At 40.7% G+C, this 72,089-nt stretch overlaps 2 protein-coding genes and 1 long non-coding RNA gene across 6 annotated transcripts; 1 reads left to right on the top strand and 2 right to left on the bottom strand.

The window, feature by feature from the left end:
• Positions 1-17,309: 17,309 nt before the first annotated feature.
• Positions 17,310-25,647, bottom strand: PHLDA1 (pleckstrin homology like domain family A member 1). Its single transcript, XM_053978314.1, has 4 exons — positions 25,623-25,647; positions 25,158-25,245; positions 21,139-22,086; positions 17,310-21,031 (listed from the first exon to the last, which is right to left on the bottom strand). The coding sequence occupies exons 1-3, from the start codon at positions 25,645-25,647 to the stop codon at positions 21,144-21,146; spliced, it is 1,056 nt and encodes a 351-aa protein (XP_053834289.1). The 3' UTR covers positions 17,310-21,031; positions 21,139-21,143.
• A 965-nt stretch (positions 25,648-26,612) lies between these two features.
• On the bottom strand, positions 26,613-55,299 carry NAP1L1 (nucleosome assembly protein 1 like 1). Of its 4 annotated transcripts, XM_053977760.1 has the most exons (16): positions 55,167-55,297; positions 42,385-42,518; positions 41,399-41,433; positions 40,612-40,700; positions 39,401-39,503; positions 38,201-38,342; positions 37,654-37,734; positions 37,297-37,425; positions 36,724-36,795; positions 35,963-36,102; positions 34,069-34,214; positions 33,965-33,984; positions 32,876-32,998; positions 31,632-31,664; positions 31,159-31,209; positions 26,613-29,418 (listed from the first exon to the last, which is right to left on the bottom strand). In XM_053977760.1, exons 3-16 carry the CDS (start codon positions 41,413-41,415, stop codon positions 29,383-29,385), a joined length of 1,182 nt encoding a protein of 393 aa, XP_053833735.1. In that variant the 5' UTR covers positions 41,416-41,433; positions 42,385-42,518; positions 55,167-55,297; the 3' UTR covers positions 26,613-29,382. The 4 variants fall into 4 exon arrangements, with proteins under 4 accessions (XP_053833735.1, XP_053833734.1, XP_053833737.1 ...); XM_053977759.1 differs by lacking the exon at positions 42,385-42,518; XM_053977762.1 differs by lacking the exons at positions 42,385-42,518; positions 55,167-55,297 and adding an exon at positions 54,455-54,515.
• Positions 55,300-55,427: 128 nt separating this feature from the next.
• Positions 55,428-59,260, top strand: LOC128807274 (uncharacterized). Its single transcript, XR_008437095.1, has 2 exons — positions 55,428-57,173; positions 58,919-59,260. It is a non-coding gene; the product is annotated as an uncharacterized LOC128807274 (long non-coding RNA).
• Positions 59,261-72,089: the final 12,829 nt, after the last annotated feature.

The raw sequence follows: 72,089 nt of genomic DNA, 5'->3' as shown, positions 1-72,089 counted from the left end.
CCGTTCACTGATAAACTGCCTGAAAGGTCTGGCACCCAACCCAGCTGGCCTCGTATGAAATGTGTCTTCGTGGAAGGCGGAGTGGTGCTGAAATACTCACAGTAGCCCACATTCCATGCCATGAATGGAAAGACAATAATTCAAGATATGAGAAAAATCATGGCATCTTCTGATTAGAAAGATATGATTCATGTTTTCAGTGCCACAGTATACGTGTTCTTATTGTCAAAGTTTACAGTAGCAATAGCAAAATTTCTGGCACCAAAAAAAATTGATAGCTTACATCAAAATATTTATTTTCTTATTAATTTCTCTGGATAGATAATACACATCAGGAAAAATATCAACATCTTTTTTCTAAAAAACCCCAATTTTTCCTCACTCAATCCTAGCTTTTTCTTCTCCCATTTCCCTCCCATTTCCCTATCCTCACAACAAAAAAGTTAATGTGGAAAGTAAGGAAAATCAGATAATGTATATAAATAGATAGAGAACTGCTCAGACCCTTTCTCAGCCCAGTCAGGATTTTGGAGTAGGGTGTAGGGGGATGGAAGCAGCTCAGTCCAGGTTACTTGTGTCACATTATGCTCAGGAATTATTATTTCTTACTTGAAAACTGTTACGAGGTAAAAGGAATTTCAGGGTATACCCACAGCCTTTACAACCATATACTGTTCTTCATGAATCATTTCCTCTGAAGTTAAGGAGATGATGTACACAATCGTATCATTGCACATGCTTGTATAAAAGGTACAAAAGGCCTTTTCTTTTAAAGTTAATAGCAGGAGAATGAATAATCTCTTCTTTTTTTACAAGAGAATAGTTTCATTGTTCTGCCCACACACTTTATTTGTTGATCTGACATCTGTAATAGTGAAGTGGAAGAGGAAAGGGAAGCGGATGAGAGAAATAAGTGAATTAAAATATTTGGGATAAGCTTTTGGAGAACACTATATGACTATGCTTGAGTAAACTTGATGTGATCTAAGTAATAGCACAAATAATCAAACAGTGAAGGAAAAAGTCCACTCTGATCTGGTTGCAAACATTGACCTGTCTCATACCATCACCTTTCCTAGAATGTTATTCTAATTTGCTTCTAAGGCTTCTGAAAACCTAATTCCCCTTTGTGCATAGACAAAATTTCCAGTGCTGCCTCTGAGAGTTGTTTTTTACTATTATGTGTTTGTTTCTGACAGCAGCTCCTTGTGCTGAGTTAACTCTTTGAACTTAAATTTGGTTCCTCGGTTTTAGATACCCCATGGGGTTCACACCATACTGCTGCGGAAGGCACTGAAAATATCAATTCCTTGCCAGGACTAGGGAGTCTTGTCCTTATCTCCAACCCAGAGTCCAGATGAGGGACAGCCCCATGGCCTTGCAAGGTGTGAACCAAAATGTGGGTGGAGGGAGCCTTTGCATCTCACTTCTGCCAGAGAACACCAGTGCTGGCATCTCCAAGCCACCACGGCCAGGGATTGAGCACCCTACTTCAGGGGAATAACTCACACAGAATGGGGCTGTCTGGAGGGCTAGCAGCCACCTGACTTGGTGGCCCTACTCCTGTGACCAGGCAGTAGAATTTATGCTGGAGAGGAGGACGAGACTGAACTGCATAGAAAAAACATACCCCAAGATTTGCAAAGTTCTGCTGATGAAGGCAGCAGTCCTTACATTGCTTCCTTGTGCCAGAGACTTGTTGATGAACCAACAAGACTTAGGACCTTGAATAGCAAGTTAGGAGAATTTGACACCGTGCAAGGAAGCCCCTTAAATTTTGCTAGTATTCATCAGCAATGTCTCTGCTTGTTAAATATTTTCTGGGTGCAATGCGAGGGATAGGTTAATTAGCAAGTACATTTTGATGTGGACCAGCTGTCTACTCTGTCTGCTATCAGAAATGAAAAGTCCTCTGGGAATCCCTCTGAGAAAACACATTTTGTCTTCTAGGAATAGAATGGTTTTCTTTTAATACCCTCTTTAACTGTAACTCATTTAGCTTATAAATCTTGACAACAGATTCTGGCCACTGATGTACTGTTTTCTTATCTTAAGCCTTTGTTTTTCTCTCCTTCCTCCTTGGATACCTTATACTCTGAGTTTAATGTGAGATGCAGCTGTCTCTGCCAGCAGGAGTTCACATTCTGAAAATCACCAAGATTTATGCAGCAGTACCCACTGTAATGACCTTTTCTTCATGCAATGAAACAATAAAAAATAAATAAAAAATATGGGATAAAAAAAAATCAAAATAAAAGAAGAAAAGATTTGCTGGCTGGAAATAAGATTTGGCACAACTTCAGCTTAAGAGCTGAGCTTTTCTTTTTGTCTTACAGGAAACCTAAATAGCTTCCATATAAGTGGATGGGTGAAAATAGGCAGGTAGAATATAAGTAAAGGATTGACAACCACGGGACAAGGCTTAGTGGCAGGAGGATAATGGGGAAGAATCTTCTTTTAAATATTTGCGTCAGTTGCTCCAATGCCACTTCATTGAATAGTCCGGGTGCGCTTACCAAGCAACAGAAACAAGGTCACAGACCAATGCATTTCAACCTCTTGCAACTGTCAGTCCCATAATATTTTTCCAGTCCATGATAGGTAGAGCCCTGCGTAGAAACTCTTAAGTCTAGTGGCTTTTGCTTTTGTCTTGTAGTCCCATTTTGAAGATCCTTCAGTAACCCACAGACCACAAGTTTAAAACCATTGCTTGAGTCTAACAAGCCTCATGGATGATAGAAGCTCCTCACATCCCCAAAAAGCTGAAAACAGCTACTAATAGTTTTGAAATAGATGCTGTGTGTGTACAGTATATGTATATACTGCAGAATAATAATAATAAAGCAGAATGTCATTATATTTAGATTTGTGATACACAATATTATAGCAAAAATGCCCCTGCCACCAGGCAGTTGCAGAGAGAGGAGCACTTTAAGTGTTTTATTCAGTGCTGTAAAAAAGCATTCAAAATTTCATTCAGTATGTATGTAAGAGACTCAAGCTTTCAAATGGATGAGATTAACTGTCCCTCAGGAGACAGAGTTATGAGCTCAGGAAATGCTTGAGCACTTATCTGTGTGCTTTCTTCTGACAATGTGTAGGGAGGCAGAAAGTGGGGACAGCAAGAAAAGCAACCATTTCACAGGGGAAATACACACATAAGAGGGTACTTCATACAGTACAGAAAATGGCACTCGAGTTCTGGGAGTGGGATCCTGCTCTTCAAACTTAAAAGAAAGACGGATTTGATAGCTCAGAAATCTTTGACTTTCAGTCTGGGCACATCTACCCATCTCCTGCATCTCTCCAAGGCCAAGGCCAAGCGTTTGAATGGCCTTAATTCACACTCAGGATTAAGACCACACACCCCTGAGAGCTGTGTGGTTCTAAAGACAGGTGGAGCATTTCACCCTGCCTTCTCTAAACAGGTTTATGACAAGAAACTTCAAGCAAAGAAAGATGATAAGCTAAAAAACAAAGTTGAAAAAAGCCCTCTCATTGGCTTACACACACATGGTTGGTCCAAACAGTGATGATAGAGAAGAGATAAGATGCTGCTGATCATGACCATACATGTGTCTCCTCAAAGCTAGTAACATATTTGAAGTACAAAGTCTTGAATGTTTTGTTTAAATCAGAGGATTCTCTCTCAAGGCATGTAAAGAATAATGTGCCAAATAGCTGTGACTAGGGCAAAAATGAAGGAAGGGTTTTTGAAGTCCAGGCACTTCATGTTACTTGTGGATACCCAGTGGAAGACTGTAGTGCCAAGAAACTGAGCACAGTCCAACCTGGAAAAGTACTGTGCAACTTCAAAATTATCTCATATCCCTTCCTCGATTACAGCTGATCAGTCAGTAAGACAAACCTGCTGCCTTTCAGTAGGCACAAAGGAAGCAAAAACCTCCAAGGGTTGCTGTGTACCTGAACAACAGTATCAATAAACTCCCGAGGGAAATAAAAAGGGCCAGCCAAATGTTGACTGTGAGGATTTAAAACTGTGCTGAAACACGTGTTTCACATTCAGGCCCTTGCTGAATTAGCTAGCTTTTCTGAAGGTACTGAAGATACATGAGAAAAACTTCAAGTACTAAACTGAATGGAGGGATTATATTTGTTAATACTGCTCCACAGTGCCCTGAATCCCTGAGGATGAACAATACCTGCTTGCATATGTGACAATTACTGTTGTGATTTGGGATTGACAATTGACAATTACTGTGCCTCTTTGCTAATCATGGTGCAGCCATCAGCACTAAAAGCATTCGGCACTGCACGTTACATTATTAAGACAACCATTGCATTTCTGTGGTGATCAGAGGTGGCTATGGATTGTTTTCAGAGAAAACCATCGGGCCTTCAGATGTGTGAAATGCTGAGACTTCATGCTGCCAGTGTCAGTCACAACCAGCATGGTGGCAGCAAGACCAGCTCAGCTGCCCAAGCCACAGTGGCATCATTTGCAGGAGGCCAGAGGTGGGTACCCCATTTTGTGCTTTCCATTCTGAAATAAAGCCTCATTTCCCACTACTCTGGAGACTCTCTGGAGGCTGCCATAGGCAGGGTTGCAGTGCCAATAGCCCATCACCCAGCCAAGACTGCCAGCAGCCACACTCCCCTTGTGGCCATGGTGGGTTGGTGGGCACAGTCCCTGTACAGAGGTGTGCTGCAGAAGATGCCCAGCCAAGACCTGCTGCAGTGGGAAAGCCATAATGCACAAGCACAACTGTTTCCTGGCAGCCTCCAGCACTGCCAGCTGACAAGGCAGGTAGGATCCTCAAGCAGGTTCAGCTTGTGTTCATCCCATCAGTAGCAGTGCAGACCTTCAGCTGTCAGGGTCCTCCTCCTGCCTGAGGGCCCTCAAGGTCACGGTAAATGGAAGCTCTTTAGCCAAAGATAAGTTATTCCTGGAAGGAATGTATTCCTATAGAGTGCAAGGGCAGTCAGAGGTGCCAGAGGTTTCTCCTACGCCCAGTGCAGCAAGCACTGGGCTTGGAAGCAGGTTGGCAGGAGGTGTGAGCCTCCCAGACCTTGTACACCTCAGCCCGAGCCCTCCCCTAGCTTGCCTTTTCCGCCTTCGGAGAGGGAGCACACCATACGTTATCCCCTTGTAGCTCATCTCCCTTTTAATTAGATTTCCTGTCTTCAGTTAACAATTATTGCTGTAGGCCATGGCCTTAGGTGGCAATGCAAAAGGCCGAGCAGAAGGTCCTGTGTGGCTCCAGGATGATGTTCAGATGGATGCCCTGTCAAGGAAACAGCTGGGAATATTATTTGGAAGTGGCTCACCCAGGAACCACCACCAGCTGACATGTTCCCTTTCTACTTTTAGCCACTCAAACCTCTACCCTATGACTGGACAAGCAGGGAGATACTGACTCCAGCTTCTGCAGGAGCACTCCCACACCAGGGTGGGGATGGGATGGACATGCTTCCCTTTCAGATGTCTGACAGCCAAGAGGGACCAGGAATCTGCAGCAGGGACAGTTCTAGGACTGGCCAGGCTCTCTTCCACCAAATGTGTCTGGATCCTGATGAATGCTGGAGAAAACTCAGGCCTGCTCTCTGCACCTGTCCTGGCACTGCCAGCCCCACATGTGCCCAGACAAAAGGGCATGATGGAAACCTCTTAAGGATGTGGTGAAGAAGAAGCCTGATTCACCACTGGAGCTCCAAATAGTCCTAATGGCAGCAATAGAGAGCATGGGAGAAACAGGGCAGCAAAAATAAATAGCTCTACTCTGGAGGAGGTTCTGAACATTTTAGGGCTTGCAGCTGGGCAGCTCTTCTGGAAAACATTTTAATACAGGAAACTAAATGTTTTCCCTGGAAGTCTGCACTAAACCTGGATCTCTTGAGTGAGAGGATGCATCCTTTAGGCAGTAATTTGCTGATGCTATTTCAAAAGTGTTGAGGTGGATGATGTAAAACTTCTCTCAGCATCTCAGTCATTCCATTTTTTATGCTCTGCGTTGTGGGGATGGGCTTGTTCCAAGTTTTTGCAGCCTATAACACAGCAGTTCTACTCTGGCTTTTCAATGTTAATACAAAGATAAAACCCTGCAGCAGAATCACTTCTGCACTAACATGGAAACTTTATTCCAAGGGCTTATAAATCCAGTCTCAACTAATCTGTTTCAGCAGGTCACTTCTCTTTTGAAAACTTTTCCCTCTCCATAACAAACATAGCAAAGGCATTTCAAACACAAGTCCAACTTTATAACAGAGGAATGAGTGATAGGCTTCCCTCTGTCTTTTTGCCATGTGATAATTGATTAGCCATTGGGCAGTCATATATTTGAGTCCTTGCAATACTTCTGGAAGAAGCAAGATTTCTCACAGACATGGTAGATGATAGCTATAGAGCGTTTTAAGTAACTAAAGGTATTTGTGACTGGGGATGTGAAATTATGATGGCAACTTGGCTGCAATATTCAGGGGTCACTAAGGATCTGAAGGTCTTTCGCTCGGAGATCGTTGCCTCTCCAGGCTGCTTTTCCATGACTCAGTCTGCAAACCGACCTCATTGCCACAGCCAGGAGGAAATGATTCATAAATACTGACCTTTCCCCTTGCCACCCCTGCAAAATGAGGTCTGTGTATAAGCAATCACAGAGCTGGAGCCATGGGAATTAAAACTAGATAAACCATCCACTGACGGCAACACCACGCAACCACTTCCTTGCCTATGCTAATGGTGGAGATGTTTACTGTGAGCCAGGCACACTCACAGGAGAACATAACTGGGGCAAAACAGACAAATTAGGCAAGGAAGGTGACTCAGAACAGGGGAGGTTGAAAAAGAAGGGTCAGAGCTGGATGAAATTCCTTGGTCTCCTCTTTGCAGATATGTAAAGTCAATGTCTCATTGGAAAATAGACATACTTAATAAAACTGATGTCCTTCATGCCATACCCAGTCTATGGGATTCACAGCGTCAGGTCAGCAGTCATTAAAGAATAATATTGCTTTGTTATTATTTGCAACTTCCTCAGGACACAGGATGTCCAGCCTTGAGTTTGCAGCCTGTCATCAACCTGCTGCACAATCATGAAGGGATGAGGGGTTGGGACCCAAAGCACTCTAAGCTCAAGCTTCTGTCTCAGGAGTGGGTGCAGCAGACAGGAGGCAAATGCAAGAGGGAGGGATAGATACCTCTTTGTCTCCCTTGCGAACTATCCTCATGACCTAGGAGGTCCTCCCCACTTCTAGGCAGACCTCACATTGAAACTTCCCAGTTTAAGCATCCCAGAATTTATTTCGGTCTAAATACAAAGACAGCCAAAAGGACCAAGGCTTTTAATTTCTTTATCACACTGTTTTGGGCTTCAATTCTGTTCAGCAGAGCATTATTCCAGGTCCTGCAGCATGCCTCATACATCTATCACCAGAAATGCCTAATTAAACTAGTAGGAATGTCACTAGGACCTGGTAAAAGAGACCTGCTCCGTAGTTTTAAGTCCATACTTCTGTGAGGAGTTGCCACAGAGGAAGACAGTGATGGCAAACTGTTCACTGTCCTTTAGTCAGAGTTGCCTCTAATGATATGGTATCTAGGTACAAGTTGCTCTTCTGTTATATCTTCAGATATAACAGAACCTCCACCTGTGGACACAGCGAGTGTGTAGAGAGCATAACAGCCAGTGTGTACTCACAGGGAAAGGCACAGTCTTTAGAGGTGGGACTTCTCTTCAAGTTGAAGCATTAGGGTGGCCCCAGCTGCAGCACATAGCTGTGGCCAGCCTGCAGTGGGGTTGGCAGCCAGTCCCCAGTGTAACAGGCTGCCATGGGCACTGCTGTGCTGGAATTTGGGGCGGTAGCCCCCAGGCGGCCAGCTCCCTGACCACCCAGTCCTATGAGTGACAGCATGGGGCACAGACTTGCAGCTAGGGTGGGGCATGTAGGACCATGCAAAGGCAGATTAAGGACCTGCTCCTGCTCCCAGCACCCTGTGATGAATTTGGATTTCCATGTTTTTCCCCCCAGCAGTGGCAATGTTTTTGCAAAGGAGGCAGCAGCTGTGAATCCACCCCACGTGTGGGGTGCACAGGGTGCTGGCTGCCCAGGAGCAGGCAGCTGCCTGGTAGAGTATCCTCAGGCAGTCGTGTGGGTGGGACAGTGCCACCTCCTCCTTGGCCCTCCTTGTGGCAAGCACAGCTTTCCTCGCAGGCTGTGTGGGACAGCATGTCAGGGCTTGCAGGCAGACTCAGCCATAGCATAAATGCAACTCTGGTTGCAAGGGCTGGCTCAGAGGCAGGGTGAGCAACAGAGGAGAAGAAAGCTCAGTAATTATTTATGCTGCACAAAGAATTATTGGGCAGCTGTTGGCAAGCAGGCAGAGGTACTGAGATAAGCCAGGTTTTGTAGTTTAAGAGTTCTGGGGAACCAGTAACCAAGAGCAGCATTTCAGCTGCTTGGTGCCATATAGACCCATCTCTGCCAGTATGACAGAGATTTACCTTCCTCTCTGATGTTCTCAAAGCACATTCTCAACTGCAGCATCCTGCAGAGAAATGTAAGTAAAGAGAAAGACAGCAAACTTCCATCATTATTGAACAATACCATTTTATTGCCACTGACAAATGTTAAATTCCCAGAGAAAATTGGGAAACTGGAACTGTATTGAAATGGCTGCTAAAGACTTGGACCCAGGCCAGTTGTCCCTTCAAGGGTGTACAACTGGGTACCATGTGCCAATGACACTCTTTCTTCATTATCTAAACAAGCACTGGAGCTTCTTCTGGGACCAACAGGACTCATTTCTCAGAAATCATCAGAGGGTGAATAGTCAAATATCTGGTACCTTTCCCTTTGGTTGCCTCTATCTCCTCCCAGTACCTAAGTAGCTAAAGCAAACTATGACAAATGCAACTGATTTTTTTTTAAACATCTTTTTCATATCAAATATAAATTTAATAGGATTCTAAGCTTCCCATTTTGATCTCAGATTTCCTAAAGGGGCAAGTCCTTCAGAGAAGTCAGTGAAATTCTGTCACAGATTTCAGCAGTGCCATAATTACACCTCTAGAGCTTTATTCTTTATTTTCCTGAATGCCCCATTCACTTTAGCTGTTCTAAATTTTTGGAACAGTTTAATCACTGCTGTTAGCATGGCAAAGGTGGCTGCACCAGAAACATGTTCACCTGGGGTTGAAGGGATCTCCATGGGTGGTGCCTACCTGAGGAAAGCCAGGTCTGGTCTTCACTAAAGCTTCCACCAGCATGTTTTGAAGTCTCTTAGAAAGGCCTCAGATATGGGCACTGTCTGATAACGAGGCCAGGGAGAGGCAGGGAAAGGCCTTGGTGTCCCATACCCTCAAGACCTTTCATGGAGCTGCTGTGTTTGAGGTCACTGTTTCTTAAGCCATTTCACTAATGTGTCGCTCCCACCAAAGGATCGAGGCTTTCCCTGTTCCCCTGGGTAATGCTTAGGCTGAAGGGCACATGTTAAAGTGTGGTGTGTCCTTCCCTCTGGGCCAGCCTGAGATCAAATTGCTAAGTTGTAAGTCAGAGGAAGGAGGGTGAGTTATGCAGCCCCCTCCACCATCCACTTTCCATCAACATGCCAGCAACAAATCCACCCTCTGCAGAACAGACTTGCAGGGTGCCAGGAGACCAGAGAGGAGGAATCCTGATGTGTCTATCATGGACTCACCTCCTCTGTGGGCAGTTGGGCTCTAGCACCTGCCATGGATCCCTCATGCCCACAAGCGACCCTGGGGGTGCACGCATTTCCACTCCTGTGCACACCTCCATGCACACTGAAGTACAGGCGTTAATTTCTCTACCAGAATAGACCCAAGAGCTTTGAAATCATCCAATATGAAAAATTCAAGCATTTCCTATGTCTTAAGCTGCAAGATGTAGAAATATGACAGCTTGTCAAGGGTGGGCAGTTACTGAACATCTCTGGCTGCTGAATAGACTATTTTTCCTCATTCCTAGCACTGCACTTGCACATGTTCTGTGAACGTGAAGGAACTGAACACCCTAAGTAGGTTGTGCAAATCTCCAGCAGAGGCTGGAGATCTCTTTGAAGCTGCTGACAAACTTAAGGGCAAGGTTTCTTGGAAAGGGGGGCAAAGTATACAAAAACTGAGCTCTTCAAAAAGCCAGTACAGGATATAAAGGGCTGGAGAAAAAGAGACAGTTTATAGAAGCTGAGGATTTTATGGGTTGAGAGTGGGCAGCAACTAATATAGTTCACTGCCGTTCTGAGCTATTTAGCCCACTGGCATTGTAGCATCTAGCAACACTCCTAAACAGACCAGCAGTAGTAAATTTAAGATGCAGCTTTCCAGTGTCATGTAGTCAACATTTGGGAGCTGAAAACAGCTGTATACTGGTATGCCTTTGTGCACAGGAACAGGGGTAGCCCTCATGAGTGGCCCTAAATCTGGGCTAACCCTGCTAGCTCCAGAGAATGCTGTGCTATCAGAAGTTAGGTACCTGCATAAGAATCACACTGAACAAGACCTGGCTTGCATTGCATCACAAACTGGGAATTCTTCTTATAAAAGCATTTTTCTTTTACAAGTGGTACATATAAACCTTGCCACCCTGACCTTCCCCAGGCTACAGGTCAGTGAGGTACTGGATTTTACAGCAGTTCTGTGAGGTCTAGGCTAAAAAAAGGCCACACACAGAGTATTGGAAGACCCGTTAAGAGTATCACATAAATACCCTGTGCTTTTAGACCATTTCTGCCTTTCAGTGCAGCATAACTCTTGCCTGCAGCAGAAGGGCAGCAGTGATGGCAGCAAAGGCAAACTAGCTTTCACCTTAATCAATCACATGTGGAAAGCAATGTTAGCAGCTGTGAGAGGGGGAGCACCATCCCATCTCCTTAATGTCTGTGAATGCTTTTCAGTGACTGCAACAAAGCTGTGGTAATAAAAAAGACCTTCCTGAAGGACACTGGTGCAGCAGTGCTGCTGTAGGTCTTTGCCTACCAAGTACCCCATGGCCAGTTCGGTGCAGACTGTGACAGCTGAATTAAGAGCAAGCTCCAGCTATGCCAGAATTTCATTTTACAAAGGCAAATCTAATGGAGGATGGCTGCGTACAGACTGAGCAGAGGATGTAGCTGTGGCTGCTCCAGGGCTACCATACCTTTAGGAGACACTAGCCTCATCAGTAAGGCGCACAGAGGGGGTGGGGGAGCAGCTGCTGTCATCATGGGTCCCACTAAACGCTTGTGCTCAACTTGGAGATGAGGAAAAGAAAAAAGAGGACTGAAGAAAGACAAAGCATATCCAGAGCTCAGCAAAAGTATTTACTTCTCCCAAATTCAGTTTGATTTAAGGTTTCAACTTTGAGTGAAAAAAATCCTTAAATGAATATTCTGAAAATTAACCATTAAATCCGCTTAGATTCAGTTAAATTGAAACATTAGGGAATCAAAGGCAGCAGAATGATCTTTGTAGCCATGGCAGATTTACAAATACATATAATCTTTACTTTTATGCAAGCTTTGCATTGTGTTAGATCTCTGCCATTGCCCAGACAAAAATGAAATATTACATTAAGGTTACCTGCACAAGCATTCACCCTTTTTGCACCCTTTTGTGTTTCAAAAGAGATTGCTGAGGATTTTCTACTGTCAGGAAAATTGACAAATTTATTTAGAATTTCCTTTGAAAAGAAAATACCCTTTGGTAGATGGCTCTATGGCTGAAACCAGCAGATTTAGGGAAAAACTAGGAAGACCCCCAACCCTGCAAGTGAAGGATGGATGCTACAGTCCCACCCCTGGGATGACTAGCACCCAGCCCACTGGGCTAGGGGACCTCTGTCTGCAAGGTATGTTTACCTTGCACCTTCAGCTCAGAGCACCAATTTCCCCCAGCCCAATTCAAGACATGTCACTGGAGCTGTTTCTGAGCTTATTAGCAGAAGAACTGCAGGGTTAAAGGTGTTCTGCAGAGCCCTGTGAAGCTTTCAGACCTCATCCAGCTGCTCATTGCAGTGTTAGAGCTCACAGAACCCTGGTGAGGAATGGCAGCACTAGTGAAGCTGCCAGCAAACCAGTGGCATGACACAGCCCAGGGGGGGCTAGCTAGTGCCTTCAATGTCATTTATGACAAAGCTTGTTTTGTGGGGCAGAAGCCTTTGGAGAGAGTGTGGCCCAGGAAAACTTCTCTGATCAGATGTACCTAGCAGGACAGAGGTGAGTCCAGAGCCCATGCATCTGGCTGCCCCAAGTCACTCTGGGAGGCAGCTCCTGTCTGGGGAGTCCCTTCTCAGCCTCCCTCCCAGATGACTAAAGGATGATGGTCAGGGTGGCAGGCAGCTGATTGCAGTTTCACAACTCCAGCCATCTGTGGGCCAGGACTGCAAGCTTCTTAAGCCCTCAGGAAAACACATAGGAACACTTTCCAAATTGCTTGGGAGTGACTGTAGCAGCTTCCCTGGAGCAGCAGAAGCTAAGTGCTCCTTTGCAGCTGCTGCTCTCAACTGTCTGGGCTAAATCTTCAGCACCGGAACAGGCCCACCTGTCATCCTCTCCAATTGTGCAAGCTACACTTTTCTCTTAATGAGGAGGGGGGTGGAAGGGGGAATGGCTAATTGTTCATAATTACCATTATGTTAGCATGTCTTACTGCCATCTCAGCCATCAGATACCCCTTTCTCTTTGCACCCAACAATTCAGCTTATGCCTGCAAAATCATAGTGTTTGCTTTGGGTTCTGCAGATGCATAGGTCTGACTCTCCCTCTGACCAGAAAGAGGTCATCTGACCATCCCTCTCCATCTTCCTCAGTTCTGGAAGACAGTCAGTTTATTTTAGAGGCCCAACCCCCACCCCCAAAACAGCAGCCTTTTCCCAGGCCAGCTGGGTGCCCTGGTGAGGAATGCTGACAATCTGCTGTCCTGGAGCAGAGCTGTCAGCATTACTTCCCTACTGCTGAGCCCTCAGTCAACACTCACATAAAGGATAAGTATGCAGCCCACTGCCTTGTGACAAGAGCTGTGACTTTGTTTAGGAGCCAAGCACTAGGAAAGATACCAGGGAAATGTGGCTTAGTGGAACAGGAAATATTAACAATCTGTGATAAAAATGAAAAAGCAGCCAGTACACATTTAACTCAGCTGGAGGCACAGCTCTATGACTGGCTGCGAGTAGCAGCAGGCTCTGAAAAAAACAATAACGAATTGCTTTTCCAGTTCAAGGCTGACTTTTAAAAGAACAGTAATTTTTCATGTGTTCATCTGCATACAAGAAAAGCCCCTAAGCAAAGTCATCTGCATATTGCAGTAGCTGCTGGCACAGGAAATGACATGGAGTTTTCAGGTCCACAGATGTTTGAAGGAGCTGTTGTGAAAGCCCACAAAGATAGAGTCAAAAAGCCCCATCATGCTCCAGCAGCAAGTTAGGATAAGTGGGTTGGCTACTACAGCTTTGTCCACCAGTCAGTTTTGGTTTTTCCTGCTAGAAAAACAAGATTGGGATAAGTGTCTCTGACTAAAAGGATTTCTCTCAAAGCTCCTTCTTTCTGAGTGAAATGGTTAAGTGACAGCAGAATAGTAGAGAGAAGACAATTTCCCCCCTCCCCTTTATTTTCTTTTGTGTGTTTTAGTCAAAGCAGGTATCAGGCTGAAAAGCTGTGTTAACACTGGATTCATATCTACAGAGTCCTTTCAAGTTATTATGGGGCTGATAACCTCTCTTTGTCCTTGTAATCCACAGTAAATAGAGGAGCTTAATCACTCAGGAAATAGGGAACAACTCACAGATCCCTTCATTCCTAGTATGCTGTTTACACAATGCCTGGTGCTGGGAATAGCCAGAAGCTGATTTAATAACCTGAAGTCATCCAAGACTCTGCTAAATCCCAAGTGAAGCCCAAGTGTTTCTGACTTGCTCTTGTCTCTAAGGAGCAAGTAACTGCAACACAATGAATCTTTAAGGCTGGAACTTAAATGGCAAGGCAGTCACCATTTAGGTCTCCATCCAAGGAGCCATGGCACTGGCAGGGGAATTGGACACTGCATGTGTAGGTGATTGCAAGGAAGGTCTCTACCAAGCACAGCAAATGAAGCAGGCTCTGCTGTGAGAGGCAGCACTCCTCACACAGGGACAGGGACCCTGGCTATGGATGGCACACTGCTCTCTAGCTCCCAAGGCATGACCTTGGGCAGGCAGCATGGGCTCTCCGGTCCTGAGTTTCCTCTTCTCCAAAACAGAGATATGATATACAAGTGGGCTGAGAGCCTTGCAGAGAGGTGCTATCGCTGGTACAGAGAATTATCTTCCCAGGCCCAGGTCCAAAGCACACAGCAACATGGAGAGCCATTTCCTCAAAGGACCCTGGCTCTGGCACCCAACCCAAGGACAGGCCATATGTGTTCTCCAAGCTGCAGGTTTACTGCTATACTTTTACCTTGTAAATGTCAGTAGGTGCCAAAGGTCTGAAAGGCTGAGCCTCAAAACCTGACAAAAATTACCAATAATGAAATAATTTCCTCCTAGATGGTACACGACCCAGCTCTTGAGCCTCCTGTGAGTTACAATCAAAGCTATATGTACAGTCATAAATATCAGAAATATTTACAAAACACAGACAAGATCTTAAAAACAAAAGCAGTGATTTCTTCATCTCACTGGAAGCCTTACAAAACATGGGGTAAATTGTCTCAATTGAAATATTCTGCTGACCACAGAGGGCTGTATGCTTCGTTGTAATGGTTAGTCATTCTATACATATTTTCTGGTTCACTTAATCTACTACGGCTGCTCACAAACTATTGCAAGGCAAAGATTAGGAAGCAGGGTCATTAGAAATTTTGTTTATGCAAAATCCACTGTGGTCATAGCACAATACAACATGAAAGGGGATTGTTCAAACCCCCATTTGAACAATCATTTCCCCTGCACTGGTGGCTGGCTTAGCCAGAGACATCTAGGAGAAGACCAGGAAAGGCTGCAAAATTGGCTAATTTAAATTTCCCCTGATGAGCCTGTACTGGGATCCATATCTCTGCTTTGATGTTTTTCTGAAAGCCTAAACAAAACCAAAAAAAACCAAACACTTAAGCACAGAAACCTCACCCCCAGCTTTTTCTACAAGTCTGCTAAGGAAAACTTGTAGGTGCTGCAATCAAACCAGGCTGTTGAGGCAGATCACAAGCTTCATGCAGATGCCAGCTGGCACTACAGCCTCACTTCTCAGTGCTTCATACAGAGCTGAAGCCCCTTGCCTTGTAAATTCGATGTGTACCATTAGGCCAAGATTCCACAAGTAATCGAGCCCCATGCTGAGGTCCCAAGCAGCTCCCAGGTCCTTTGGGTGCCAGGACACCTTGAGGATATTCAACTCTTAGCAGGCCCAAAAGGCACCTCTGCTCCTCTTCAGCACAGAAGGCACAAAGCAACACTGTGACAAGTGTGTACCAGAGTCCTTACCTTACACATAAAAAATCCCACACTAGAAAGACAGAAAAAAACTTAACAAACACCTATGGTACTGTTCATAACTTTTTTAACACTTATTTCAAATTTATAAAAGACAAGCTGGAAGTCTTTACAATGGTTGATTTTATTTTAAAAAATATGGATAGGTGTGAAAAGTAATTTGGCACTTTCTAAAAAGGACTGAGATGCTCCTGATAGAAACAAGCAGAGGAGTAAAGGCTTTCATTGAATTTTGGTTTGGGTTCCATTACAAAGAAAATTGTTCCGTTTCAGCTGTGCTGTGAATTCAGTGAAATTGCATTCTTGTCTAGATTTCATCTGGGGGAAGGAAAAAACATTTAGATTGCTCTTCTCTTGTATTTTGTTTTGCTCAGAAATCATAGACATTATTTCATCTTCCTCTTCCTCTCCTTGCCATTTACTTGGGAAATATGAAAGGACAGAATGTCAGTGTTACCCTAATCACACCAATATTAATACTGACACAGATCATGGGCAAAGGTCTTGCTTCTGGTGTTTCATTCCTGGGTTTTCTAAATCAAAAGAGAAGCAGCCACCATTTGTGAGAAAGGTCAACATCTGTCCCAGTCTGGAAAAATTCTAGTTGATTTCAATGAACTTTGAGTCAGATCCAGATTTTCTCTCTGTACCCCACATTGTACTTCAGATGAGAGAAAACTTAAGAGAAAACACAAGTAAGACAACATTCCCTGTCAGGAAAATAATGGCTTATTTCTAGGACCATTTCATATGGACCATAAATACATAAGCCGTCTTATTTCATATCCTCTTAATCAAAAGATAAAGCAGAGAAGCATGTATTGATGCACTTTTGAAAAGATATCACCATTTATGCTGGAGCAGAAACAACCACAAATTATAAAACTCTTGTTCTACTATATTTATGTCCTTACAAAGACACTTACCACTGTTACTAAAAGCTTATAAGGGATACCTCTAACAGCTGTAAGCAACAGTGAGTCCTTGAATAGAAAATAAATTTAGAAATGTTTAACTGACTTTTAAAAGCTGATGAGCACCAGCACTTGTGAGAGGTCACATTTTTAAGCTATAATTTGCATATCAATATTAAGTCCAAATGCCTATATTTTGGGGTGTTTGCTATTGAAAAGAAAATTTGTACTTGTTACAATAAAAGCCTTTTGGAAGAGGTTACTGACATTTCTCTAGTGAAGGCAAACAGCACCAACAAGTCTAGGTCAATGCACAGTGTCACTGAAAGTAATACACCTTCAGCAGATGCTTGAAAAAGAGGACCTGCTGCAGTACAAATACACATCAGGGGAGTCCAAGACATCTGAGCAGCTGCAGCTCTACGGAGAGCCCAAAGCAGCACATTTTTCTTGTTATACCTCATTTCTTTTCCCATGAAGCTAGAAAAGAACAGGTCAGAGTTTATGCCAGATGGTGGAAGTGGTTTTTTCTCAATTAATTTCAGGTTACTTGAAATTCAATCACAGTGTTTAAGATCTATGAAAAAGAGAAATAAGGTACATTTAATGCTACAGTTTAGACTCCTAATGTCACACAGAGCAAGGCATTTACAGGTAACAGTGATGAGCCTGAATTCTGTGTCCCAAAGACCCACTGTACATGAACTGTGACACTGAGTGTTACAGAAACCAGTTACTCTTGGTGTGGGTGCTAACACATCACACACTGCAAGAAGCAAAACTGAGAACTCTGAGTCTCATAATTGTGCTATATATGAGACATTAATTGGAGCATCTGAGTGGGTCTTGAGAGAGTACCTACCCAGGTTCAAAGTGCTCCTTTTAGGCTCTTAGATTGAGCTTAAGACATTGGAAAAGCTTAGACCAGGCTTTAATCATCACAAATAGCCCACCAAACAACCATTCTTCCAACATACTGAGAGCTCTTTCAATAGATACCTCTTTATTTGAAATGGAATGTATCTTGAAAAATATGAAAAATAAATCACATCTCTCAGAAATCATTTATGAGTCATATTTACACACAAATTTTTTGGACGACACTGGTATTTCTGCTCACAAGAGGATATGCTAGAAAACATTTCGTACATCACTTCAGCTAAAATTCAGAAGCTGGCATTTGAATATCGTGAACCTTAAAAAAGAGGAATTACTTCAGGATGTCACAGAAACAACATCCATTTGATCTTCCTTTTCCCCCCAGTTCCTAAATTGTCTTGGTCACCACAGATTGGATTTTCTTGCTGAATCTGCCCTTTGATTACTTTTTATCTTTAATTACAAGTAATCTTGACCTCTTTATGAACACTGTCCCCACTTTAGCTATCTATACCAAGCATTTGCCTGTATGTGTTTTACCAGCATTTTTGTTTATTCTGTAATGAATTTACTTCAGCCATGTGCTGTCAGATTTCTTTTCGGGGTTTTTCTTGGAAGAGGAAGGACAACTGAATTTATTTACCTGCAAAGCTCCAGTAAGATGGAGCACAATGTGCTGAACCTATTTTCATAGCCATTGCTTACAAGGCAGTAATAGACAGTATTAAATCCAGATGTTCAAATGAAGACTATGCAGTAATAGAGGGCCAAGATGAAAAAAAACCCCAGAAGTACCTCTTATAACATCAAACAATTTCTTGGTCTAAAATTACTATCAGTCAAGAAAAACAAAAAACAAACAAAAAAAACCAAGACAACAAAACAAAACAAAAAAAACCCCAAAGCCCAAAAAATCCACATGCCATGAAATTCAGAGCGTGAGAAAGTTGTCAGACTGTCCTCATCAAACAATTTAGCCTTATTTATACTGACAGGGCATGAGCCACGGGGTCCAACTGTCCCCAGGGGACCCCAGCCAATTTGTTTCCATTCAGTTTCCAGAAGACAGTTCAGAGACACAAGGAAAAAGTTTGATCCTTACATCCATCCCACCCACTCAGGCTGGAGATATCAAGGTAGATTTTGTAATGTGACCACCTCTCACACTAGGAGACTGGCTGACACCAAATTTTTTAAATAGGTAATACAGCAGGCAATGACAAGCAACAGAAGTTTGTTGAACTACATCAGTCCAAAAGGTTTTCAGATCGTCCTTCAGACCAACTTAAAACAAGAAAGATAAGAGAGGGGTATTGACCTTGAACCAGTGAAAGGAATAGCAAATTCAAAATGAAAGTAGTTTCCTCATACCTTCATGTCAATTTTCTCACTAAAATTATCATCTTTAGCTTTCAAAGTACAAGTACATCCAGAAGAACAGTAAAATTTCAGCTTTATACTACATCCATAGACTTTTGTGGTATATAGAGGCTTGCATCCACTAAGGACAAGAATAACTGCCTGTCTCAGAGAAATACATGTGTCTCTGATCAAATAGAAATTAATTCTCATCAGTTACATTTATCCTTCAGTAGGCTAAAATGTATTTTAGTAGGTGAGATCAGCAATACATCTGTATACCTGAAAAGGTGGATTAGTTTCTCAGTAAACTGTAGTTAATCACTCTAAAGAGAGGAACCAAATTACAGTCTATTTTGTGAATCTTTGACTAGCTCATTAGAGAATCCCCTTGCAGCTCTATCATCCAAGCATTAGCAGAATGATAATGGCAGATGTACAGAGACATGGAAATCGAGTATTATGATTGCCAAGCCAGCGAACCTAATTCTAGAAGATGCAGGGCACCTTCAATTTCAATTAATCACAAAATAATGACTTTGTTAGGACAGCTGTAATCTACCACCCCAAGTTCTTCACGCAGCCTTGTCAAGGGCCAGGTCGAAAAGAAGCACTCAGGAGTAACTCCAGAGGATCATCAGGGCTTTGATTCTGCACCATAACATGCTTTGCTTGTCTAGGTATGTGACCCTGACACCTGGGGGAAGGAACAAAAGACAAGGGCTAACACAGACCTCAACTTACTCCTTACAGGACTGAGCTTAATCTTAAGAGTGCAGATGAAGGGATCGACATACATAGTAGTGAATTCTAAAATCTCCCTTTGAGTATCACTTCAGCTTTTTGCTTTAAACACTTACAGAAATAAGCTTGCACCGAGAACGTAAGGCTCTTGCTGTCAAGTTACACCTCATTTACACAAAAAAATGCCTTGGATGTGTAGCTTTAAAAGATTTTGTTTATATTAATGTAAATTGTAAAAGGGCCAAAAGCCATTTTCCTCAGCACACTAGCTAAAATAAATATCTCCATGGCTTTGACATTTTACCTTGGACCAGAGATAATGGACTACAACGCTCTGTCCCACTTGCAGCCTCCCCCTTTCATTTAAACCAGAGAACCTGGGTGGTAGCAGCACCCAACGTGAAGCCAGCCATCGTCAGAAGGCCCTGTCCCAGAAAGCTCACTGCCCATGCTCGCCTCCCCCTCTGCATTGGGCAAGGAGCTCTGACCTGCTCCCACCAGCATCAGCAGCCCAGTTCCACTGACTTTTAAGAGGCAGAAAAACACACACCAGCTGTGCAATTAGCCCTTTGTTTTCTAACTTCATGGCTTCATCAATGTTTTCAGAGAGAAGATGGCATGCCTCTCTCAACATCTGACAGTGCTAAACACCAAAATTAATCTAGTTCATCTCAGCTAGAGAGCAACTTTCAGCTTATAAAACCTGTGACCAAAATAATCCATTTGCACACTAAAACATACATGAAATTTAAAAGTATGGACTGCTTTAATGCAAGACATTAAAAAACCACCATGAAAATGCAACACAGGTTGAGACTTCAGATCACTTGAAAACTGAGTGTGCAGAGGGAGCCCTGAACTTGGATGGTAAGAAACATTCATGAACACTTCCCAGCTCTGGCCCACCAGCCTAGGAGCAAGCACACCACACAGATAGCTGGAATCCAACTCAAATTCCTGTATCACAAAAGAAATTGGTCAGATTCCTTCTCCTCATACACTAAACAGATTGGTTTTCATCTCAGAGTAACAAGCAACATTGCTTCTTTGAATAGCCAAGTATGAATAACTTTTTATCATCTTCCACCACGTTTAATTAAAAAAAAAAAAATCAATTAAGCCCCAGACTATAATTGTTGTTCTCATTAGAGAAAATAGGTTTCATATGCAGTACAGGTTTCAGGCAAATTTTGAAACACACATCACATTTTCCATGCTGGTGGAATATAGTGTATTATGGTAAAAAATTAATAACTTTTTTGTCAAATTGCACACAGTCAGAGTACCCAGAACCTTCCCAATCTTTCAGGGAGCTAACATGCATATTGTTTTTTCCTTTACCTTTTGGATATGGCCTACATTCGGAAATGCCTTGCAAATAACCCTTAAAAAATAAAAAGGAAAACAAAACCAGAAAAAACCAACCCTAATAAATAAAATAAAATAAAATACATTAAAATAAAGTTACAGTACATCATGTCTCCTAGAAGTCCCATCGCACCAAAAGATCCTTTCCAAGGTTCATAAATAATGGATTTGAAATGCTTCTCGGCACCGAGGGCGGCAAAGCAGCAGCAGCAGCTGGCTGAGGTTCAGGCTATTGAGCCACTTCTCTCCGGTCTACCTGCACCTCCAGCGTTTGCCCAGTTTCTGAGCCCCTGGAGCAGGTCCGTCACGAACGCGCTCTGTCCCTCTTCTCGGAAGCGCTCCGCGAACGTAACCTGCAGTGAGACAGAGCACAGAGGGCAGCCCGTCAGGCGAAGAGGCGGCGGCCGGGGCCGGGAGCCCCGCGGGTGCCGGTGCGGCGGGCGCGGTGCCGGGTCCGTACCTGCGCTAGGCGGAGTTGGAAGTGCCGCGGAGCCGCGACCCGTGGGGCGCCGCCAGGTGCTGCTGCTTCTGCCGGGTGGAGCGCACGGCCAGGATGGCCTGGCGGTTCTTGTACTGCACCATCTGCAGCGTGATCGCCGCGTTCCAGCCCTGCTCCTGTGCGCACCGAAAGTCGATCTCCTTCCCCTCGGCCATCACCACCGTGAAGTACACGTACTTGCCCTTCCGCTCCACGCAGTCCACCGTCTTCATGTTGGAGAAGTGAAGCTCCTTGATCTTGGCCGCCGGCTCGGCCGGCGGTGCCGGCTGCTGCTGCTGCGGCGGCGGGGGGTGCTTGGGGGGGATGAGGAGCAGCCCCTCCTCGGTGAGGATACAGCGCTTCTTCTTCCAGAGCTGCAGCAGTCCGTCGCTCCTCTTCTCCAGCATGCCCTCCTTCACCGCCTTACAGCCGCTCTCCAGCATCCTTCTGGAAGGGTTAGACGGCCTCCGCCCGCAGGGGCTGGGCTCGGGGTGCAGGCGGCACCAGCCGAGCACTCTCCGCCGGGCGCCGGCTCCGAGGCGGAGGGCCGGGAGCGCCCCGGCCCGCAGGAAGCGGAGCGGCTGCCGCCCGTGCCGCGGCGTGGCGAGCGGCGGGCGCTGCCGGTGCGGGTGGCCGGGGTTGTCGGCGGGCTTTTCCCTCCCCTCCCGCTTTTGAACGCGCCTCTCCCACCCCAGAGTGACACCCAGCGGAAACAGCGGCTCCTCCCGCCCGCCGGCCGCGGGGAAGCCCAGCGCGGCGAGAGGAGCGCAGCCGGAGACGCGGCGGGGCCGCCCGCCGGGCGGGGCGGAGGCTGCGCTCCCAGGCGGCAGCGAGCCCGGCCCGGCTCCCCGCCCCTCGCCCAAGGCTACAGCACAGCACGGCCGGGCTGCGGAAGGAAGGGGCTCCCCGCTGTAGTTAACCAGCGCTAGACTAATACAGAGAGATTACCAGGACACGGAAAATGCCCGAAAGCGCTCCTTTGCCTTCCTCGGGGTATTCCCGCACTATTTAGTTGAAATGTATTTCCTCAGCCTGCCTCCTTGGGCAAGAGCAGTAAAGTGCCCTCTTCTGTGTGTTTTCGATTCAAGCCCAGTAAAAGGGTGCCAGTTTCCAACGGAACCTTGATATTTAAGTGACCATGGCTCCAATTAACAAAAGAAAGCCTGAAAGAACTTGGTGCAAGAGCTTGATCCCTATGCTGACATGGGAAGAAGCAACTTCAAGTGTATATATAAAATAAATCTTTGCCTTTTGCAGCAGTTTGAGTAATGTCTAAAGAAAGACATTTGTACCACTTCCCTAAGGAAACAGTAGGACCTCAGTGCATGGAAATTGCAAAAGCAGACTAGGAAAAACACACCAAAACCAAACTGGTAAGCAGCTAGGAGCGTTTTTATCACTCTGCTTTGCTGCCACACATTTGCTTATTGTTTGGATTATCCCCCGAGGTTAGCTTTTGAATAAATTTGAGCAGAAAAGTAAAGTGACCTAAGGTTAATATGAAACTATTTAATTCTAAATCCTCTGATGTATTAGATGTAAATCAAAATCCCACATAGCTGAATTTGGTTGACAAAGCCAATGTAAACTGAATGCTAGAAGTTCCATACTATGTCTGAGAGCACTGTTTTTAAACATACATTCAACATGGCCATTAAAAAAATCCTCCTCACATCAATCTTGGCAGCTAGGAAGCAGATCATGCTGCAGCATGTGCAGCGTTCTAACAGATTAGAGAAAAAAAATCTAGAATAATGATAGCTTCAATGGAGCTTATCTCTGATAACATTAAAGGATTTCCTCTTTAAGTTCAAAGCTAGTTTTGATAAATCGTTGAGGGGTAAACAATTTACGGCAGTAAAATAAATTGAAATTTAGCTGGTTTACCATTTTCAAGGTAACTGGAAAACAGTCAGTAACAAAGGCAACTTGACTAGGCATAAAATAGATGGAAAAGGAAATCAATATCATAAACCATCCATTTATATAAAGAATAGTCCCTTCTTAGAGCTGAATGGATACTGTAAGATACAGGTCGTTCTCACAACCATTTCATGCCTATTTTAACAGAGATACATGTTAATTTTCAAAAGATATGAACTTCATTCACCAATTGCCTCCACCAGCAGTTCACTGCTATTTGAACTTAATTTCCTCACAGAAATATCTGCATCTCCAGCTGACTGTGCAAATACAGGGTGTCTCAAGAACAGCTTGAGTAATGTAAGAGAATTCCTGCCTTTTCACCTGTGTTTTGCACCTATTTCTTTCCTCCTGATGAGGTCTCTGCTCATGTGACACACAATTTTGAAACTCTCTTCCTAAAGCAAACTGATTAAAATGCATTCACTTATACAGAGCAGCTTAATAAAATACTGAGTTTATGTAAGGCATAGGGCACTAGGCTAAACCTACAGAAGACTGATTTCTAACAATTCACCTGTTCAGTTTTGGTTGCTGCTCACTGCTGTAAGCGAACAGTCATTTGACTCCAGGTAAATGCACTAACCAGTAGTGTGGAAACTCGCATTAGATTTGAGAGTGCACGTTACACTGTAACAGCATTCAAAAAACTCTTCCCCCACCCCACCATTCTGCACTGTAACACTTAAGGATATTAACATACAACCTGTATCTGTATAATTTAAGGTGAGTTTTTTCTCTTGTTCTCAGTACTGACAGTAAACTGCAATTAATCATATGAAAAAATGGAGACTAGTGTGGAAAGCCAAATATTTTCATCAAACATACAGAAAAAAAAAGAGACTAAATTCATTCTATTTCACCTTTCCATGACAAAGCACTGAATGTCAGATTTTGAACCCAACTCCAAACACTGATGGACATACTCTAATATACAGCAGACTCACAGCACTCTTTATTCCTGGTGAAATTCACCTAAGCATGTGGTCAGAAGCAAATACGCAAAACATCCATTTAAATTTGTACTCTGTAAGCCAACAAATATTAACAGCCATTTAAAACACACTATGTTTGCCCAAAAAATCCAGACCAGTCAAAAGCTACAAAACCAGTGCAAGATGAAATACTGGCAATTCCATGATAAAAAGAACAAAATATTGTGCAGAATTTGCCAGTAAAGGATAACAAACTTTGTTTTCCTAGATGCAAGTCAAAACTGAACTTCTGCAAATGTTTCTTACATTACTATTTTGAGAAACCACATTCTACAGGCACACTACAATACTACAATGAGATTTTACTTTACTTTTCTTGAAATATATATTTAAACCACTGCATTTATATTAAATGCTTCTCATCTGCTACCATTATTGAAGTTCCAGTAAATACTAGGCAGGTTCTGCACACATTCCAGAAATAGCTGATGTGAAGATGCCTCCTACTGTCAAACCTGAAATACTACAGTCTGAAGATGTGACCTTGGGTGCAGACTTTTCCCATCCAGCAACTCCATCTCACAGATACCTGTATATACCCCTCAGTAAATGAAGCATAAATGAAATATTTACCATAACAAACAACCACGCTGCCCCAGGTCTTAGCATTCCCTAAAACCCTGTCAGTACCAAATAAACAAACTGTGGACAATTCACCAGCTATTGGCATAGCAGCTTCTCCAGCCTGGCTTTTTCAAAGTCCTTTGCACTTCCAAGGCAGTGGTCTTCCAAAAATATTCCAACTTAAGTTCACACGTTGTAGAGAAAAACTAGGTGGTAGAGGAGCTTTTAAGCTTCTCAAATTTGACCACTGCAGTAAAACATGCGTTCAGAACAGTTTCTCCACTAGAGGGCAAATGTAAATTTGAGCAATTACTTGCCAACACTTGAGCACACAGAGGCAAAGCTCATAACAGCAAATTCAGGACTCAAGCACCTCCTGAGCTGCAGAGCCAACTTGTGTTGTCAATTCACAGGCTTTAGTCAGACACCTGCAAACACAAGAGCCCTTCTGCCATAGCCTCTCAGACCTTGTGTGCCTGGTATACACAGGCACAGAAAAATATGGAATAAATAGCTTACCTGTGGTTGGTGTACCCTGTCTTGTCTGCTTTACTCTGATTTTCCTGCAAAAGCTGAGACACAGGCCACCTGTGGAAGACTACCAGGCCTGAGCAAAGATGTGACAAGAGGATTTTAAGAGCAATGAGACAAATGCTGTGTGGAAAAACTTCTACCTCCTCTTGTTAGTGTATAGAAGTAAGGCTTTATTATTTTCAGTAGGTAATTTATGTTTAATTTAGGCAAGCATTAGCAATTAAAAGTCAATTACTTCAACATCCTCTTGAAATCTTGTGGGGAACCTCACACATGTTACTGAGCAGCTATTAAATAGAAATGAAAATGGAGATGTGGTTGCAACTTCTCAACTTCTCTGACCTGTAAAAGTCTTGGATTAGAGAAGATCACATCTGTACAGAAAAAAAGGAGAAAGCGCTGTAGAGCTGAGTCTACCTACTCCAACATCCACGTGGCTCTAGACCCAACCTAGCAGACCATCAAGGCTGTTCATGCTTCCATTATCAGGCTGTCCCTTTTGTACTGAAGAGTGTAGCATTTTGCTTCCTTAAGCTGCTTAGAGTGTCACAGCACAACAGAAGGCATTTGATGAACAACTGCTGCATATACACCTTTGGAAATAGGAAACCTTTAGTGGAAAGGTTAATCACACTCATCTGCATATAAGTTTCCTACCAATTTCCAAATCAGGTTGACAACAATGGGCCTTTTGAGTACCAGCTTGAAGATGAACACATTAATTTTCTGCACTTTTCTATATTCTGCTGGCTTTTTGCACTCAAAAAGCAAAACATGTCAGAATTACAGTATAAACTATTAGTTTCAGAAACATCAATTTCAATAAGCCAGAAGAGAATCTAAGCCTATGAAGCTAGGAGACATTGATAAGCAGTGTCGCTATGCCCAGTGTTCAAATAATCCAAGGTAACACTTCTAACTGCACCTGACATCACTCTTCTCCATAAAGTAAAACTTTGGAGTGCTAAGCTTAAATCTGGGCTCCTTTATTTCAGCATGCTGTAATTTTACTTTTTTTTAACATGAACAAAGTTATATCAGACAGGCAATCTCTTTAATTCTAATCTAATCTAGATTGCTGAAAACAACAATGAAAGAATTGCAAAGAAGCCTCCCTCTCCATCAAGCATAAACCCCAAAAATCCTTCCCTGTCATCCGAAGTCTCACTTAATTCTCCTCTTTCCTCCCACTTTCCCCCCCAAAATAATACTTCCATCAATACAGCAAACAAAATTGGACAGAAGACACTATTTACGCAGGTGTTAGATTATGGTGCATTTCTGCAACTGCTGCCAAAGACAGCAGTTTCTATTTCAGTGACACATTTTCCCAGCCAGAACCTGTTAAAAAGGTAGCTTACCCTCCTCAAATACTGAAGGAGGAGCTTCTCTACACTTGTATAAATGAAAAGAGAAAAAAATGAGTCACAACACTCCAACCAATGTTGAAAGTTTAATGTTCCTGCTACATACTGCCTTTCAGAACTGCTAAACAAGAGTGTAATTGATAACAAAACTACAGTAAGCACCAGAACACTTTTAATTTAACCAATGCCATAAGAACTGGCACCTCATTTATATTCTTCTTTTTGCTGCAGTCTGGAGAGCACAAGAACTGTTGATTTAGAACTACCACATCAATCTGGAGAGAAGCTCACCAAAATCTGTCAATAGGATGTACTCATGACCCTGGATCTTGCAGGCTGCAGGCGTGCTTTGACATCTAACAACTCCCCTTTTCAAACATTGTATCCCATTTTGTGTAATGAAGGTGTCAAATGAGAAAGTAATCAAAGAGCAAGCCAAATTTGTTAAGTAGTGAATTTTGAAACTTAAAACTTTTAACAGTTCATTTTCTTTTTAAAATACAATTACATGATGATGTTAGCAAAAATGGGCTAGATCTAACTAAGGACTTCAGAGACTTCCCATATCCAGAGGTATGAACCCCAAAGCCCCATCTTAATGGCTTCTCAAGCTCAGAACATACTGTCGCCATTTGGTCTCTACATGTCCTCAAGTTTAAACTTAATCCTGGGAGATGTTTAGAGAAGGGACCATGTGAAACCCAAACACCTGGCAGGGTCAGGGATAAAGGATAAGCATAAGCATATTCTGATACCACAAAAAACACAACCACATCAACTTTAACACATAACTACTGAGAGTGCTTGTTAGCCTTTTGTAACTGCTTTTTCTATGCTATGATCTGCGTTACCTAAAAAACACCCAAGATCATAGCTTCAATGGTCCTGCTTTACATACAGCTATAGACAACAAGCTCCTTCTCCCAAATCCAGAGACACCTGGAGAGGAGATAGATGAAGCCTGACAGGGATTCTGAAATGAAGCAGTGTGATATTTAGGCTTTCAAGGAACTAAGAAGAAAAATCAGTAACAAAACTAGAACAGTTTAGTCAGAGGACTAGAGCCGTATCTTCTTGAGGGGGGCTGAAGATTTAGAAGGGCACTTGGAATAAGCTTCATTCTGTATTACTTACCCTCTAGGCAAGAGACATGCTACAGAAACTCTTCCAGCAGCCCTATGTGGTCATTGCCTCCTCCTTGCCCTGCTCTTTTCAAACCTTTATGGCTAAGTGTGTAAGTGGCACAAAAAAACAGTAGCTACTGCACAAATAGATCCATGGCTAGCTGGACATTTCTTTCCAACACTACAAGGACTCTTCCATCCCCGAAAAAGCCATCTACTTGCTTAGAAGATCAGAATATATATATATATATATATATATATATAGTTATGTGAAGGACAAGACAGCATGGTGTATGGTAGCATGCTACTGACTGGAAAAATTCAGAATACATCAGTTCATAGCCTCTTTCAGCTCAGTATGTTTAAATTTACATCTCACCAAGTACCTCCACTGCTAGGCTAAAGGCAAGGTAAGAACAAGACGAGAAGTATCTTCTAGCCCATGTGTTTCAACTGACAAAAATATCCAATATGGACAAAGTATGAACCACAATGTGCAAACACAAGCACAGTGAACAGAACATTAGGTGAAGAAAGCAGAATTTCTTTGGGTTTGTTTCCTCCTAGATGCTTGATACAGTGAGGACAAACTAGAAGACAGCCATGTGTTTCCAGCACTCCCTTCGGCTGCAGGGCATGTTTTGTTCAGGACTACCTAGCTCCGTCTGCACAAACTTAAAATCCAAGGCACTTTGCTCCAGATTTCATACTAATAGGCAATGCCTTAGAGTCAGGCACAGCAATACCGAAGTCCTTTATCAGATCTAGCCCCACTTCTAAGAACTTGTCTTCTCTAAAATGGCAGTGTGGACCAATCACTGAAACATCAAGCTCAGATTCACAAGTATCACACTGCAAGTGCAAAGTACGGATCAAACTTTCCAAACTATTGTGTTTGTTTTTCAAATGCCATATAATTTACTTTTCAGTAATTATCAGCTTTTGTTTCTAGTAAAACATGAACTGCAGCATGTAAGATATGCATTACCGGTTTACACATGCAGATACACAAGTAATAAAACAAGACTAGCTTCTGAAAATACTAGGCTTTATTCACACCCCTGTGGTAAACAATAACCTTAATATGACGACTAGGTTTCTTTTGTAGATCACTATGTCACATAAAATACAAAACCCATAGCATAAACAAGCTGACAGTTATGAATGTTTAATGTGGGCTCGTTGGGAAATTAAACAAGTTATACTAGTCTTCTCAAGTAGTCAAATTCAAAATGCATCATCATCTCCTAGTTAGTACAAGTCACTGCCATTTCTATAACAGAGTAATGAAGGCACAGCTAGTGCAAGCAGACAAACCCGTTCAGACTACTGGGCTGAAAAAATACTTTGGTTGGTTCTTTAGGAAAGAGTTTTCTCTAAACAAATATTGGTCTCAGTTAACAGTTCTGATCATCTTCACAGCTGCAGTCTAATAGCTACATGACAAAGACTTCACAAGAACCAAACTATGTAGCAATGAATTAACATTCATGCTTTAGGGCATTTACTGCATTCTACATATTGGCAGAAAATTATACTGTTAAAATGCTAGGTAGATTGAACCTACATTTTAAACTGGTTCTTAAGTGTTCAATTTCTTTTTTTAACAAATTGGTTACTTAATTCTACCAAGATACAAAACATAAGGCTGTAAGTAACTAATAGTTGTGTTTAGGCTATTACAGTGCAGGTAATCCTCAAGGCCACAGACACACTGCTTCACTGCTGCTTGCATTCTGCTGGGTTTTGATCCTTCTGTTGAGAAAAAAGGAAATACCGGTTTACAGAAACAGTATTTAAGAAGAACTATCAATATTGCTAAGCATGCTTTCTCAAGCTGCAATATTCTTCCAAAGTTCTTCAATTTTTCCCTTGCATTAATTATCTAGCATTAGCAACACTACTGTCCTTTGGATGCAGCAATATCCACACTGCATTTATTTTGGCTTTGTTGGCACATAGGGATACAATCCAGAATAAAAACCTGTTCAGAACTTAGTGTGGTGAAGTACTCTTAAAGACACTCTAACTGGAAAAAGGAGAAGTGAGGTGCAGTAACAAACAACCCAGCTCAGAAGAAGCATGCAGACCCTCATGACAGTTTGAGACAAAAGAAACTTCCTATGGGCAGTAACAAGAGCATGGCCTTATGACAGAAGACCCTGTAGAGCGATGCAATGAAATGCCAAATCACAGTTCCTAATGCTCTTTTGCAATAAATTCCAGTTGTTAAAAAATTCTATAATGGATAATTTCTTCTGTTCTCAAAACAGACAGCCAGTAATATGTCACAGTAATATAGGAATTCAAGAAAGTTTTTGGGGGGGGCAGAGTTCAGTTGCAGGTTTTGCTCCACCACCTTCCTTGGTCTGAACAACTATTCTAGGAGCACAGTGCTTTGATAAATTCAGCTGGCTTACAGCCTGAGATCAGCTCGCACCACTACAGTACCACTACTATCTAGACCTTGAGCAGCTCTCTGAAACTGAGTACAGTCTAGCCCTTTCTCAGTTCTGTTTCACTGAGAAAAGCAATCTGAAATGGTGGAGGTAAGTCCAACTTGCATCTGTTTCATCTGGATTTCAAAACTTTCTTGACTAGGAACCAATTTGAACACACTACAGCAGGTCAAACATCACCAAGATGGCTGTACATTTTGATCACATGTTTGTACCCTGCCCTTCTATGTACAATGCTATGATTATGTAATTTTCTCAACAGTTCTTTGACAGTAGCAAACCATTCCTACTGAAAAACACTCATTTGAAATGACAAGCCCTTTTAACAGCAGGCGTTTTGGAATGCTTCACAGACTTCATGACTGCAACTTTCACCTACCACATCAGATACTTTCAGGTGGCCAGATGTACCTTTCCCTTAGCTATTAAAAAGCTATGAATTGAGTGGCTCACAATTGTTTTTCCAGCCTGATTAGTGATTTTTCCCTTCCCAAGGAGTAAGAAACCTCCCAGTTGCTCTTGGCTGTTCACATTTTAGGACTTGGCTGTAGATGCATTGCTGAACCTTGACTTCTGCTACCTCAAACAAAGAAAGACTTCCCATTTACCTAACATGAAAGAGTATATTTTGTATTCTGCTGCGAAAACCTGTGCCAGAGCCAGCTTGTAGCAAGTTCCCCATAGCTGAAGCTGGATGACACAGTTCTCTCCATGTCCTTACAACCATTTTGCAATTTTCAACATTAGACAGCAAATTGGTGCAAGACAAGTTTATAGAAAACCAAGCCTGACTAACCTCAGTGCTCAAAGCCAAAAGTTACTTTTACAAAATGACTCCTGGAGAAAGAACTTTTAAAAAGTTTCTCTACCAATTCTGCTCTGTCATAATTAGGCCTGAAACAGCCTCAAAACAAAACATGCTCACCCATAGGAACTATTGGTTTAATACTTAAACTAAAATAAAGATTCAACATACATAAAATTTTAAATGTCGGTATGCATACACAAACTTTAAATACTCATTTTAATTCCTTACTTTTGGTTCATAATCAGGATCATTTTCTTCATCTGCTTCTTCTTCTCCCTCCTGAAAGAAAACACTTAATATTTCTCTAGCTTATCCACATTTAGCTTCCGGAGCCATTTTCATGAAAATTAAGATTAAATTGTACTCAGAAATACATTCATTACCACTTTATGTTATACATATTGTATTAGTTAATCCTCCATAATGCACATCTTTTGACATCAGTGGCAGCTTAATTTTTAAGATACCTTAAAGGTTGTCTTAACTTGGTTTGGGTTTTTTTGTTGTTGTCTTGCTGGTTGGTTGTTCTGTTTTTTTGGGTTTTTTAAACTATTCATCTGAAATCCACCAAACAATATGTTCTATCTTATTTCAAAAGTAATTCTTAGTGTCCAGAGCACTCAAAAACTAAAGGAACTCTTATTCTAGATAACAAACTACAACAGGTAAACTATTTGAATCAAGGGTATCTGTCATCTTACCTCATCATCTGCCTCTTCACCTTCTTCATCATACTAGAAAAGAAAACAAATAGTTTTGATAGCATCATAAATGCAGTCATCTATAGCTCAAGTAGATGTCAGAGACCTCCATATTGTGATCTCAAGAGAATCATACAATGGTTTGGATTGGATGGGGTCTTGAGGGTCATCTAGCTCTAACCACTCTGCTATGGGCAGGAAAACCTTCCACTAGACCAGGTTGCTCAGAGTCTCACCCAACCTGGCCTTGAATATCGGCAGGGATGAGACATCCACAGTTTTTCTGGGCAACCTGTTCCAGTGTCTCACAACCCTCATAGTAAAGAATTTCTTCCTAATATCTAATCTAAACCTAATCTCTTTTAATTTGAACCAAGCACCCGTGTCTGTCAGATTTAAAAATACCTTTTGTATAAGCATAAGCAATGTTCAACTTCCCCTGATGAGCTCTGGCAGACCAGACTGTCCCCATTCCATGCAGCCTGGGAGGAGCTGATTACACTGCGGTACCATTTGGGGACAGCAGGGGACAGCGGCAACCCGTCCTGTCAGTACCTCCCTCCTCCATAGCCCTAGCCAAGCCTTTGGAACAAGGGCCAACAGTTTAGATTCTAAAGATTTAGAAGACAGGATGTATCTAAGCCATCTTAACAGTCAAACTGTCCTTGTTTAACAGAGGCAGCAACAAAAAAGAATGTTTTATACCTGTATAAAGTTCTGAGGCTTCGTGGTTTGACAATTTCAAGCTTAGCTCTTTTTTAAAACACTTAAGATTTTGCAGAACTTGCTTTATTTTGGCATGCTGTGAATGTGCTTATCTAGCTGTTTTTTTTTTTTTAATAAGAGTACTTTTGATAGGATGAGGCTTGAATCTCATAAAATTTCATAGCCCAGTATCACTGTAAGCACAAAGAACAGGCTCAGCAGCTAGATAAAGTCTTATTTTTTCTCTGGCAACTCATTACAGTTCCACAAAGTATTGGGTACACTTCCCTAGAAATGCCTTGTATACAAAATGCTACTATGACATCCTCTAGATGATCAGCTTCTACCACTGCTTTTGCCACAAAACTCTGAAGTCATTACTTCAAAGAATTCTTTTTATGCTGCCTTTCGTGAATGATCTAGGAAGCTCTGCTGCAACTAATATCCCATTCTAAAGATACCAATGTAAGAAATTACCCAAGGTCTTTAAACAGCATTATTTCAAGGTTTTTAGTGTTCTGAATGAACATTATACTTACGTCATCATCATCATCTTCAATAGCTTCTCCAGTGAAGTACAGTACTGACCGGGGGACTATACGTTCACGCAAGAAATGACCTATTTCAAAGTCTGCAGCAAGGATTGCCTCAGAATCATCATCCTGTATAAAACAATATTATTTTCTGAACTATAAGATGCTAACTACTTTTGACACACACAAGTTACACAGACTTTGATATGGTCAGACTTACACAAATCCCATTACTGATTTTTTTGTTCCAGGAGCTGCTTTACAGAACTGAAACTGAGGGGCCAAGTTTGACACTTTGAACAGCCCACCTACATATATATACAGTGAGGAGCTGCTGCTTCAGTAAACCTAATTATATACAATCCTGGAGTTTCTTTTGTTCCAAGTATAAAGATTATTTAATATCTCCCATAGACTTTCAGTTCATATGCACAATACTCTTAAATTCTTAAGTAACTGAACAATAGCCCGGTGAGCCTATCACAATAAAGACTTTACAACCTACTTCTGATTCCTACAGTGCACCTCCTTCTTCATTCCCATTAGACAAAAACACTACTGAAGCACCTGAACACCTAAAAAGCCTCTCTGATCCAATCCTAGACTTTCACTCCTCTTGTTTTCATACCAAGTGTTCTGCTGTCTCCTATCTGAGCAATTACTTTCTTTTTGGGTTTTGTTTATCTAAACGTTATGAACGCTTTTGGTGTCCATACCAACTAGAGCTCTAACAACATGCTTCTGGAAGCTTTAATTTCATATTTCTCACTCAAACTGCATAATATATTCCTTACTGTTAAGTATTTTTGGTAGTTTTTCTCCTTACAAAAACAGGGGTTATTGCCATAGTGAGCACACACAAAAGCAGGCTCTTGCAGTTTTCTGTTCTTGTTTCATTACATTCAAGAGTTAACAGCTTGAGAACTCTAAACTCTACCATCCAACTCTAACACTCCTCCTGAAAGAAAACTCAAATACATACTAGTCTTCATAAGTATTCTCAGTTAAAGACAGAAGCAGTTAAAGCTGAAGTTGTTTAACAAATTCTAAAATTCTATAAACACTCCATCATAATTTTTAAATAAGCCAACTTACCAGGTCTCCACTTTCAGGAACTATAAAAAAAGAACAGAAGAAATAAGTGAGTAAGATACATTCTACATCTAAAGTTAATACATATAAACTAGTGTTCAGCTTACCTTCAGGAGGACTGAAGAAGTTGAAGAAAGAGTCATTGGAAACAGTTTTTGTCACCGTCCTGACTGTTCCACGGCCCTTATGTTTTTGCTTCTTCTTAATGGTTTTCAAAGTAACATTCTTTCCTTTTTTCCAGTCTATTTGGCAACTAAAGAATAAATAAAAAACAAATGACAGGGGAAAAAACCCACAACCACCTGCAGCTTAACATCATTCCCTTGTTACAAGTCTCTAATAAGACTATCACAACTGCAAGAGACACAGGGAAGAAAAAATATTAAGCTAGTATTTATTCTTTTAAAAGTCTTCTTTGAAAAGTCCTATCTTTTCATTAGTTTATAGGTTGAGAACAAGAGTACAGGTTCATTTTAGGATTATTTCCATCCAGAAGTTGCTCCTTTTCCACTCCATCTCTGAAATGCTAATTTTCATTAGCTACCAAGTACTGCCTAGTTTTCTATCAACAACTAGTATTGCACCATTTTTAGAGCCGCCCATCCATTATAAAGCAATGTCATATTTGGGCATATTAGTAATATGCCGAAGTTCATCACACCTATCATTATAACCAGTAAGTCCTTAAAGCAACGCACCAGGCACATAGTTTTTGGCTGCTTTTGAGTTGTTTGTGAGGGTTTTGTCTTCTTGTGTTATATTAATTTGTCTGGGTTTTGTTGTTTTGGGGTTTTTTAATTCTATCCTGCTTATAGAACAAAATCATGCCTACAGGCTTCCCTAACAGTCAAAGCATTCTGGCAACAAGTAAATGAAAAAGTCACATCAGTGAAATTAACTGCATTTGCAGAAGTTTCTGATTAGATTCTCTTACAGACTCAAAGAAATTGAGTGAGTTACTTTGGAACAAGAAGGGGCTGTCCCAGCTACAACAGAAAACAAGGACTAGGAGTTAATAATTTCTATGGAAGAAGTGGCATCTCACACCAAACTCTGCCAAGATTCCTGATTTTACAATCAGTCCAAACTGGAGAAAACAAAACAGTTTAATCAAAGCTACCCAAGCACTTAAAACTAAATCTTACAGGACTTTGCAAAATATGGTAAGTGACTGAGAAATTAAGAGGCAAGTAAGTCAGTATGAGCAACTGGAGATTAATTGAAGAGTAAAACCAACACTGACAGCTGTAATTTGGTCGTTCTCGCTCAGAAGAACAGTCAGAACACTGGAGACTTGAACAGAAAAATTACTGAACAGGCCCAAGTGTACTCATAAGAATAATTATGTACAACATAGTTTTCTCTCATCCCCCTGTTCACAAAGAAAGGGACACGTAGAGAAGAAATTACTTAACTAATTTAAAACAGAAGATTTCACTAAGAAAGGAGTGTGACAGCTATTTAAAAAGAGTAACCTGGAATTGTGAGGACTATTCTCCATTTCTCAAATAGACAGACATTCAAAGGCAAATATTTAATGCTTATAAAACAAAATGGACAACTGCAATATAAAAAGTAAATCTGGAATAAAGTCTCCAAAATGCTGTGTGTCAGAAATACAAAAATATTAAAAGAAGAAATCAAACAAATTCTAGCAAAAGCTATTCAGGCCTACTAAAAGATACCACTATCCACATTTCAATTCCCCTTTAGTGATTGCAGAACAGTATTTCTAAACAAATACTGACTACATTTTTAATTTATATGCCTATATAATATATATGCTTATAAATTATGCTATACAAATAATGTTTTTTATCTATATTGTATTAAAGTTATTGGTAATAACTAAAAAACTCATGTCAAACCTAGTTGTTCCACAGTTACTAGGGGAAGTATCATCTTTTCCAGCACCTCCAGAAGATGCTGTAAAACTCTACAGCTGGATAATGCTAAGGAAAAACCTGTTATATTGCCTTAAAGCTATCTATTAGCACTTACCCTGTACAACCCATGATTTCTGGTCCATCAAAGGAAAAGGGATCAGAATCATCTGGCTCTGACCTCATTCTATACGTCTTTGTCAACACTTCATTTGTGAAGTAGTCGTTTGGTTCAAAATGAAATTCTAATGTGAAACTCTTAAAAAGAATTGCAGAACAGTAACTTTAGTTATTTATGAACACCTTTACCTTCTTAACACCTAAATCCAAACAATACACATGCAACCGAATACACCTTTTTCCTATACATCCATAGCTTATTCTAGAATTTGCTATCCAAGTTGTACAATAAATCTTCAAATATTTTCATTTACTTAATCTTGCACTTTCTAGTTATTATATTGCTTGCAGTAATGACAGATCTCCCAGCACACAGATTTCCTGCTACTAATGTAGAGGGAGAATTTCTAAATTTAAAAATATTACAACTTAGAAAACTGTCTGATTTCTGCCGGGGAAATACATGAAATTACAGCAGTTACACAAAAATACCCAAAGGTATCAAAATGCAATGGTGAAACCTAAGTTATCAGCTATTAAGGCAAATCTCATCAGAAGCTGAAGGTTAAATTTAGCATACGTTCATTCACAGGGTGATGCAAGACTAGCACTAGACCTTGTACTGCTTTGTCAGAAACAGCAGCTGTATATTTTCTCATTATTTCCACAAGACAAGTGGCCATCACAGACCATGTTGCTAAAATACAACTAATTCTTACGATAACAAAAAATTAATCTTGTTTAATAAGTCAAACTAACCATAGGTTGTCCAACTTCTGAAAATTTCACTTTTATATCTTTTAAGTATTTCAGGATAGGTTCATCATGTTCCTGTAGAGAAAACACAGTGTATCTAATTTTCATAACATTCAATAACACACACATTTAAGGCCTCAAAGAGATAAAAAGCCATGTTAAGAACAAGTTTTACTTAAAAAAAAAACCTTGTTACAACATTGAAATACTTCTATGAACATGACCAGCAGATGGCAACAATGACTGTTACAGAGTCCCCAATACAGTACACAACCAAAACACATGCAAACACTACATACAGTTTTTAGTTATGTCTAATACACTTTTCAAACACATTTCTGTAAGTACCTAAAATTTATTAGTATCGTAGAATAGGTTCAAGAAACGAAACAGCACAGAGGTTATTTTGGTGCTCTGTACTCTCACTTGAAAAGTTACGAGAGATGACATCCAAGTAACAGTTCCATTATTGCTCTCCAACAGATATATCAAGCATCATAGTGTTTCCACTGCTTTCTTAAAGACACTTGGATTAATTACCAGTGCAGCTTCAAACAAAGCCAGACCACTGCCTACCTGAACCATATCACTGAGCAAGTCCACATTCTTGAATACTGTAAGCCAAAACTCAGGGATTCCTTTAGGGTCTTCTTTTTCTTCATCTTTTTTTTCTTCTTCAAGCTTAGCTTTCTCTTTCATTTCATCCTTGAGAAAATAAAGATATTGGATTTCCTTAATTTTAAGAGTGCCCATAAGGTTCATCAGTTCTTTGTTGATACCAGTGTCATGTGGATGTTTAAGCAACCATTAAGAATTATCATCATTATTAATAGCAAGTGATCATTATAAACTTTTTTTTTTAAACTTCAGCTTAATGAATCTTGTTTCATGCTAAAGCTTGAGATACTGATGACAACTGATTAAGATACTCACTGAAATTTCTTCGTCAGCATCTGCTTTCCATTCACATTCTTCTTCTGTAGGCTCATAAATGGCATTGATGATTTCACTTCGCTGGAAGATTAAACCAAGAATATTTTCTGATTTCCTAATTTCCTAGTCGTTGCTATCAGCAATGCTCTAACCAATAAATTCCTAATCCTGAATTACACAATTAGTAATACATTAACTATCTACCTTTTCTTCTGGCTCTAGAAGATTGATTCAGCAGTTAGGAGGTTTTCAACACACTAAAATAAACACCAAAGTCCCAGAAAAGTTACAGTACCATCTGATATTTGCTCAATTAAAATGAGGTTTGATATACTGAAGTCATTTTGGTAACTATGGAACAGACTAAACTTTTCACACTCAATCTTAGTTGATATTAACTTGGATGGCAAAATTGTATCAATTGAATTGAAGGGGCACATACGAGACCAAAGTAATTTGGAACATGAGTAAGTTTTCTCGTTTTTATATTCCCTTGTTGTATTTTAGATGAAGCTTTAAAGTACAAATCAGAATAGCACTAATATACCTTGTCAAATAAGGGCTGATAGAGAGCAGCATACTTTCTTTCCAGCTCATGAACTTCCTCATAGAACTTTGCTTCTATCTGTGCACATTGAACTTGAAGGTTCTTGAGAGCATTCACACGTCTTTTAACAACTTTGGGCAAGCTGAAAAATTCAGTGACAGAACTGTTACTAATACTGCATTTTAAGCACATATTGATCTCTCCTTAACCAGACCCCTTGCAAGTTAACCAACTTGTACCACAACACATTTTACACTCCCTTTTAAGCTTTAGAAAGTTTAAATCAAAGCTGCAACCAATTTCACCAACGAGACTGAAATCCTTAGCACAAGCTCTTAAACTGAAGCTCAATCACAGTTAGAACCAGAGTATTCCAAATACCTGGGTAAATCATTAGAGAAATTTGTGCAATAAATCTTTCTTCTAAAAATAAGTTCTACATTATTAATGAGTAACAAAGTAAAATCATAGTATTGAGTACAACTAAGAAAGGTCTCACCATACATTTGCTTGGTTTTATGAAAAAGTTCAAGATACTTGAGTTATTCTTTGTTTAGAAATTTAATCTTCAAAATTTGCTGCTTTGTTTCACTGAGCACAGCAGCTGATAGCACTGTCTTTAAAAACACTGTCTGACCCAAAGTGAGCCAGAACTGGTGTGCTAAATGAGCCAATGTATTAGAAATGTGCAAACGGAAAGCAATTACTGCATGCCTCATAAATGCAGATCAACTATGGAAAATTCTGGCAAGAATTCATAGCAAGTTTTGATACATGAGAAAACCACATGAAGTCCTGCTAATAACATTCCTGTATCAGCTAATGCTTACAGTCTAAGCATAAAATGGCTATATTAGAGACACCAGGCCCCCAAGTATCTGTCTATAGTTTAAATAACTGATGTTTCATGATCAAGGCAAAGCTACAAGAGATTCCAAGGAGCAGGAAAGTATCCTAAGAAGTATATCATACTGTAACTGCAGAGGAAAACATCAGCCACTGTAAATATTACCATTCCTTTCTTCATGAAACCTCAAATAAAAACTCTTCAATTCTGAGATGCACTACAGACAGACTATATTAGTTTTTCTGCTATCTGAGCAGCACAGTGGTTTATGACCACTAATGCCATAGACAACACTGTTCAGAAAACAAAAAGAAACATTTTAACACTCTGCTCGTACTAAACAAATGCTGTACCTTTCTACATATCCTGCAGATGTTCCTACCAGACCGTCAAGTCTTTCCTGAAGGGCCGCAAGAATCTGAGGATTTTGCATCATCTGCACAGTCAACTGCCGAGCTAAATTAAAAAAGAAGATTATGTAAGCACAAAGTACAAAGCATCTTTTGGACCAATCTTGAAAGAAAGAATTGTGCATAAAAATAAAGAAAATTAGACAAGCAAGAATTACAGATGCAGAAGAACTGTTTAGTCTCCCTGCTACTAAAATATGTTTCTGATTTATAAAATCCAATTTCCTTCCAGGATTCCTAGAGTATAATTTCCCCTCTGATTCTCACCTAAAATAGCTGGGAAATCCCTGAAAATACACATTATTCATCTCTAGGTTCCTGTGGGACACCTGAATACTTACCATTTAATTACTATATACCATTTAATCCTTCAGCTAATGAATATGTTCCCCAAAATTTTGCAATCTAGTTTTGAAAACACTTCTTTCAATAGATTAGCAAAGCATAACATCTTGAGCAAAATGTTCTATTTTAACGTTATTATTCTGTTCAAGCCAACATGTAGCATGGCATTATTAGCAGTCCAAGTAATTTTATTGCAGAGGTTATTACTTATTTCTCTTTTGGTTAATTGTTCTTTAGATTCCATCTGTGTCCCCAGACTTTAAATACAAAGCATGAGTAAGACTGTTCAGCACTGACAAAACAAGTATTTTGATATGTGCTTACATTTTTTGTTGAGGGGGGAATAAAGAAGGATTTATTAATTTCAAGAGTAGTAACACTAAGCATGATTTGTTCTGTTCAATGTCAACTCAGCAGCAAATTATTATCAACTAATTAAAAGAGATACACACAAACATATATGCACATTAATTTTTTTATACCCAAAGCTTCACATATGTGAAGTTTTTAACTGCTTTCAGTTTTGAAATAATTCTGTTACATATCCACAATAATTCTGTCTTTTGCAATTATATAGGTAGCCACCACTGCCTGAACCTGGTATATAACCATGACTACAATGAGTAACTGCAAACAACTAATAAAATCACACAATTTGAAAAAATAAGTCCTTGCTTCAGAACTTAAACACAATTGCACATCTGAAATTGTTTTACCACTTCCTATTTTTTTTGCAGTAAAAGCTTTTAACACACTAACTAGAAAGTACATATGCTTAGAGGTTTAGAAATTCTTGGTCTCAACATTACCTTTGCTGTTGGCATCTTCACCAGTTTCTTCTTCTTCTACTTCTTCAACATCTTCCATGTCCTGCTGATCAAGTTCAGACTGTTCTTTGCTATAAGAAATATTCAATAACAGCATCAAGAAGTTAATTTTATACTATAAGGAGCTTAAAGAGTTCAAACTAGATATTATGTGGGTAGAAACAAACTGTTGCATCTTTTGACCTATGACAAACAAGTCTTAATAGCCAAACAAAGCCAAATTTGTCTTCAAAGAATTTCATGTTTGACAATCCCAGAACAGTTTAAAGAATTAGCAACTTTCCAGAATTACAAAGTTTCCTTTTATAAAAAACTCCTTCATCTCCTGCTTTTATCAACCAGTCAAAGCCTCTTTCTGCTCCACATATCTTCCTTAAGATGTGCAGGCCTCGAGAACTGTGGGTAGGATCACCTACACTATACTTCAAATGCCATGAAATAAGAGCACTTGAAGTATAGAAAAAACCCTACATGGAGTGAAACAATAGGAAAGGGCAATATTATCTTCTTTTCCCCTCCAAAATTCCAACTAACATAGGAAGTTGACTCATGTCTTCTTCCACTTTTTTATTTACTTACAATTAAGATCACAAACCCATTTATCATGAGCAACATAAGCTTTTCTCCCACATACTGTAAACCTCAGGTCTTGCCACAGTGCTCAAGGTCAGTATCTAGACCCTGCCTATCCAGTATCTGGAGAGCCCAGCCATGTCAAGTACAGCACAGAACACACTCAGAGCCTCAGTAACCTACAAATTTTACTTACTTGTCTATATCTGCCATTCTGCTAGATCTCACACACTAGGAAAAAAAAAAGAAAAAACACATAAGAATAGCAGCACTAGATTTCAGTTATAGCTCTATGGTCACATGCCATAATACTAAAAGAAACACAAACCATGTCAGCTTTATGAAACATGATAAATACATATTACAGTCTGAAGTGCGGCACATCTCCCTTGCACATTTTGAGCTCTCAGTTTAAAACATACAGAAATTTTGAGACACTTTGAGACACTTTGTTCTGGTTTAGAACCTTAGATCTACTCCCATAAACTGAAGTACCAAGCACCAGCAAAATGCCATGTTGAGTTTTGGCTCTTAGGACTGTACTAATCACTGACTGAAAATTAGTCCAAAGTATAAAAGTGGAATATAACCTGAAAAAAACTGAAGCAAAAAGGGTGCTGATAACTGTTTACTCATTTCCAGCATGTGATTGCAGACAGAACATACTTACAGCTAAAACAATTTAAGAATGAAGATGCCTTTTTGTGGCTTTACTTTTAATCCCAACTTTACAAAACCAATCCAAGTTGTTGCTCAGAATAACCACAACATTGCAACATTAAAAAAAAAAAAAAAAAGCCAGGTGCCAGGCTATTTAATGTGACTAATTCCTATGTTCAGAATGATCACAATTTTCTTAAATATCTCAGTAAAATCATAAACATATTCCATACACAGTAACTAGAAACATTTAATATTGAGACTATTGCAAAACTTGCATACCATGAAGAACCTATGTTCTCAAATATATTATAAAATGAGCAGCATTTTCTACCAGCAAAACAGTACTTGGGAGTCTCTTCTCCAAAAAGATATTTTAGGTAACTTGAAGCCTAATACTGTATACAAGAAAACACTGTCCCGTTATTACCATCTGCCAGTAATTCAGGAGGCTTCAACTACCAGGAATAATTTGCTGGTCCAGAAAGCAAGGAAACCAATGCTTTAGAGTCTCCATTTTACCTGCTCTCCTGTAAGCTAAACAAATTCAACTTTCCTTCAGGAATTTCAACTCCTTACAATGCATTCAAATGGGAATTTTAGCAAAGTGTTGGACGGATGTGTTCCAGAAAAAGAGAAAACTGCATTTGATCTGTCTGAAGTGTAACACAAAAACACAATCCCAGTAAGATCCGGATATTAACAGCCAATAAGAAGAAACATCTTAGAATCTAAACTTCAGAAATAAACACCCATATTTTATGTAAATATAATCTATTTTTTCTGGTTTCATAAGTACTTCCCAAGAATTACATGGAAAGAAGGGATCTGATGTCCTCATTTAGGACCACAATTTCATAGTGCCAAATAAAGCTCTAGAATGTAATCAAAAAGATTCAATTCCCTATATGCAGAAAAACTAGAGAACCAAGTCCATCTATTTCAGAAAAATAATACAGTATTAGCTAATAAATAGGATGGCAGCACTGCTATAAACCAAAGAATATCTAACAATTCAGTAAGAGGAATTACAGCAATATTCTTGACTCATTTTATTTGGATCACATTTGCTTGTCTTGTGATTTCAGTTTACCCATGTAACAATTCAAAAGACTCTCCTTTGAATACCATTCTCAAAGACAGCATGCACTGAAGACCTACAGAAACAAAGCATAATACAATTACAACTCTCAGATACAGGTACCCATTTTACTTGGGCAATGTAACAATTAGCATTATTTTTCATGTAAACAATATTGTATCCATGAAAAATATACTACTTTTTCCTTACACACTTCCTCAACCTGTTTTTTATGCAGGACCATTTCAAGGAGACTGATAGTACTGCTGTGCAAAAGAGCACAAGATGCATAGCTCATCCACCTTTCAAACATTTTTCTGCAAATGCAATACAGTGATGCTCCTTGCAGAGACCAGCATTTCCCTTCTCTGTTCTCCCTATAAAAAAAAAGCTTTAATTTCCATAAAACAGAAGGTAGTCCTTTCAACAAACATGTGGCCAGTGGCAGCACAAACCCTATGGTCTCTCCAAGTCAGTGGGCTAGATGAAACAGTAGCTGAAACACCTTAGAGGTTTTCTGAAAGGGACCAACTTCCGCAGTTCATTTAAACAATTTTTCCCAAAAGAAGGTAAGATTAGCTATGACCAAATGATGCCAAAAAACTTTAAGAAGCATCCATGCCACCTCCAAAAAGGGCCATTAGCCAATACCTTGGGGAAAAAGCAATGACATGGTAAGAATTCTCCCAGAAACACTTGTAGCTTTCAGTTACATTCAGAAATAACACATTGTGTCAGAAGTGCAGGTATTTGACAATGTCATAACAAATTTTTATTTCAGAAGCTAGTCTTCATTTTCCCCAAAACCATGCAGGTACACTGATGATATCACTCAAGTTTCCCAGTTGTAATATTCAGCTGAGAGATCAGTTTAAAGATTTGTCTACACTTTGTAGCAGAGAAAGTTTCACCAGCAGTCTCCGTTACTGAATTCCTCACTGGGCCCTTGTTTTCACCTCTGAACAACTACTTGTCATCACAAACTTTCATCCAGCCTTTCACTGTTCATCCTCTTTCCAAGATAATTTCTGATCATGCTAAAGGCATTAATCTCACTACAGCACCCTGTGGGACTCCAGCATCTGCTTCTTTCTCCTCATTGCAATGGGCAGCTATCACTCTCTCCTTCCTGGCTCTTAAACAATCCCTGCAAGCACTGTATGGTTTCAAATTATGGCCCAGTTTACTCAAAGACTTTGAATAACATTCTTCAAAGATTTTTTTTTTTAATTAAAATAGACTATATCAAGCAGCTGTCAGCTTCAGAGCCTCCCTCTAGTGTGTTTCTCTCTCTCATCCAATTTTTCCTATTCTCCTTGCAGCAGTCTTTTTCATGTCCCATCCTTTAATCTTCCCTCCATTTTTTACACAACTATGTATCAGAATGTACACAGTTGGAAGAGTTCTTCTGCAAACTGAGGAGATACTAGTGTCTGTCATGACAATTATCTGCCAGCTCTAGACAACTTTTCTTGAGTAAGGAGATTACAAGGCACTGCCAAGAAAACGACACTGGCAGACATTTAGGCTAATCTGTGCAACCCACTAGCATGGAAGAGATGTAGTTGCATCACATTTTGTTTACTGTCATTTACTTAAACAACCATAAGTTTCTCGCAAACACAGTTCTACTGGCTAAAAAAAAACCCAAACAGAAACAAAAATACTGCAGAAAAGCACTGAGAAAATGCATTCCTTAAGCCACTATCTCTGTGCAATGCCCAGTTCAAGGTCCTGGTCTAGTCTTCAGAGTTTCATATACACTACATACCACAATTGATAACATTAGATCACTACAGTATTTATTTTGCAGTATGTCCCCAGCACTAAATATTTAAATATAGAACTCATATCACTCTACTCTCCATAAGACAGAGCTGTCCTTCCCAGATCATTCAAAGGTTCATTTAGGTTCGTGAACAGCAGCTACACCTTGGCATGTGAGCAACATAACCATTAGCATCACTCCCTGAAGTAGTGCCAGAGAGATATCAGTTTACCAGTTGTCAGTGCAGGATTATAACAAACCTGGATACACCTGGTGTATTACTTCAAGCCTCAGTGTCTAGGTGACAGTTTTGGACTAAGATACTGCTTGGAAACTAGGCCTCCTGACTGCATGAAGAGGCTTATGAGCCCAAATAAAGGGTAGTCTACATCCCTGTATAAAGCCGGCCTGCAAAAACCTTACTAGAAAAATATTTTATTTCCCTGTTACTTGAACAGCTACAGCCACTGTTTAAATGCAGTAGACTGCATTATGGTCAAATACAGAGATGCCTACAGGCTTTACTTACAATGTTTTGCTGCTCATTGTAAAAATATGCAGAAGAAAAGCAACAGTTATATTTTCAGGGCTTGAAAGAGAATGTGTAGGAAGTTTGCGCTACAAAAAGAAGGCAAAATTACAGAAAATCAAGCTACAGTGCAAGTTTCCTGTAAGTTTAAATTTAAAACCTCTTTCATACAGGTACTTTAAGTCTGCCTGCCATCACAAGAAAGCACATTCATTATCAAAATGGAAAGGTTGGAAAACTTAATCCAGCACTACCTGACCCACTGTTTTGAGTGCATCCTGCAGAATTACTAAAAATTAGCAAAACCCCCCTAAAATTTAAAACTTATCAAAACTGTGTGACAATTCGCTATTTTCATTAGGCTTAAAGGACACTTGATCTTGTTAAACTGTCATGTTTTTCAAGAAATGGAGTTTGATACAAGCAGTGTTCAGATGTTCATCCTCAAGTAAGTCATTAGTGAGCTTTCAGTTTTCAAGGGTTATCGTTTCTTCACTAAGTGATTTTGCGTAAGTGAAGACAGAAATACAAACTCCAAGTGTTCAGTGCCTCCTAATCTTTCCTTTATCCACACAGAAACGAACCAGAATTTGCACAGAGGCACCAGCCATGTTACAGCTAGGACACAGGCTTTGGTGAGAAGCCTTTTTTTTTCTCAGATCAGCTTTACGCGTCCCAAGTAAGCACACCACTATTAGATTACCCGGACATCCGCTCGCCCTCAGGAAGACAGGTCACAGCGAGGTGAACTACAAGTCAGCTGAGGCAGCAAGACATTCCTGAGACACAGTTCCTCCAGCAAAACAACAGCATTTCTGTACAAGCCCCAAGGCTGGCAGGCTGACAACACATCTCAGCTGTTCAGCATCTCTGAGCATACCACAAACAGTACCCATACCCTCCTTTTCAGGAAACACCTCTTCCCCTTCTCTAGACAAATTGCTCACACAGGAGGACAGCTAGTTGTATTTAAAAAATCATCGGGATTACATCTGGTAAACTATTTGTAATGTGTGCAGAAACCAAAGGTGCCAGACAAATGACATCATACCAGCCAAGTTCAACTCTCACTAAAGACTGGGAAACTCAAGAGCAATGCTTTCACTAGAAGTTACTTCTAACTGATGTTCTTGCCTAGAATTCCAGGACAATTTGTAAGATTTCTCCTTACATAATCATCATTAAATACAGAAAACAAAAATTAAACTAGTGTAGACATCCATTAGCAAACACTCTTTGACTGCAGATGTTCAAATTGTCTGAGGTAGTTTGCTTGAAACCTCTAAGAGAGGTTTGTAACTTTAAAGACCTCAGATGCTCTGCATAGTGATCTTAAAGGTCTTTTCCAGCCTAAACAATTCTGTGAGAACTGAGTGAACTGTTTCAAAAGTGCACAGTACATGAGTTTCACACTTCAAATGTCTTGGTACTACAAACCCAAAAATGCATCACTCATTCCAAAACTGTTGGTAGAAGCTATGGTAGCAATCACTGGATAGGGAAATTGCTATGGGAGAGAAGATCATACAATTCAGTAGTAACTAAGAGAAAATTTAGCTCCTCTTCAAAAAGAAGCAATTGAATAATGCATCAGGTTAAAAATATAATTTTAAAAGGGAATAAAGCAGAAGAGCGATTGTTTCCTTTATACTTGTGAGATCAAATTCATGCATCCATTACCACTTAGCATGAAAACTGGTTATAAAACAAGGGGATATTGTACCTATTATTGTCCTGCGAGGAGACCTCATCACTCCCTGCTACAACCCAAAAGGAGGCTGCAGCTGGGTGGGGAGTGGTCTCTTCTCCCAGGTAAACAAGCAACAGGATGAGAGGAAATGGCCTCAAGCTATGCCAAGGCATGTTTAGATGGGATATTATGAAAACTTTCTTCACTGAAAAGGTTGTCAGGCATTGAAACAAGTAGCCTAGGGAAGTGCTGCAATCACCATCCCTGGAACACATCAAAAGATGTGTTGATGCGGCACTTGGGGACACAGTTCAGCAGTGAACACAGCAGTGCTGAGTTAACAGCTGGACTCAATCTTAGAGGAGAGGCCTTTTTCAACCTAAACAATTCCATGTTTCTATGATTAACACGGCAGATAAACATGGTAAACAAATTATATCATTCATCTTAGGGAAAAAATATGCCTTCTTAGGAAAGCTGAAGGTCCAAAAAAGAAAATCAATCTCAATCAAATGAGCAGCTAAATGCAGTGCTAGAACATCAAGATACCTCATCTGTGTGATGACTTTATCAGCCACTGAACTCTCCAGAGACAATACCTTTATTAGTCCCTCAAAGTTATTCTGTTAACAAAAGATTTCTAACTGTTAATGTAGGAACAAAAATTGACAAAATTTATTTAAATTTGCAAATCTAGAAGAGATAATTAAAACTGTCTGTCCAAATACAAGCACAGAATACAGGAGTATGATATAATAAAGAATACAATACTAATATAAAAGCTATTAAGTTCTGCTTAAAGAGACTAAGGAGCTAATGGTCAGTGGAAGCAAGGAATCCAGGTGCCTCAATACAGTAACAAGAAGGTGACACTGGACCCTTGCAGTAACTCAAATCCCTTCATTTTGACACAACTTACTGTGCTAGCACCACTCATCCACTATGTGCAAAAGACACACACAGTTAACAGCAGAAATGCTAATTGGCATGACAATATATAGGAATCTTCAGCAGACGCTAAAGTAAGGTGTCCTGACAAAGCAGAAAAGGGTAAGAAATTCAGACAAGAAGCAGCGTTTCACAAAACACACTCAGAACAACTTCTAGCTATGCACATGAACTTAAATATCTGAGATGGGAAGCACTCATACCGTCACATGAGAGATACATTCCTTTCATAAAGGGAACACCCAGTTTCTCTTCTGAATGATCTTCAAGTCAGAGAAAGTAAACCCTGCTGGAGAAGCTTATTGTAGCTCCTCAGCTATGCATAATCCTATATCCCCTTCCTTTCATCAATGTTTGAATGATAGTAAAGTTAAAGAATGTTCAAAGCATTTCTTTGTACACTGTTAGACCTTCAGTTACACAAGTCACAGCAGGGTCAAGAGAGAGGCTGTCACAAGCAAGTACCTTTTATAACACCTCATGGAAAGGGTTAGGCAAGTTTGAAGTTACTGTGAAACTGTACTGCTACACCTCACTTATGGTAATACAGCAAAATTCAGAATCTGACTGTAAAGAACAAATAAACATGATAAAAACACTAGCATGCTGAACCAAGCAACACAACACAATTGAAACTGCTCTTTCCCCTTCAAGTGATATTATTTTGCACTCCCTACTAACTCCTGAGGTAAAGGCGTCAACTACAGCCACTTGCCAATGCAACTACTTCACTAGTGCTTGCAGGACTCTGCACAATACATTTGCACATGTTACAGCATGAAAACACATTTTGCACCCTTTCAACTTAGAAGTGCTCTACACTTCTATGAGAATGGCAGTTGATGGGAAAAAGTCAAATTCTGCAAAACAAAATAGAGGGATAATATATATAAGTAGTATTATTACTCAGCTATTAGTAACTGCAGGATTTGTTTTCATTCATGTGGAAACCCATTGTAAGCTTTCCCTTGAATTAATTTTTCAATCAGGAAATGAGGATTGATTCAATCAACAAATACTTAATTCCTCTCTTTGTAGTATTTTTACTGCATTTTAGATAGTGCCTGTTTACTCTTTCAGCAGAAAAGAGCCTCCATACTGAGAAGGAGATGGACTACAGAATTACAAATTAAAATCAGGACTATTATCAAACTACATCTGCGTGCTTGTCAATGCTACTGACCTGAGCTCCATGATCATGTTCTAAAAATAGAGTAATAAGCACACAATATTGCCTTTGTTCTGAATGCCAAGATCCTGTAGCAGAAAACCTAACAATTTCTATTTAGAACAATCTTTCATTATTAGAGAAGTAACAAGTTTAAATCCAAACTTGGAAAAATTAACAAGGATATTTTTTTGTTTTTTTTTTAAACCACTACTCACTGTAGCTTTTTATGGTTTTACTTTCCATCATGGATAATGGAAAGAACAGCAGGCATCCTAGAGGGCTGAAATCAAAGTCTTCATGTGTAAAGAAATACTTGAAATTTCCTAAGACAGTGTTTCTCAATACAGTTCATGTTGGTACAGGTATTCAGTTTGTTAAAAAATAGCAAAGTAATAAAAAAAGAATTGTGTTTTAACAAAATTCTTCAGGTAGCAGGGTGCACTGTAACAGCTTAAAAAACCCCAAACTTGTGCATACCACAACATCAAACAATGGGAAAGAGAGCATTAATTGGTTGCCTAGATCACCACATAATCAAACATGACTATACTGGCAATTACACTGCTATCTGCAAAACTCACACGCTGCAGCATTTAAGTTTTTATCCAATTAGACTTCAAAAACATCTAAGCATCCTTATATGAAAAGAAAGTTACAAAATACTGAAACATATGTACAGGTTTCAGAAGTGTGCTCCTTGCTAGAACATATGATGAATGCAATTTTATATACATTGACTAACCAAGAAGCCACTGAAATTCCTAAAATGTACTTAGCAACTTCTTTGTTAGCTTCCATTCAGTATTTTTTCCATGGAAGCCAGGCCACTACTAGACTACCAACTTTAAAACACAGTTTTCAACTAACAAGTTAGTGTGCACAAAAAAAAAGAACACAACCACATTTTAAAACATTTTGGAGGCTATTGGGATGAGATGTTACAACTGGCAGTAAAGACCCACCAAAGAATGCCCACGGTTATGGTTTCAGCCAGTCACTTTCAAATGAATACAGGTGCACTTTAAAAAATATTTGTAAACATGTAGCAGGGCTACAGAGAACTTGATCCATGGAACTTGAGCACTGTTTACAAAGTTATCTTCAGAAATACTCTCTTGTGAATTTCACTCAATCTTGCCTTTGGCACCAACATAGAAGTATGTGATGCCTCCAAAACACTGAAGATGGTGGTAAAAGAATCAAGAGGCTGTGTCATGACGATCTCACCAGTTTCAAACATAGCAAGCATGTTTCTGATAAAGCCACCTTGCACACACAAGAACCAGCACAAAGCACCATACCAGTTCACACTTCAACATTCAAAGATGAGTTATTTCCAAAACTGTAGTATCACAACTTAACAACTCCTTAAAAGAGTGACTCAAGTGAGGCTAAATAAATAGTATTGAAATTTGAAGTAACACATAAAAAGATGCAATTCCAACTACTTTAGAATTCAAAAGGTCAAAAACCTGCTATGTAAAGACAAATATAATGGCATGCAGACCACTGAAGACTTCTACTCAACATGCAGAAGTGGCAAGATCTGAAATAAATGCATGGTGACTAAAACATACAATTACAAAATATGATCATCCTGTACTTCAGTAATGGATCCTTAATGAAAATATTGTATCCACTGCTCAACATTGAAGAAAGGAACTAGCTCAGTTAAGGGTCTAGCAACATGAATACCTGACCAACAGAAGCAGTTCACATTTTAGATCAATAGTATTTGAGAGGAGAGTAACAAGAAATGACACAAAAATACATACATAAACAAGAAGTTCAAAAATAACTGATTCAAACTTGGTTTCAATATGAACAGTTTTTTTCCATGTACCCTCTCTGTGCTCCTCAACTCTTCAATGTCTGTCATATTTTTATCTAAACCAAAACTTTCCCTCATGGGCAAGTCATCCCACAAGAAATCTGAAAGAACTGATTCTCCTTCCTTTGAAACACTGCATATTAAACAATACCTAAATAAAGTAGCAGATTGAACCAATCATAGTGCAGATGGTCAGAAAAGATAACAAGCATTTATGTTTCTATCCTGGGTCTTAGAAGTCATGGAGTTGTCCATTCCAGATTTCAGGCACCCATTTCGTCAAATCTCATAACAAGAATCCTCAACACTTGGTTAATTCTAGTATCTCTCATGTTTTGGGTGAAGTTTTCTTCATTTGTTTGTTATTTTGTAGTGATAGTTTTTTACAGAATAAATGTAAAATTGTCAATTGAATGCTTCAAAGCTACAGCTAAAGCCAAACCCCAGTTTTTGTATCTAAAATTTGTTTTCACCTTTTGAACATAAAAACCTACCAAGGAGCAACTGGTAGTACTTTGTTCTATAGTCCTCGATGACCAATTGAAACAGTTGATGTGCAAACTGTCTATTCATTATGGCAAGTTAAGATTTAAACTGAGACACATCAACACTTCAAGCCACATCTGTGCAGATGTACATTTAAGCACACAGCCCCCAAATGCATCTGTATTTTCCAGTACTAAAATCTGAACAGCTTTCCATCTAGGAAAGACCTGCAGTTTAACCTTTGACAAGTAGTTAGGATGCAGATAATGTCTTCATTTAAGCAGATGATACAAATTCATTTAAAAGATGAATCTTTCAAGAAAATACAACTTACTTCATATCTTAAATAATTTATATTTTTAAGTAATTCTAGAGTATCAAAGGTAAATGAGCAAACTTTTTAATTGACTGCAATTAAAGCTTTAACCTGCAATACGTGAAGTCCTCCTGAAAAATTAAGGTCAAAAGTTATGACTAAATACACAAGGCCACATCAGTAATTAGGATTTTTACTTCTGCATTAACTTTGCTGATTCAGAAAATAATATAATAATTTCGTGTAGGAAGCCCTCAAAGCCCTCACACGTTGCTTCTAAATAGTTTAATTTTTCAGAAGGTCATCAAATGAATCCCCAAGCAACTTCTGTGATGCCTTCCAGGCATGTCTGGTTTTCTAGACAAATACATTATGACACCAGACCTACTCTCCAGATTAACAATGTTGGGTGATGAGGAAATGCACTAACATATGAGCTGAGTGAGAATCAGCTAGATTGAATTAGCTTTAATTATAATCACTTTTGAACACTAAGTAATTTACAAATGAAAACTTGACCTATAAGCCTTAAACCCATCATCACAACCCTTCCTTGGATTAAACACATACTATGAAGTTCCACTCTATTATTTACTAGCCACCTCCCTGAGAAGAAGCTTGAAGGAATGCAGTTGCCCAGACCAGTTGAGAAGACTTCTCAGCTGTACTAAAATAAAACCAACATTAAAAAGTCTCGTTTCTGTCTGCAAAGTTCTGCCTTCTGTTTAAATGGCTATTAGTGCCTCACAAATACCAAAGCACTCCCAGCTCATGGAAAATCACAGAGCTTAAGTTGCACTGAATGTATATACAGACACAGAAAAACAGGCATTGAAAGAGCACCTGCATCTCCATTTTCTGTAACCTGTCCAATTCCTGCAGTTTCCTTTAGAATCAGGTCCTTAGCTAGAGATATGCCATGTTTGCAGCTGTTTCACAAGAACCTGAATATGAACTGTATTACAACTACATTAGTAAAAAGGTGAAGATATCAGAGACATGTTCATCATACCTGTTGTTCTACTGGAATAAACTGGCTTTCACCAAAGGATTGAACCAAAACTCAAAATAGAAGATGTCTTATTCCCCTCCTAAAATTTTTCACGATTGAAATTAATAGCCTCAAGCTATTTTCCTCCCTGAAAGAATACAATTTCTGCCATGATTAAGTCGAGCTCTTTGTGTTACCATTGCTTTAACTTTTAGGAGCCTAGTGAATAAACAGGGTTTTATCAAATGTACAGGGTAAGCCAAAGTTTCCTCATAGATGTGGAGTTCTGTATTAGAGGACACAGCCTCAGCCTGGAAGATCCAGGTCTCACTCAAGGTTGTGAAAACGCTGTTAACAAAGATTCATAACATCATGCCCACAGTGCCTTGGTTTCAGTTTCGCTTGTGCACATATGCTCAAAGCTAAGAAAAAAAAACACACCACCCTTTTGCAGGGTGTCCAGTAAGCAGGTCACCATAACAAGTCCCCCACCTGCTCCTAGGAATAGTTTCTGAGTGAGGTAGGGGGTAGATGATGCACAAGGATGGTGGGAGCATTACTGTGTATATGTAAACAGCGCTGCAGCAGATCTGGCACTTCTTGCAACATTGGGCTGGCAGCACAGATGCTGGACGGTACTGCTGCGTGCTTCCAACACTCACTTCCTAGCCTTGTCAAAGTCAGAGAAAGACCAGGAGCTCTGAAAAACACCACTCTACCACCTGTGCACAGGACCAACATTCTGCAATACTCAGTCCTCAGAAACCAAGAGTAAATTATAACCAAAACTTGTCACAAAGCACAGAAAAAGTGGAGGGCAATAAGACTGCTAACATGTATCACTCACAGGACAAAGTGAGACACACACACAAGCTCCGGTCAGTGGCCTGTTCTAAGCACTTCTATCAATGTTTCAGGTACCCAAAGCCTGAGCGGCTTCAACTTCTGTCTGGTATAGAAGCATCCAAGTCACTTAAATTTCCATGTATGTGTATTTTAAATGCTATCTTCCCCTAAGGATTCATATAATTTCTGGATTTACAAGAGACTGGAAACAACTCAGCTTGCTTCAATCAAAGTACAGTGCTTCTCTCATTCTTTAAAGAGTACCATTGTAAAATGGGGTCAGCAGGAAGGCTGCTAAAAAGCTACTAACATTTTTGTCAAGAACCACCTTCAGCAGTTCACAGCCTTAGGCCTTAACTCTTCCCTCAAGTTTAATTTCATGACTGTAATTAAAATTATCAGGCACTATCTCCTGCCTGATTAATGTAGCATCTACTAGCAGATGTTGAAATCCCAAGAGGTGCTGAGCAGAGGAGAGTATTTGTCATAGCACCATGCCCACTTCTCTTACCCGCCACAAATGAGTTAGAACATGAAATGCTAAGTGTATCTCAACAGGACTTGAAACATATACCTAACTGCAGAGAGCTTGGAGATAAAGTGTGGAAGGTGCTGCTGTATTATTACTACACCAGTTGTTTGAAAAAAGGTTTGCGGTTTTTTTCTGCAAGCAAATGCAGAATTATTAATTCAATATTGAAAATTTCACAAGTATTGGCAGTGTAAAGACCCTAAACAGTCAATATGGAACAGACAGAGTATGTTTTATACGTATATAGCTCTAGATGAATGCTGAACACAAGATAATATTTCCACTTGTAGTTACTAAATCCTCCAGGCAGTTTCTCAGCCTTCCTCGGGGACACTACTTAGGGTGATACCAGCTAACAGGCACCCAGAGAAGCGACATGTTGAACTCCCGGACACCACTCTACCCTGAGGCAGGACGCGGGAGCTGCCCGTCCGACGGCTGAATCTCTGGGTCCCCCTGCCAGCAGCACAGCACAATACACCCGCGCCGCGGCTCCGCACGGGAGCGGGAACAAGGCGCGGGAGGCGGCACAAGGCCACGGCGCGCTGCCATCCGCCGCTCCCCGCTCCGCCATGTGCGCACACACCGCGCGGGGGCCCCGCGCCGGACCGGCACCGAGCCCCTCCCGCGCCCTCCCCGCGGCCGGCCGGACGCTCACCCGCTCCTCCCCGCGCCGCTTTCCGGCCCCGCCACCCTCCCCGGTCCCCGGCCGCGCCGGGCGCGGCCCCGCTCGGGCGCCCACGTGTTGCGGAGTCGACCCGCCTCCCCCCAGCGTCGGCCACGCCACGGGCCCCGGCCTAGCGCGGCCCGGGCGCTCCGCGGGGCGCAGCGGAGGAACGCGCGGGAGGCGGCGAGCAGCGCTGCTCGCTGCGGGCCCGGGGGGGCGAGCAGCGGCGCAGCCGCCCCGCGGGCCGCGCGGGGGGGGGGGGGGTAAACCTGTGTGGCACGGGCACCGACGGCCCCCCGCGTCCCGCCAGCCCAGGGGCCCCGCTAGGCCGGGCCGGCATCCACGGCCTCCCCGCGAAGGGAGCGGGGGCCCAGCGCCCCCCGCCCGCCCCCCGTGCCCCCCACACCCCCAGCCCGGGGCGGCGGCGGCGGCCGCGCTCCGGCGGTACCTGCGCGGCCGGCGGGCGGCGGTGACTCAGGAGCAGCGAGGCGGAGGCGCCGCGCGGCCGGCGGTGAAAGGACCCGCGCTCCCGCCGCTCGCGCTCATATAGAATTAACGTCACCACGTAATCCCCCTCCCCCGCCGCCCGCGTCTCATGGCAACGCGTGCGCGCGCCCTCGCGCCGCCCGCCCGCCCCGGGAGCGCGCGCCGGCCGTTGGCCGAGGGCGGTTGGGCCCGAGCGGCGGCGCGCGCGGAGCCGCCCCCGCGGGCAGCCCGGGGCGCGCGCCCGCTCACGTACCGGCCGCCCGCGCGCCGAGGGGAATCTGCCCCACGGCGCGGGGCGCCCCGGCAGCCAAGCCGCCAGGTGCTGCCCGGCAGGAGCGGGGCGAGGGCCCGCCCGCCCGCCAGTCAGCGTGTGATGCTACCCCGACTGCTTCGGTGCTGCCGTAAGCCCGAACTCGAGAGTTTCTGAGGGCACCTGAGCATAAATAGAAGTTACTCGGACAGGTAAACTCCATTCACACAGGCCGCAGGTACCACAAAACAACAGTCACTACTAGCTTACCTTGAAAAACCAAGCTGAGCACCGTGGTGGTTCATCAGAGTTTCGACCATTTCTGCCTTGGCTGGTGTGAACGGCCAAAGGCAGCAACAGCTCCAACCCTCCCATTCTGACTTGCCGTACTTGCCTGCCAGAGACTTGGTTTCCTGCAAATGCCTGTCATGCCTGACTTTGAGCTCCGAGTAAAGCCGTTCCTAAAACGGATTCCTTTCTAGCGTTTCTCTCCATGCTCATAGTCTTGAGTAATAGCACGTGGCACACTTGGAGAAGACATCTGTGATCTACACTAAGCTTATAGAAATGTAAATGTCTTTGAGACTTCTAACTCCCCTACGCTGGAAGGAGCCAATGATTCCAAATACAATTAGGTGAGATGGCCAGGCACATGGTGTGATGGCATAAGAGCTGTTTGCTGAGGATATATTGCCAAATACTTAATGTGTATTCTTTGGAATTTACCAAATTCTTCCATCTATTTGTCTAAGCAATCTGCAGCCTGAATGTATCTATTTAAATAATGAAAATGACAACAGAAAGCAGAAGAAGAAAAAGTGGTGGATCTGCCAAGTATCTGCAACACATTCTATATTAAGAAGAAGGAAACTATAAAGGATTCTATTCCGTATGGTGCCACAGCAGCTTTGTTCCAGTGTTTGGTAGTAAAATCTCAGCCCCCAAAACCAGATGTCTTTGTGGCAAATAAATCCCATCTGCAAGACAGAAGTTTGTGGAGAGAACTTAAGGATGCTCTCCTATTCCCCAGCACACTGAATTTTTAAAGGTGGGCTTCTTTCTATCTATCATTCAATTTTAAATAGTTTGAGACCACAAAGCTGTAAGGAGGAAAGTGAAGGATCCGGGACAAGGATTGCACAGCATAGTCCAAGTGATAGGAAATAGGGAGAAACAGAGATGGAGATGCCACATGATTCTAAAATGAAAATACCTGTACCCCCACTTGCAGCCCTTTTAAAATTGTATTGGATACTAATGTCTTATTATCGAGGTGTTTGGTGCTTGGGAATATGTAGAGGGCAGAGATGTACAGAAGGCATTTGGTAAAAATGAGCAGTCGATTGCTATTATTGCAACAACAATTATCTGCCATTACAGGCGTTCCCTTTATTCAATCAGCTAAAGTGGCAATCAACTGTAAACAAGTGAGTCACAAGGCAGTGGCTCACCTTGCTTGTCTTTCTGAGATCTGCCAACTCGTGACATGCAGAACCCTGAGGTGACACCCAGTGACCCCTGTGAAGGGGTACAGAAGAAATGAGACATGCAGAAGCCAGCAGTGTGGATTAGAGAGCCTAAGGTAGTCAACAGCCACAGTTAAAGACTGGGCACAAGTCTAAGCATATCTAAGCTGGAAACGTACCTCTAGGTTGGAGGGAAATGCCTTTTCAACCAGAATTCAGAAATGTCTTTTGGAGGTTTAAATTAGTCAAGTAGGTGTCATGGTTGGACACTGGCGCAATGCCAGCGTCCCCATGAAAATGCACTTTCCTTAAATAAATGCTGTGAGATGTTATCAGGAACAGAGCAGAGCAGGACCAAGCTTAATAACAAAGGAAAAAAAACTTTATTAAACTACTACTAATACAGAAAACACATAAACTAAATCTAGGATGAAGACCTTTTAAACCACCCCTCTTCTTCCTAATTCTAAAAACACCCAGCCATGAAACATCACCCGGGATTCTTGATTAAATTACTACTCTTTAGGTAATTTATACTTAAACTATCAAGGGAGAGAGAAGTCTCTCTTGCACCACAGACCCCCCAGGAAACACAGCTGCCCCCCTGTGTTTCCCTGTCACACATGGCAACCGCCCGGAAAAAATCTGCCAGTGTGACACTCTCCATTCCATGTCACAGTGCTCTCACCACCGTGCATGGACAGACTGCTCATAGGGCTCCTTTAAGGATGCTTTGCCACAGACCCAAAGATACAACAGTTCAGTTTCTTATCTTGGGACTACAGTCCCCCTCATTTTCCCCTGGGGCCGAGGGGTCCAAAAACAGGACTCATCTTCTTCCCGAAGACAGAGGGTATCACCATTCCCTCTTCAGCTTTCTTCGTTTCTCACCATTTTTGTGCTGTTTGAAGCTGAAACAGGTCTCCCTGGGTCACCACTGCATCCCCCTAAAATGCAGTCTCTATTGCAGGAGATTTAGTTCAGTCCATGGCTAACAAGAAAAGTCCAGCTAAAAGCTACTTCATCATCTCCTCCTACCTAAATATTTCTTCTTCTAACATCTCAGGTCCCGGACTATCTCTCTTCCACTACAAATCAAGGAGGAGTAATACTTTTAAAAAGCCCTCATTTCTTGGAAAGGGTTAAACGTTCAGACTCCTTGGACGGCTGATATCTCGGTCCGGTGTTCCGCCTCCCACGCTGGGCACCATCCCCCCCCTTCTCCTTCTCCTCTGCCAGCAAATTTCCAGGTGCCGCCAGGCTCTCTGTCTCTTTCCCTCTTGGGGGGGGGGGAACAAAGGCATCTCCGCTCCTCTCCACCCTTCCATCCACAGGAGCTGGCTCGGTTCCAGACCCTCAGCCCCTCGGCCTACTCGGACAAGGCCGCGTGGCTTCCCCTCCCCCACCCAGCCCGTAGCTGGGCAGGGGAGCGTCTGCACTCTCTGACGACCGGAACCAAAAGAGAAAGTTCTCTTGGGAGTTCTTGCTTTTAACCCCCTGTGTTCTCAGAGGCGTGTCCATACTTTCAGTGGTCACTCCAGGTGCCAATATCCAAACCTGACCACTGATTGGTTTGACCCAACTTCCTGGAAAAAATTCACTTCCATGTCAAACCACGACACTTTACTCTTTGCCTTTGAGAACACACATTTCTAAAATTATTATCAAAATTACATTCAACACACTTTTACATAAAACAATAACTTACACTAACCCTCTACTTCTATATTGGCACTATAACTTAATACATGCTTTGCTCTTACTTTTTTTGATTTCATCTCACAGCTCTTATTTTATTTTTATCTTATCTTGCTTAGAATTTGATTCCCGGTCAGGGAACCAAAAATGTCATGGTTGGACACTGGCGCAATGCCAGCTTCCCCATGAAAATGCACTTTCCTTAAATAAATGCTGTGAGATGTTAATCAGTTAGACCACTGATTGGTTTAACCCAACTTCCTAGAAAAAATTCACTTCCATGTCAAACCACGACAGTAGGTCAGCCTCTTCTCATAAGACAAAATAAAACCAAAGTCCTTAACCAAGGGTTTTTCAGGAGTTTTTGAAGAACAAGTTAGGGAAACATTTTTCAATACGAAGAAGCTTCTGTGAACAGCTAGAAAGGGACAAGTGACAGGATGTAAGGACACCACTCCTGCTTCCACATGGCACCTGCCATCACAAATGTGTGGAAAGAGGAAACGACAAAGTTATTTCTTACCTGAATTGTATGCACATGCAAGCTTTATAGTTTGACTTGTTTTGCTGTCAAATGGTTCAACTTATCCTGACATTTGTACAGTCATGAAAATTACATAAAGAAACTTTTGTCAAACTTGAGTTTTAATGGCTGATATATTTTTCTTTGCTTTTTGTGTGTTTCCCATGAGCATGTTCTGTAACTTGTAGTTACAGTCTGGATAGCTGAAGTACTGCCTTGGAATTGCACAGAGCATCAAACTAATGCCATTTTTTGAATAATGGGAATAAAATCATCAGAGAATACCTTAGATATTGACATAGATATATTTTCCTTGTAAATGTGTGGAGTTTTTTTTAATATTACATCCTGATTTTTTTTAAAATACTCAGAACATGTGAGTAAGAAACACTCAGGTGTGGTCGCTGAGTACACAGACACACACCGTTTTCTCACAGCTGGGACAAAGAGTCTTGATAAGAGACACTAGGAGAACTGCCCTGTGGCATAGAAGCTGGGATGTGTCTTCTGGAGACAGTGACTTGAGGTCAAATTGCTGCTCCAAATCAGCATCAGGAGAGTCAGAATCAGGTCCCTCACATGCTAGTTGAGTGTCTTACACATGAGCTATACAATAGCAGGGAATCTGACCTCTCCCTCAGTGCCTAGCACTATCAGGAATGCTCCCTTTTGCATCCTGCCTCCCAGAGCTTGCATCACTGACTCAGTCGTTGCCTGTGGAGGGGGGCTCAAGCAGAGGCTGTGTCCAGAAGCCTGGAGGGTGCTCAGGAACAGAACACAGCTCTGGGTTTGTACATGGCCCTGAAGAAGGTCAAGCACTGATTCTGTTACAGGAGGCTAAACCAGTATTTCTGTAACATGCTGTTGCAACAGATGAGTTTGGCACTGAGATCCAGGCTCAGTCTTGCTAAGCACAGCATTCAGCGTGCTTGTGCTGCATTCAGGCTACAGCCAAGCTAAAGCAGCACTGCCTTAGCTTAGAAAAATATGTTGGTCATGAAGCTTAGTATGCTTACGTCGGATCAACAACTCCACTGTGGCAGGTGATTCATTGAACATTAAAGCTGCTTTCATTCTCTTTTGTTCTACTAGAAAAATGCAGAAGGTCCTTAGTACGGACATGGATGTGATTACCTGAACACCTAGACACCCCTTCAGACTAGTAGGCACAGGTTTGGCACCTAACAAAGGCTCAGTTTTACAGGATTCATGTCCTGCTCAGCACTGCAAACCTGTAATGTGTGAAAAGCTACAACTACACATTGTCTTCTGGTCATGGCAGATTTCCGAACAGCTCGCCCTGAGTGTTTTCCAAAGGACCAATTGCCCAAGGTTACCCTCTCCTGAAATCTGTTGGCAGATGTGAGCACTGAGTTACAGCAATGGATGATATGAGTGCTCCTTATGTACTTGTGTCTCTGGTAGCTGGCTGAACTACAATCACCATGGAAGTTATCATCAGTCACTGGAAATGAGAATGCTCACTGAACTATTTACAGAGCAAAAACTCCAAGTGTCACAAAGAAATGCCTTTTCCTCGGTACAATTTCAAACAGCACTGAAACCCTGTGCGGAACTACTACGTTTATCAGTACACACTGAAACCAGAGAATTCCTTTAAAAAGATGAGATTGCTTTCTTGTGGCTAAAAAGCAATCCTTTCAACTCTTACTGGATGATTATTCCAAATTAAATGGCTAGACAATGAATGACACAGCACAGAGCTGGTTCCTTTTTCCATGTGTTGTTTACTTTTTGGGGAGCTACTTGTTTTATAAAGGAAAACAACATCCCAGAATGCAAGTCATAGTTTAGAAACAGTGTCACAGGCAGCATAGAAAGTTCTGCTGAGCTAATACATGGCAAATCATGCAAATCCCCCTGTAGAGCTGAGTGAACAGCTCTCATAGGTTTCTGGTTTGCACTTACTTCTCCTTTTGTGAGATGAGTGCAAATTTTCCCTCTGGGAACACAGGAGTAGCAGCAAGCTAGAGAAATACAGTGTGTGTAACCTTTGACATACTGTAATAAAAGATAAAGAAAAATTACATCGTTTGAAAAAAAGTGAAATGCTTAAATAAGGCTATATACTTTTTGATACAATAAACCTTTAACATCTTTCATTTTTCAATTTTTTTTTTACTGTCCAGAGACTAAATTATGACTTTTCATTACATTAGAGGGATTGCTCATAGATACAGGTATCTACAAGGTATAAATGAAAATTAACAGAAAGAAAAATTAAAACAACCCGGACCTAGAGGAGAGATAGAGAAAATAGGGATATGGTGTGTAGTGAAAAACTGGAGCAAAAATTATTCAGGTGCCTTGAAAACAATGAAGAAATGTATGTACAATTACTTTAGAGGTAGTACAGAAGTTAAAATCTCAAGTGCAGCACACTTCATGTTTTTAGGGTCAGTTCTGGGGGCTAGCACTTACTGCAGGTTTGAATTTTTTTAAATATTGTACTTACTGTAAAATAATTTTATTGGGAAAAATCAACAGTGCTAACTGAAATGTCACTGTAGAATAGACTTTTTAAAGCAGCTGTATGTGAAAACTGATGAATTATTAGATCATTACATTAGAAAAAAAATTTATAATATATGTAAATTAGTTAAGTAATAAGGGGAAAAGAAGCTGTATCTCTTGTAGTGCCTGCGATTGGTGCTAATGTATCTAAAACTAAGACAGTATCTAATACTAACAGTAAAACTATGTCCAGAGGGGTTCTTGTTTCTAGTATTATTGGTCACTTCACTTGATAAAATAAATGCCCTGAAAATGGATAGTTATAGTCAAGGGGTTTGCTTTGGTCTCATAAGGATGTAAGTAATATATTGCTTAAAGGGTGTCCAGTATCTTATACATAAAAGAAGGAAGCTCATTCCCTTAAACTACTCTGGTTCTTTGACCTTCTCAGGTTTAATGGTTTGGAGTTGGGTTTGATTTGGTTTGGTTTTTACACAGTAAGAGAGTATACTAGCTATGCCAGAACTCTCTGTTGTTATTGAAGTGCCCACAGTAGCACCCATGGATATATATTCAGCCTCAAAGTGAGGGAGGAAATGGTTTGGAACCATATGAAAAAAATAGCATCCCAAATAAGGGGGAAAAAACAATGACCCATTCTTATGGGCAGAATTCCCTCCCTGCTTTGTCCCCCTCTTAAATCACAGATAGAGCAATTACAAATATTCCATTCAGATAATGTTCAATTGTTTAGTGTTATTCTTACTATTTCACTATCTCTTTATTAGTGTTAATTTCAATGTCTGGAATTGAAAATAATAATAAAGCCAAATCCTACATTTTATAATTAAAAATATCAAAATAAAACTTTGACAATTTTAGCATTTTTGTCTCATACTCACCTCAAGCTGAAACATTTGTTTGTCCTTTTGGACAAGCAATTTATTTTCAATGAATTGACAATTACAAATTTAATCTATGACCTTGATCTTTAAAATAAAAATTCTCAGCATCTCTAGTCAGAGCATGACCTGGCACAGTAGAGCTACTTCCTTCCCCTCTTATAGCCTGATTTCTTAGAAGATGATGAATCTTCAATGAGCACAGACATAGACACTACTTGCTTTGCTCAATGCATTTTTCTAAATCTCTGTTTTCTTCAGCAACATGAGCAAAACTTTTCTTTTTCCCCTGAAGGCAGGTGTCTTGGCACCATATAGCAGTAGAGAATACATGTGGAAAGAATTGTACCTACTCCAGTCAGCAAAAAAATTAAGGGTGCCTCAAAATTACAGTTCAAAACACAGCACTTGAAGTAGATTACATTCAAAGGCTGCTCAGCTGCATGGCAACAGCCACCTGAAGCATGTCAACGTAGGGATATGAACAAGCTTTATTAGGTAAATTTGTAAGAAATGGTCCATATTTAAAACTTTTGTATAAGGCTAATTTTCTCTCTTTGCTCCTGTACTGCTTCCTCTGTAGCTTTGGCTTGGGGCTAGAGCTGAGAGGGGTTAAAAGGAAAGGTAAGGACATTCCACTGAAGATCTTTGAGTTTGTGTCAATGGCTGCAGTATCTTGCATACAGATTCTTAAGACAGTCTGTCAGGGGCTGACACCCGTTCTGTCCCAGAGGGTGTCTGGAAGAGTTTGTACCAATGGGGTTTTCAGATGTTTAAATCCTGTTTACTGCAATAGCCAAAGCACACTTTTGACTGAAACCAGCAGTGCAGAACTGAAGGGGACCTTGAGCATATACACCCAAATAAGAAAGTGCTAAGATAACAACATTATGAGGGAAACTCTCACACTTTTCGTGGTAAAAGGCCTGCTCAGGGACCTACTTAGATGAATACCATAGAAGATAGACCTGCAGAGAAGAGAGGTCCAGGTGAGTTTATTGATTTTTCAAGGACTCCTTCCTTGAAGCTTAAGAGCAGTCCATCCTGATTGCAGAAAGCCAAACAAAGGTGGCAGGAGGTTTTCATGGACAATGAGCTCCTCAAAAAACACTGCCATATAGAGGAAGCATCACAAGAGGTGGGAGTAGAGATAGGTAACCTGTGAGGAATATAGAGATGCTGTCTGAACATGCAAGAATAGCATTAGAAAAGGCAAAGCCTACCAGGACTTGAATCTGTTAAGGGACATAAAAGGCCACCAGAAGGGCTTCTACAAGTGCCTCAGCAGGAAGGGCCCTGTGTTGAATAGGACAAACAAATGACACAAAAATGGCCAAGATGCACAATGCTGCCTTTGCTTCAATTTGCACAGATAAGATTTGCCTTCAGGAGTTCTAGGTTCCCGAAGACAGGGTGAAATTTTGGACCCAACAGGCTCCTGGGTTTCATCAGGTCTAGGGAGGTGTTCCTTCCCCTCTGGTCTGCCCTGGTGAGATGCATCAGTAGTGCTGATGCACTGTCCTGTCCTGAGTCCTGTCCTCGGCTCTTCAGTAAGACAATATACATACCAGCTCCGGAAAAGAGCTGTTCTGATTAGGAGACTGGGGCATCTGTCCTATGAGAAAAGGCTGAGAGAGCTGAGACTGTTTAGTCTTGAGAAGGGAAGGCTAACAGCAATTTTATCAATATTTATGCACACCTGCCTGGAGATAATAAAGAAGACAGAGCCAGACTATTCTCAGTGGTGCCCAGTGAAAAGACAACAGGCAACAGACACAAATTGAAATATGGTAAATCTCATTTAAACATAGAAGAAAACTTATTCACTCTAAAATTGAATGGCACAGGAGACCAGTTTGAATCCTTGGAGATACCCAAACCCCAACTGAGTACAACCCTCAGCAACCTGCTCTAGCTGTTCCTGCTTTGAGCAGGAGTTTAGACTAGATGACTATTCTGTGATTTTATGATATTTACATAAAAGCCTTGTTGTCATTTGATGTTCAAGGATGTTAGATGGAAAAGCTGGAAAAAAACCTCTCAGCTAAAGTTTTCATTATGAAAAATGCAGTGTAATACCTTTAGTTTAAAACCACCAGAACAGTAGCACAGCATGTCTAACATACACAGTGCTCACATGTCATCTGATTAATTCCAAAATGTCCATGAAAAAGGCAAATCAAAATTGTTCACTGTGGTTTGCATGACAGATTTGCCTAGGGAAAGAAAGCATTCATACTTGAGGAAGTGGAAGTTGGCTATATTCTGTTATTTATTAGGTCACTTTCTAGAAAGCCACCCTGAGTCCCAGTTATAAATATCACATTTTAGTGTTCTGCAGGAGAGCAGACTGCTTCTGCATCATTTGGCCTTATAATCTCTATACATTTCAAATCATATTTGTAGCCTAATTTAGGCTGTTTTCTTATAATATATACTGGTATTTAAAAGCTGATGGTACTGCTAAAACTGCCTTGACTTTTTTGCTTGTCATTCTGTTTTGTTGCTTTATTTTGATGCTTTTGCTTTTCATCTTTCTCTATCTCCCACTGCAATAAGCAGACTTGGGATTCTTAAGAACTCTGTGGTATTGCTACATCAGCTGAAAAAGGATGCAGGGCAGAAAAATAAAGGGAAGTTGCAAAGTATGAGAGAAGAGCAAAGGAGAGGAAGTTTGGTGAGTGAAGTAACCAAGTCTTTAAAAATAAGGTGGAATTAATACCACCTGACTTCAGGTGTTCTCAACTTCACTATATCTACTTTCATGTGTTGCAATAATAATGGAGAAAGATAAGCCTTCATACAGTATAATTCACCTGGGCTGTTTTAATTGTTGGAAGGTGGGAGGACTTATGCTCTAGAAATGCCTCTTTCTGACTGTTGAGAATACGAGGTCTAAAGGATGATCTCAAACATAAGTGTGTGCATTTAATGAATCCACATAAATTCTCTAGCATTATTTTCAACACCTAAAGTGAAGAACAGAAAGCTGCACATTAGAAGCAGTCTGAGCAGCTTGCACTGCCAAAGTTGAGTGCCCTAGAACACCTGGAACACAAATTGCCCAGGATATTTATTTTGCAAGATTAGTATTATTTTTCCTTTCTGTTTTGCACAGTGGTGTCTGGGTCTGAAATGCAGAGAGTATACATAAAGTCAGTAGGTTGTTTGGCTTGTGTTTGGATCTGTAAGCATAACACCTCTGCCCAATTTCACCTGGCTCCCTAAGTCCCTTTTCCTCAGGTGCACCAGAATTATTCTACTTTATGATGTAGGTGTGGGCAGATGTGCAAATATTATATGATGTGTTTTGGGGCAGATGTGGTGTTTGTCCTCAAGACACCTTTTCTTATTAATTTGCTGCTCCAGGAAGCAACCTATCTTAGTATTATTGCTGATGCCAGAAGGACACTAAAGATGGTCAAGATTCCTGGAAGGTCTAGATGATAGGCTAGAACTACTATGTGTATTTGTCCCTTGGGTGAACAAATCTGCATTGAGGTAGAAATACCTGTTTATGAAGCAGCATTTAAGCCTGGGGAGTTCATCCAAACAAGACACCATACAGGTAAAGAGGCAATCTGATGCAACAGTGAAGCTATGCAGAGAGAGAAGACAGAAAGCAGACTTGTTAATCTAAAAGTGCATCCGTTATGTAAACAACTTCTTGAAAAAACATCACTGTGGAATAGTTTTTTTATTGTTTTTTAGCTCAAAAGGAATAATAAATTATAGATAAAATAACAAAGAACTCAGAAGACATGGTGAAAAGAGCCTTTCTGCAAAATCCCTTAAGGGATTCTGAAAAAAAAGTTATCCCACATGTCAAAGGCCAGATTTCTTTGATTTCTTCTTAACAGCTGATCATCCAGTCATTAATTCACTGCTAATGCACAATGAAAAATAATATGATTACAACATAAATAATTTATAAGGATTAGCCATCACTGAAAATACAGACATAGTTAAAAAAGATTCCCACCTTTTATTTAGGAATGGACAAGCATAATTACATTTGTTCTGTAAAAATCAGGTGTCCTATATAAATTCAACAGTATACAATTAAATTTTATGACAAGTCTTAAGTAAATTCCAGAATTCAGAAATTTCTAGGGAAATTTGTCTGTTCACAAAGTAAATTTTACCTTGGAGTTCTTGTGATTTCTCTGCCAAACCAGTTTTACATTTAGGGTAACATATTGGTTTTAAATTATCCATAGCTACCCAAGTAGTGGAATTTCACATATCAATACATTATGTACCATAAAATATTAATATAAATATTTACTCCTATAAACTAGTACATTTTATTTATTGTGTAGTCCATCAGTAAAGCACTTTTTAAAAATATTGTTCCTTATTAGATATTCAGACATTAATATATTCATTAAAATGTCATGGTATTTAAAAATACCTTACATCTTACGTGGCATTTTATCACATTGAAGTGGAATTACTTGTATTAGAGGAATAGGAATACAATAATTAAGTAATTTGTAAATGGGATATAAATTCATAGGCAAGCAGCGCTCCAGATATTTATGAATGTCTAGCATGCTCAAAGCTCTATTTTTTTTTTAATGGTAAAATATGAGTTGATGAAATACTTCTTTGCAAATATATGCTCTTGACAATCAATGAACTGGAGGAATCCTGCTTCATTAAATTGATTGCTTACTCCAAAAATATCTCCATCTACAGCTCTTCCTCCCAGATCCCATGAGGCAGACGGCAGCAGCCAGCCACCCGAATGCTTTTCAGTCTCGCAGGATCTCATTAGATGCTGAGTATTCCAGCCATTCTTCTGTTCCTGCTGCCAAACAATCAATCTAATCCCAGTCCTACTGACTCCTTGTCCTGTGCCAAAATGGGCAGTATTGCTGTGCTGCCCTCTGAACTCAGCCTCTTGCATTACTCTTCATTTTGGTGTGTGTGGCCTGCAGGCAGCTCAAGTCTCCCTCCTGTGTGGTTCCTCTTGGTGCTGTACTGCAGCTCAGTGGGGTTTCTACCCCTGGCTCCTGGCTCCAGTTTTAGCCTTTGGTTTCTGTAATCAGTAACTGATAATTGTTATCTAAGATCTCACTAGCATTACACCTATTTGTTTCTGTACTCCCACCAAGGACTGAAAACATCTCCTAGGTGGTAGCTGGGAAAGCAGGTACAGCAAAGTGCAACTGCATGGACTTGAGGGTTCTGTAAGGAAAGATATACTAGTTTTTTAAACCATTAAAACAATAACTATTTTCTGTTTGAACTTTGCCACCTTAATAAAAGGCACTTTTGACATAGCTAAAATGAAAGAACAGTTTCAAAGGAAATAAGAATGTGTGGCCTCCTGAATTTTAATTCATTTGCTCCAGCTAATTAACTACTTGCACTGTCTATGTGTATAAGTATGCTCTTTACTCTCACTAGTTTACTTACCACTGTGGATTTTGGGGTTTTTGTTTGTTGTTTTTGTTGTGGGTTTTTTGTTTCGTTTTTGTTTGTTTTGGGGTTTGTTTGTTTGCTTGTTTTTTGTTTTGTTTTAGTTTTTTTTGCTGCCAGGTGTTCTAGGAAAAAAATTGAAGCAGATGCACTGATAGATGATTGCAGGCCTAATCTTCTTCGTGTATTACTCAGCAACAAAAATAATGAAGTTGGTTTATAGTCTGTGAAATGCTCACTTGTTGCTTTGGACTTAGATGGATATTGTCAAGACTGGTTGAAGTGTTTGAATAAGAGTCTGTACACTGCCAGAAATCTGTGGAAAAAAGCAAGTATTGAAAGTCCTGCATAGCCATTGGAAAAGGATTAAAAATCCCCCAGGATTAAGCAGCAGCAGCAGGAGAGAGCTACACATCTTTGCAGTGGTCCTTGAAAGTACTCCTATATAGATCCCAACCTGAACAGCTTGGCGTCTTTCAGCCATACCTACAGTTGCTTCTTGCTTTGATTTTTCATCCTGTTGGTGTGCAACTTTTGTTTAATGGGATTATTGCACTAGAACAGTATAATTGAAGTTATTTTCTTCCTTGGTATGAGCATGTGCATTCCATGTGCCTCATCTGCATTAGTCATGTTTGCTGGGAATATGCAGCCATTAAGTGGGTCACTTGGAGCTGGATGGCATGCCATCAACCACACACAGTCCTTCCCAGTTCCCTCCCACATGCTGCTTTGATGCATTTGCCCTCATGGGTAGGACAGAGCACTTTGTACTCTGCTCCAGTGTTCCTGAGAACAGAGAGACATTATTCTGTACTATTTCTTATCTTGACAAATTAGTTTCTTCCTCCTGGAAACAGACATTTCTGCTTGCAACCCCACAAACTGCAGCTTGATGCTCCTTCTCATTCTGTTCCCTCATCTTTTCCACAGGAGCCTGGAGCACTTCAGAAGTCCCTCCGGTAGGCACATGGCTACTAATGGCCACTGTGTAATTCTAGGGGAAAATCTTAGATTTGCCGGCTGTGTATCCCTTTCTTAACTTCATGGTTGTGGCATACATTTAGAACACTTTTCAAGGCTCTAGAGGTTCCATTTGATCTGTGTGTTGCATTCAGAATAATCCCTGTCAAGCACAGGTGGCATTTTGCAGGTGCCATAAATGAAATGTAGAGTTGCAAAAAACAAAAAAAATGCAAATTCTAATTTAAAGTATCTCTTATAAAGCACCAAAGACATTTTATGTAGGAAGAATGTAATTTTGAAATGATTTTGCAAAGGGAAGAGATGAGGTAGCTGGGAAAATGAGGCTACTTACTTGTTCTTGCTTCCTCTTTGCCCTATCATTCCTTATCCTGCAGTTCACCAACAAGAGGTGACCCCTAGGGCAGGTCTTTTCCATTCCCCACAGAGTCAATCTGAGAGGCAGGAGCTCCCCTATGCAGAACAGTCATTTCATTAAGACCCCATCCAGCCCAGAGCCTTCAGCAGAGCAAAACCATTAAGAGCATCAGCCTGAGCATCTAGCAAGGATTTCCTGGATTACAGCTCAGGCTGGTTTTACATCAAAGATAGTAGATGAACCTAAAGATTAAGATTTTCCTCTGCTTCTGGTGGATCTTACTGGAGGCCATGCAAGCACTGTAAAGGGCCTAACCAGGTAGGATTGCTCATCCTGAAGGGTGAAGACAGACATGTACAGGGAATGTGTAGTCACCACCCCTCTTTGATGGCTTGTACATTTGACAGATAAAGTAATACACAGAACAAAGATAATCTCAGGTCCCTAAATTACCAGACTACATGGAACTTCAAAAGATAAGCACAGATTGCAGGATTTTAATGGCCAGGAATCTACTTGCAGTCACAGTATCATAAAAGACAATTCCATTTATAAAGGATGGTCAGGCCTTATAAGGAGACAAACTCCATTCTTTGCTCAGCACATGGTGTAAAAGGATCAAAAAGAGGCAAAAATACTATGAGTAAGAAATGAGTAAGAAATTTCTGACTCTGCTGACGTCATCAATGCACTCATTAGCACCTTTTCAGTTATTAATTGCTGTGGCTGCTGCTGTTATTACTGATCCATATTAATCCTCCAAGGAAGATGAGATAACAACACCAAGTCAAGATGACCTTGTCTTTCCACATGCTACTGCTGGTCAGGAATTTTCCAGTGAAACAGCTGTTCACTGGAAAGTGTGAATTTTCAAAAAATATTTGTTTTTGTTGGAAATAAACACATTTCATTGATTTCTGTTGGGAAAGTGGTTTTTGAGCTGACATGGCCTTTCTACAGCTGATATTTATGAAGAGGGCTTTTCCTGAGGACGTTCAATAAGTAGGCTCTCTTTCTTCCTGGCAATTCAGAAAGTGAATGAGAGGAAACTGAAGAACACCTAGCACAGACTGCATTCTAGGCTGGCCTCCCTTCAAGACCAATTTTGCTTACACAGGCTTCACACAATATAGCAGATTAAAAAAAATCCCAAACCTTAACAAAACAATAGGGAAGTGATATCAACCTTTGTTATTTTCCTCATGAGTGCTTCAGACATTCTGTAAGCGTCACAGCTGTGTGAGAAGGAAACATCAGAGATTAACCTTCAGACACCATCAGTTCAACCAAATATTGAATTAAATCTGTTGTATTCTGAAAGAAATAGACTCTTCTTTTTTAATATACTTTAAAATTATTCAATTTATTTTTAATCTATTTTAAAATACAGCTGTGTCATTTGGTTCAATATCTTCTTCCTGAAGTCCAACCAAGCTCCAGTAAACCTAGGAACAATACATAGATCTGTGTGCATTAAAATGCTTTATAGTATTTTAGTATAATTATAGGATTTTTGCCTTTCCTTTTCTTTTTTCCATACTCCTGCATGGTTCAGTGCTCTTTCTGTGTATTTAGCTGGGTAGTGGTTCTGAGCAACAAAGAATTATAAGTATGTGATTAATGGTTATATTGAAATGAACACATTTATCCAGTTGGGTAAGTCTGCTGGAAGCCGACAGATCCAAGAAGATATTAACTCAGGCTTTGTTATCATCAAAGTTTTTATTCATCTTTGCATGTGAGATGAGTAGTGGTCTTTAGAAGGTTCCAGAGAAACCAAAAAGTTGTTCTTTTTACTGTGAGAAGCAAAGGTCAGGAACAGCAAGTAAATGGACAGTGTGTGCGTTACAAGGTCAGAGTAGAGTCAGGCAAAAAATTGCTAGAAAGGGGAATGAATGGGATAGTAGATTCATGAAAGAAGAAGAAGATAGAAGGAAAACCAGAATAGAAAATGAGTGAAGATAAATAGAGAAGGCTGAAATCTGGTTTTATAGACTGAAAGATGTAAGACATCATAATTTTTATTAATTGTTATTACTTTTTAATTGTTTTTATAATTATTAATTATTAAATAATATTAATTATTTAATTATTATTTTTATTATTATTACTATGATTGCTAATGTTTCCTTTTCTTTAGCAATAATAGTACTAACAGAAATGTGAGGAGTTAGGACAAAAATCCCATAAAAATTGCAAAAGGCTCTTAAAGAGGGACAGAAATCTGCGTAAGTGTTAATCAGTTTGTTTGTTGGGTAAAGTTTCTCCCACTTTATATTCAAAAATTAGTGGAAAGTCAATATTTCTGCAGCAACCTGGAGGCAGGTGTCTTGAATGAAATAGAACTAGGGCTGATCAAATGAATGTGAGAATTCTTCAAAAAAGAGTTGCTTGCTCAGAGAAGGAAACCACTCAAGGTGTTAATTTTTCTGAAAATGTTTAATTTCCATTCCCAAGTCAGTAGCAGAGATGCTCAGGAGAGGATGCTCACATGCCAAAACTCTCCCTTTGCTCTCCAGAGTAGCATGGTTCTTAGGGAAAGGGTGTTCATGGCCTGAAAAATCTCCCAACCCAAAGCCACAGAGATGCTTGCAGGTTGGTCTGGAGTGGATTGCCTCCCAGGCACATCAAGAGACAGTGAAAGGACTGAGCTCAAGGCAAAAACTTGCATTTTGTATTTTTTGGAGGAGGAGGAGAAGATGCGTTGTCCTCATTTTGAATTTAGATATTTTTTAGAATGTCATTTTAATTTCATTTTATTTAAATAAATGAATTTTAAATTAAATAGACAATGACATGAAC

Source organism: Vidua macroura, chromosome 5, assembly GCF_024509145.1.
Source record: "Vidua macroura isolate BioBank_ID:100142 chromosome 5, ASM2450914v1, whole genome shotgun sequence".
Taxonomy (NCBI): domain Eukaryota; kingdom Metazoa; phylum Chordata; class Aves; order Passeriformes; family Viduidae; genus Vidua; species Vidua macroura.
The sequence above is the reverse complement of the archived record's forward strand: the minus strand, read 5'-3'. Positions and strand labels throughout refer to the sequence as shown.

What these genes read in the sequence shown, in the direction of transcription:
- NAP1L1 (XM_053977760.1), bottom strand. An exon ending in GAAATCATGGGTTGTACAGG is followed by an intron (nt 34,215 to 35,962) that starts GTAAGTGCTAAT and finishes TTTATTCTTTAG; the next exon opens with TTGCCAAATAGACTGGAAAA. An exon ending in GTGAAGAGGCAGATGATGAG is followed by an intron (nt 31,210 to 31,631) that starts GTAAGATGACAG and finishes GTTTTCTTTCAG; the next exon opens with GAGGGAGAAGAAGAAGCAGA.
- PHLDA1 (XM_053978314.1), bottom strand. Translation starts at nt 25,647, where the DNA reads ATGAACAGCCTTGATGGTCTGCTAG. An exon ending in CAGCCTTGATGGTCTGCTAG is followed by an intron (nt 25,246 to 25,622) that starts GTTGGGTCTAGA and finishes ATCTTTGCTCAG; the next exon opens with GCCTGGTAGTCTTCCACAGG. An exon ending in ACAGGGTACACCAACCACAG is followed by an intron (nt 22,087 to 25,157) that starts GTAAGCTATTTA and finishes TCTCTGTATTAG; the next exon opens with TCTAGCGCTGGTTAACTACA.